General features: G+C 38.7%; 3 protein-coding genes across 7 annotated transcripts in view; 2 read left to right on the forward strand and 1 right to left on the reverse strand.

The window, feature by feature from the left end:
• Positions 1-21,856: 21,856 nt before the first annotated feature.
• LOC122036920 (DNA polymerase I A, chloroplastic-like) lies at positions 21,857-51,228 on the forward strand. 5 transcript variants are annotated; one of them, XM_042596357.1, is made up of 13 exons: positions 21,857-22,238; positions 26,859-28,182; positions 28,727-28,915; positions 29,575-30,251; positions 30,862-31,321; positions 31,830-31,925; positions 40,973-41,065; positions 41,153-41,347; positions 41,600-41,827; positions 42,774-42,866; positions 43,723-43,932; positions 49,367-49,456; positions 50,708-51,228. In XM_042596357.1, exons 1-9 carry the CDS (start codon positions 22,093-22,095, stop codon positions 41,639-41,641), a joined length of 3,222 nt encoding a protein of 1,073 aa, XP_042452291.1. In that variant the 5' UTR covers positions 21,857-22,092; the 3' UTR covers positions 41,642-41,827; positions 42,774-42,866; positions 43,723-43,932; positions 49,367-49,456; positions 50,708-51,228. The 5 variants fall into 5 exon arrangements, with proteins under 5 accessions (XP_042452291.1, XP_042452290.1, XP_042452292.1 ...); XM_042596356.1 differs by lacking the exon at positions 41,600-41,827; XM_042596358.1 differs by lacking the exons at positions 49,367-49,456; positions 50,708-51,228 and having other exon boundaries at positions 41,600-41,667; positions 43,723-43,802.
• A 12,636-nt stretch (positions 51,229-63,864) lies between these two features.
• LOC122036921 (transmembrane 9 superfamily member 11-like) lies at positions 63,865-66,500 on the reverse strand. The gene is made up of 2 exons (XM_042596361.1): positions 66,377-66,500; positions 63,865-66,202 (listed from the first exon to the last, which is right to left on the reverse strand). Exon 2 carries the CDS (start codon positions 66,176-66,178, stop codon positions 64,163-64,165), a length of 2,016 nt encoding a protein of 671 aa, XP_042452295.1. The 5' UTR covers positions 66,179-66,202; positions 66,377-66,500; the 3' UTR covers positions 63,865-64,162.
• Positions 66,501-70,954: 4,454 nt separating this feature from the next.
• The window catches only part of LOC122036926, a 1,350-nt gene continuing 215 nt past the window's right edge, over positions 70,955-72,089 (forward strand). Inside the window, exon 1 of the mRNA XM_042596365.1 lies at positions 70,955-72,089. This exon is cut by the window's right edge and continues 215 nt beyond it. Within this exon, the coding sequence (XP_042452299.1) occupies positions 71,058-72,089 (1,032 nt within the window). The 5' untranslated portion in view covers positions 70,955-71,057.

Here is a 72,089-nt window from a genome sequence, read left to right on the forward strand (position 1 = left end):
ATCTATGTTCATGAGTTCCTATAATGTATCATAATCTCTAGTGTACTCGCCTAATTCTATCAACTAGTTTCATTGATAAACATGATTGTGGAGTAACCTAAGTATGGCCTAAGCATAAGTTCTTTGTGCTCAGTGTAATAAATAACTCAAACTCTTCAAGTTTCAATTTTCTGTCCTAGTCAAGTCGTCATACAATTGAGTTCCTAATGTTTCCGGTGATAGGCACTTACCTGCCGCACACTTGGTTCATTTTCCTTAAATTACACAAGGTCTCAAAGGATACTACTCGGAATCAAGAGAAACATAACATTTATTTCCCCAGTAACCTAACTCGGTCTCAAAGGGGTAAATTATTAGTTTCTACTCACGATAACTATTTTTTTTATCCCTTATTAAACTCTTTTTTTCCTTTTTTTTTTTTTTATTTCTTTTTTTTTGTGCTATAGAGGTGTAACACTAATCACAAATGCCAGATGCATATGTTGGGATTTAGATTTTTCCAAATGAGCTTCCATGATCCGAGGTCATCCAGTAACCAAAATGTAACTAAGGAATCCCCATGGGAACAAAAGTAGAAAGCAAATTGGATGAATCATAACTATTTCAAAATATTTATACTATTCAAGCTTAAGTACTTAAGTGAAGTGAAAGTAAGATCCTTAAGGTTAGGCCAAGACTTATACTAAACTCCATACAATGCTTAGCTTATTTCATGCTACTAAAGATAGAGAAAGGAGGTACACCAAACATACTAACACTATCTCTACAACACTTGAACTAAGAAAATACACGTGCTAGTCATTTTGCTATTGGACAAGTCAGCAGAGGAAGTAGAAGGTTTGATGTTCTCAAATATGCCTCAAAACTTCAAAATAAAAACGATGAAAAACTACAAGTAGGAAAGGAAGTGCAAATGAGATGCAAGAAATATAAAACTAAAAAAAATAAAAATGAAATGCAAGTAGATAAAGCAAATTATATAAATATGTAGAAAGAAAAGAAAAGGACTTGACTCGACTCAGGTTGTGCAAACACAACACCCTCCCAGACTTAGACTTTTCATCGTCCAGATGAAATTAATACGGTGACGAGGGAGGGGGATAAGGAGGTCCCCGATGTGTGCCGGAGGGAAATCTAGGCATACCAAGGAGATGGCCAATGTGCTGATGATATTGGTAAAGAGCGTCCGCTTGTTATCTAGTAATATCCATATCATCCATAAAATTCCTCATTCTTTCCTGGTCAACCTCATAATCTTGAACAAATCCTGTCACCTGACTATGAAAATCTCTAGTAAATTGAAAGTGGTCATGTACCTCTCTAAACTGGTCGTTAGATAACTTGAAATGACCCTCCAACAATTATTGTTGAGTATTGTGCTTCTCATGAAGTGAGTCTAAGGAGGCACGGAAATAAGAAAAATCAAATCTAGAAGGTCCCATACCATAGGCAAAGGAGTGCCTAGCAGTTTTTGGATATCCGAAAGGTTGCAGGAATCCTGATGACGAGGACTCCTGGTGGTACTCGGTGGCTTCTACAAGAGGGGGAACAAACTCGGGGTCTAAATCAGTGATCACCTAGTTTGCAGGGTTGCAAACTGAAGTGCGCTCAGGACAAGGAAGAGGTAATGGGAAACCATCGTTCCTAGAGAAAGCAAACTCATTCTCATTCCGACAAATCATCTTCATTGCAAGACAAGAATCAATGTCGATCTTATCATTACCATGAACGACCTCTAGCCTATCAAGCTCACAACCCAGATTTATTGCTATTTGGGTTATTAAACCACCAAACACTATCATCCCCAAAGAGGCGTTAGCTGCTCTCAGCAAGTTCTGTAGAAGATGAAATCTAGAATCAAAGTCTACTTTATTTAGCATCGCCCAAAGAGAATAAAGTTTCACTTTCCTAACCACCCCCATCACTCTCACCTCGACAAAAGATTGTTTTGCTCATCACACGGTGAAGGTATCTAAAGGTAAGGTTTTGCATACGGGATGCCTTAGCTCTAGAGGATTCATAGGGGTTCTTTGATCTAGTAATTGACGTCTAAAATTTATTCTAGTTAATAGCACTATCAAATCCATGGGCACCACCAATAGGTAAACCAAAACAACTATTAAAATCACTAAACATCCACCAAATTTCTTTGTTCATCAACCTAAAAGTTATGACCCCTATGTAGTCATCCTCAGAAGAAAATTTAACATCAATTGAGCTCAAAAATTCAAGGACTAAACGGGGGTAAGTCGATAAACATGTGTACATAATGTCATTCCAATCTAATGAGCTAATCATCCAATCCACGTCATCCCTAATTCCTAACATATCCATGGTAGTGGGATCCATATATCTAGTGCACACAATTTTTCTAGTGATAAGAATATCATATCTAGCTTTATGTTCATGATTTCTAAAGATAATATTAAATTCATTTTCGTTACCTTCATCGCGTGCCACTCTTTTACCTTTGCCTTTGGAAGAAGAAGCCTTTCCTTTGCCTTTGTCTCCTCCCGGTGCATCTCCTTCGCTAGATCCACTGCTTCCTCGTCGGAGCCTTCTTTAGACGATTACAACTAGTCTTAAGCGATTAAGAGCCTTCTTTAAGTGCTTAAGAGTCTATTTTCAGCTTAAATAAGGTTATTTGAGTTGAATAAACCATATTTAGTCTTGTTAACCATCTCTAACCCTAGGAAGTACTTAGATAAGCATTCAAGGGTAGTTTTCTTGATGAAAACAAGATTAGAATGGTTAAGAAAGACTAAGTTGAAGTTTAGAATGAGGTTTGCATTAAAATTTGATATCTGAATCCCATAACTTCATATTTTGGGTTTCCTAAAGGTTTAGAAATTCCAAGTCATTGTTGGTGCAATGATAGAAGTTTGGAGCATGTTTTGAGGGAGAGATACTCCTAAAAACATGAACTTTTATTCATTTTCAAAACCATGGAAGGTTGTAAACCTTCATTATTGTGAATGCTCAAGGTTGAACATTTGAAAATAACGGAAGATTGGATATCTTCATTATAATGGGTGAATGCTCTAGGATGAGCATTAAATTATTAATGCTCAAGGGTGAGCATTTGGGCACAAAGAAGGGTATGTGACCTTCATTGTGGTGTTGTGAACAACAAGTGAGGTTGTGAACAACGTATGGATAACTCTTCAGGGGGAGAGTTTTTGATGTGTGCTAGAGGAGAATGTAGAGTTTAAGTTAAGAAACTTTCATTACCTAAAGAGAGAGGTTACCCTCTTAGAAAGGGGATAATGAAGAATACCCTCATTCATGATTTGGCATGAAGAAGGAGTTGAGGTTATGAGATTAGTCTAACTTAAACGGATTGTCAAACATCAAAAAGGGGGAGATTGTTGGTGCAATTTTCCTAGGTCAAGGTTGACCAGTTTGACTAAGCTTGAGTTGGCTCAAGCTTAAGTCTTGATGGTTGAGTTTTGATATTTGATAATGTATGGAGATTGCAGGTGCAATCATCCATCTAGGGAGATTATTGGTGCAATTTTCTTTTGGTCAAAGTTTGACCAGTTTGATGTGAAGGAGTGTCAAGTAGGTCAAGATTGACTAGATACTTAACTAGGAAGTACAACAGGAAGGTTGGAAGAAGAAGGAGAATCCTGGTGAGTGAAGTCAGGTAAAAACCCTAGTGAGTGAAGCTAGGCAGAAGGAAAGCCCTAGTGAGTGAAGCTAGGCAGAATGAAATCCTGGTGAGTGAGGCCAGGTGAAAGCCCTAGTGAGTGAAGCTAGGCAGAAGTGAAAACCCTAGTGCGTGAAGCTAGGCAGAAGGAAAATCTTGATGAGTGAAGCCAGGTGAAAGTCATAATGAGTGAAGCTAGGCAGAAGGAAAGTCCTAGTGAGTGAAGCCAGACATGTGGAGGTCCAAGTGGGTCAATATTGATCGGGCATCTGGCATTGGAAAGTCCAAGTGGGTCAAGGTTGACCTAACACTTAGCATGAGATGGAAAGTCTAAATGGGTCAAATGATTGACTAAACACTTGGTGAAGAAATCCTAGCAGGTCAAGATTGACCAGATGCTAGGCAATAAGGAGTCCCAACAGGTCAAGGTTGACTGGATGTTGGGTAAGAGAACCCTAGACTTCATTTTAGAAGTTAGGATTTAGTAATCGACTAGGTTAGTCAATTATCAAAGCTTAATCGATTAGGGCGATTGATTAAGCAAAGTTCGCGAGTGTACAAAAAGGTTCGTAATCAATTAGGTTAATCGATTACTAATGCTTAATCGATTAAGCTTGGATTTCGCAAACTCATGGAGAGTTTGGTAACCGATTAAGTAGGGAAGCTTAATTGCTTACAGCGGGTTCTTGCGTGAACAGAAAGCTTTCTAATCGATTGGGCTAATCGATTAAGAAGGCTTAATCGATAAGGCTAGTCGATTAAGCTTGAAAAACTAGTCGTTGTGCACGGGATAAAAAGGTTTTGTGTGCACTATTTCACTACGACTGCCTCCACATTCTTCTCTGCTACTCATCGCCGGACTTTGAGCTTGGAAGAGAAGTGTTGCTACACTTTCCAACTAGTCCAGAGGCATCTTCATCAAAAAGAGAGCAAGCAAGAAGATGTTTTCTTTTTGTATTATTGTATCTTCTTCTTGCGTGAGTTGTATTTTTGTTGAGTGGTGTTGTATGAGATTTTTCCACCTCCGGTAGTTACTGAGAAGGAGTTTATTTGATAGTGGATGTGTGTGACGGTCGGATCCTTAGATTAGTCCTTTCTTCTTAAGGTGGACACCAATTGTTAATTGGAAGTTGTTTAGGTTTGTATCATCGTCATCGACTTGATTCATCTCGAGTGCTATAAGATATTTTTTTAGGTACGTAGTATTGATTAAGTCCTACTTGCGTGGTTAAACATGCTTTCGGAACTCAGGCCTTGATTTGATTTGTATTTTGATTAACTAGAGATATAAAGATCTTGTTAGTTGAGCTAAACTTATATCCGAGTCTGGATTTACTATACATAACTCTTTGTGATCCAAGTATCATATCAAGATACTTAGATCTAGTTGTGAATTTTTCTAGTAGTTGTTTTAGTTCGACTATTTTGCCTTTTAATATGAAATTATCCTCTTTAAGTTTTGTAATTTGGGCTGGGATTTCAGCTTAAATCAGCTCGGACATTGAGATTGATTTTAATTATTCGTTAAGTATTTTATTTTCTAAACTTAGTTCATTAATTTGATTTTCAGACATAGTTAATTTCTTATATAAACATACAATTATTTTAAAAAAATGCTTAAAATAGATTGTATCTAATCAAAACCTTCGGAAACGAGTACGAACTCGTGGCTAGATTTAGGTTCGGACCCGTCTTTTGATTCACTTTCTGATTCTGATCCATATGCCATCAATGCGAGGAAATTGGTGTGCTTCGATTTGTCGCTATCTGATTCCTCCAAGGAAAATTCGTCCCATGTCGCTTTGAGGACTTTCTTCTTCTTGAGATTTGGGCAGTTGTTCTTGTAATGCCCCTTCTTGTTGCATCCAAAGCATGTGATGTTTGTCTTGTTATTGTTGGAAGTAGTCTTGATCTTCTGCAGATCCCTTTTGGTGAAGTCTTTCTTTCTTCTAGTGAACATCTTTTTGCTATATTCACTAGATGTTCTTCATCGTCTGAGTCTAGGTTAGACATATCTTCTGGTTCTGGTTTAGGTCTAAATTATTACTTTTGATGTCTTGCAACAAGAGCAATACCTTTCTCAGGTTTGGTGTTAGTCTGTTCGTGCAACTCTAATTCACAGAATAGTTCATCTAATTTTAATTTAGATAAATCCCTCGATATTTTGTAGGCATCCACGATGGATACCCACAGTACATTTTGAGGAAATATATTTAGAGTATATCTTATCAGATCTCGTTCTCCATCTGATGGCCGATTATATGGAGCCTGTTGAGGATGTCCTTTATCCTTATCAGATCTCGTTCTCCATCTGACTGGCAGACTCTCCTTCTTATATTCTGACATTAAATAATATATTTAAGAACAAGTCTCTCTTTGTTACCTTTGCGTCGTTGGTTCCCTCGTGTAGTTCTATAAGCTTATCCCATAACTCTTTTACGTTTTCATATGGGCCGACGTAATTTAGTTCTTTCTTCGTTAGTCTGCACTGGATTATGTTGAGGGCCTTGAAGTCAATCTAGACCTTCTTCTTCATCTCTAAATTCTAATTTTCTGGATCCATTGGAATTCCGATGTTGTGGTTGACTAGAGCCTCGTATCCTTTAGTGACGCTGAATCACTGGTTAAAGTCGATCTTCAGGTAAACTTCCACTTGATTTTTTCAATATAGGAAATCATCCCCGTTGAATAGCAGCAAACGAACGGTGATGTATCCTTTGTTTTGGGTCATCTATCGCCGAAATAGAAAACTTGAAAATATTACCAAGACTTGGTCTTGGGATAAGTAGTGTGGGAGGGAAAAATAAAAATGTTTGGTGTTGCACCAATTCAGGATATTGCAAAAAAAGATGAGAAAACATGTCCAAAGAAGTAATTGCACCAATTTGGCTTATATCGAAAAGCTCAAAATTGAAAAGAAAGATTAAAAAACATTTGAAATTCACCCATGCCTGATTGGTGGTTGCACAATTTAGAGCCAATTTGGCTTTAATACCACTTGTTGGATCGTGAGAGGGGGGGGGGGGGGGGGGGGGGGGTTGAATCACGTTCCTTGAAAGTTGCGAGTTGAATCGAGTTACGCAGCAAAAAGATTAAAGAAAAACAACACACAAAGACAACTCAGTCGGTTTTACTTCGTTCGGAGCCTTCGGCGACTCCTACTCTAAGACTTAGGTCCCGTGAACCTATCGATGGATAATCCATTAGAATACCTCTTCCAGAATCGCCGGAAGAGGAGATCAAGTATAAAGAAAGTTGGAACAAGTGTAACACACTACATTTGTCCTTTTGAAATAATTAAGTACAAAGATTAATGTTACTAAACACTTTTTCAAAGATGGTCGACTTGAGCTCGATATTTGGGTGACTTTTCAGTGGTAGACAGGCATAGTAGCATCGTAGTAGAGTTGCAGCAGGAAGCCAGAGCAGTCGGAACCTCAATCAGATGCGTAGAAGCTCATATATAAGTTGTGTTTTGAAGCTTGGTCGAGATGCCCTTATAAAGGGTGTGGAAGGCGCCTTCCATATATAAGGAACTATAGCGCTAAACACATCGAAAAGCACAATGAAAAAATAAGTTCCTTTCCAAAAGATCTATGTGAAGGAAATCATATACTAAGTTTTGTTAAAAGGGAGTTAACTTTGTTGCATAACACACGAACTCCCGGCAGCTAGGATCTCAGCATGATCAAATGTTCACGCCTCTTTCAGTATCCACACGAACAAGTCTTCCCCGTCCATCTCATGAACTCAAGAAGTGGAGAAATGAAACAACCAAAGGTTGTGCTAGCAACCCTTTGGAGGTTTCGTCCAAGTGAAGAGAGAAGGAGGAAGAAGAGCAAGAACACATCCACTTCATGAAAATGAATCAAAAACTCCTTTTGTACTCATTCATGAAAATAGCATTAATGTCAATTGCCTTAATGACATTAATATTTATCTTCATCCAATGCATCTAATGCATCCAATACATGATCAACCAAATTGACCACTCTTCATTCAATGCATGATCAATTCCAAATTGACCACTCCTCTTCCTTTATGAATCCAAATTCATTAATTCACTCAATGAATCTAACTCATTGATCATCAATATAAATTGACTCAATGAGTCTAATTCGAATTGGACTCAATCCAATAGTTGGATCTAATTGAGTCTAACTCAATGAGTCCAATTTGAATTAAACTTAATCCAATGATTCATCATATGAATCCATCTACATTGACTTGTTTTTTGTGTGTGACCCAATAGGTTCTCATAACATTGTCAATATCTCTAAAACTATTTTAGATACATAAACAATGAGTAACATCTACCAAGACATCATTGCTACCCAAGTCTAGAGAATATCGAGATCCAACTTAACCTTTCCATGTATATTATCTTATATGACTCAATCCTTCTATCATTGACATCTAGATTGATCAATGAGGCATAAACCGTGTCATCCTCTTATCAATCTTTGTATTTCTTGATCTCTAAGTAGACACACTTAATCAAATAAGCTCAATATCGTATATTGACTCATTTAAGCATGGTTATGCATTCTTGTGTCCTACTAATCAAGGGGCCCGCGGATATCGCTTCTGTCATATAGAAGGGATAGATCCCATCTACATCACTCACATCCCTCCGCATAACTTATTGCATACCCAGTGATCGACTTTATGGTCCACCCAATTACAAGTGTCATTTGTCGATACCAAAGTATACAACTCTTTATGTTGGAAACCGTAGTGACTTCAAGTATAAAGACTATTCATACTAATAGTCACATGAGAATATTTATGACACTCATATAAGGATTCATGAAATATTCTCATGGCAGATCATTTAGTACACATTCTCTAATATATACTCATGTGTCAATCTGATATCTCATATCCATAACTTGTAAGATTAAGTCATCCGTTGACCTATATACTAGTCTTAAGGCATTAATATTGCCCTTGTATATTAATGCTTGACTAGGAATAGTTAAGAGTAGTATTCTATATATCCATAATATCCCACTACTAATTCAACTAATTGATATGTTATAAATTAGAACCTACTATCTTAGGACATGATTATACTTATTCATTCGGTATTGAACTGAAGTAAATATAATAACCAACTTTGTCTTTTATTAATAAGTGAAATATGATACAAAAGGTGCTCTTGTCAATCATCTCATAATTGGTACTAGGGCTAATACTAACATCATAGCCTTGAAGGCGCCTCCAACCTGAGAAATCTGATCCCAAGCAGCTCGGTCCTTATCTTTAATGAAGTCTAAATTTTATCCTACGGAAGGCGCCTTCCATAGCCTTGAATGCGCCTTCCATACTATGGAAGGCACTTCGAGTATTATTCACCCAAGGCCATTTATGCTCCTTTTGCCCTACAAAACATGTTAGTCCAAAATTAAAACATTTAACCTATAAAACAAAGTTAGCACAGTAATAATAAATAGTAATAATTAGTTCCTATCCTTTCAAGATCAAAAACTAGTTAAGGTCTCAGTTTAGAGATCCAAAATGGACCTAAACTGGACTGATGTCTACTGTCCCTCAACCGGGGCGCGTCCTCACCGAGTCACTCTCCTCCAATGACTTACCTTCACTTACCAATTTATAGTCTATCGATTGGCCTCTTGACCCACCAGGTCTTCATGCAGTTGTTAGGTCCGCAGACCCAACTAGACTTCTGTTAGCTATCAGTCCCCGTGGACCTAGCTGGACTTCCTACCAGATATCCGGTCGACCCTTGAAACTATCTAGTCTTTGTATAAACTTTCAGATTTCACGGACCTAGCTGGATTTCAGCCTAGTGTTAGGTCCTCTAGACCTATCAACTCCTGCACACTTGGTAAAATAATTAGATCACAAAAATACCTAACTTAACTCACTTGTCATTGATCAAAATATGAGTTAGACTATTAGTACAAACTGCACCAACATGCACATCCACATCATGAGCTCATTAGGTTATATCCTAAGGGATTCAGGTTCTAGAGCAAGGAAGTTAGTCCCTTTGGTAGATTAACTTCAAATAGTTTGCTTCAAGGAAGGGAAGCTCAAAAAAATTCTATGATTACACTGCAGCTGGAAAGTTGTCATGGGTTTGTTGGTTTTCGCCAACTAAAACCTTTGTGATTGTTGTTACCAACATTGTCATCATTCTTTGAAAGCAAGATATTGTATAAGGATGATGAACACACACATGTACAATGTAATACAACTTTGTATTCAACAAGTAATTCTTCACACAATCTTTCTCAGTTTACTGTTCAAATTACTGTCAAGACTGTGCAGTAGGTTGATCCAACTTTAAAAGGATTTTGTTCGGTATTCTCAGCACTTACCACAGGTTCGGTGATAGCCATAAGATCTCATAGAAGTTTAGAGTCAAGAAGGCAAGGAACTCTATTAATTACTTTAAAAACTACTGTTGAAACTGCTGAGGATGCAACCAAGGTCAGTAACATTTTTGACAGATTGAGTTTGAGCAAACGAATGAATGATCAAATTGGAATAGAAACTCTAAGTTGTTTGAGAACAACTCTCTTATGCTTCAATCCTTCTGAACAAGATTCCTTTCTATACTTGAGTATTGATCCAGGTATTGAAACAAAGTTGGAGTCACTAACAAGTCTGTTGAATTATTCAGAGATCGGTACAGAATCTAGGAGCTAGTATTTTGGATTCAAAAAATTTCCCTACAGATCTTTATCATGCTCACGGTACAGTAATGAGGCCCCCAACACTTCTATGGTTTCTGCCGAAAAAGTGTGCTTTGTGTAGTTTGATTTTTCATTATTGTTTAGAGTCAACTTATAAATGAATTTGTTTTCAACGATGATATAACCGTGCAAAATAATTTTGATCAAGTTACGATGACAATGGAGTTTCTTATGACTGGTTGCATAATCGAAAGTCAGTCGATTGTTCAGAAAAGGGCTCACTTCATTATGTTATCAATGGGTGTTCTTAAAGCATGACCTTCTTAGCGTATTCATGGGATTGCTGTCCTCCCTTGGCAAGATAAATGGATTGTATCATTTTTTTGGATTAGTTATAAAGCACCTAAGTCCTTATGTTGTGGGTAGGATACACTCACACTAAACTTGAGGATGAGTTCTCTTCAACTCTGGGTGACTAATGCAGGAGGGGATTCAAACAAGACAAGGCCTAACAACAAGGCCTAATTAAACCCAACATGGCTTGGTCATGTGGGCAAACATGACATGGGTTGAGGGAGATTTGGATCCACATCTTTTTTGGGTTTGCTTAATTGGTTATCTATTTTTATTAAGCTCTATTAATTTTTTTTTTCTTTAATTATAGCTAGCCTTGTCCTTAACCCTAACTGACCCTTTAAATAGACTTTTTCTATTTAAGTCCTTTAATATTAGGGGACTAAGTTTCATTGGTTAATTTTCTATTTAGATTTTTTTTGTTGGTTAATTTGTCCTTAATCTTAGGAGACTAAGTCTTGTTGGTTAATTTTTCGTTTAAATTGTTTTGAGAGCTATATAAACATATACTTAGATGATGTTTAGAACAAGTTATTTTGATATTGAATCAATTGATTTCGCTTAAGCCACATTACTACTACATTTCTTTTTCTTTGCGCTCTAAATTTCATAATAGGTTTAAGCTTAATTTTGGCTTTTTTTTTTGTTACTTCTCACTTATTTTCATGTTAATCCTTTGCAACTTTATGACCCAAAATAATATATATATTCTGCTCAGCGTCAATTATCCTTTCAAGGGCTCAACCTCCCCTCAACTAGGAGGTAATGAAGGTCCTCTTCAGGGCTCAGCCGAGAGCTAGTATTGTCCTTTCGAGAGCTCAATCTCCCCTCAGCCAGGAGCTAGTATTTGTCCTTTTGAGGGCTTAACCTCCCCTCAGTTAGGAGCTAGTGAAGGTCCCATTTAGGGATCAACCTCCCTCAGCTGGGAGCTAATGAAGGTCCTTTTCAGGGCTCAGCCACCCCTTAACCAGGAGCTAGTATTATCCTTTTGAGGGATCAATCTTCCCTCAGCCAGGAGCTAGTGAAGGTCCTCTTCAAGGCTCAGCCCCCCCCCCCCCCCCCCCTTCAGTTGGGAGCTAGTTAAGGTCCTCTATAGGGCTCAATCTCTCCCGACTCGAACATAGCCGGGATTATGCTATTATATTATTCTAGTATTTTATTACATTATCTCCTAGTCTCAGACTAGTGGCGTTCATCAGATGATATCCTCGTCAGGGCTCAACCTCTCCCAACTCAGAAATAGCCGGGATCAAGCTATTATATTATTTTGGTCTTCTATTACATTATCCCCCAGTTTCAAACTAGTGACGTCCATTGGTTGATATCCTCTTTAGGACTCAACCTCTCTTGACTCAGGTATAGCCATGATTGAGCTATTATATTATTCTAATCTTCTATTACATTATCCCTCTCGGACCAGCAGCATCCATCAGCTAATATCCTCTTCAGGGCTCAACCTCTCCTGATTCGAACATAGTCAAGATCGAGCTATTATATTATTCTAGTATTCTATTACATTCTCCCCTGGTCTCGGACTAGCGACATCCATCAACTGATATCCTTTTTAGGGCTCAACCTCATCTCAATCAGTGCCAAGCACATTTATAGCCTCATGATTTCAGTTCTCCATATCGACTTTTCAGGTGAGGTTTGGATTCTCTATATTGGCTTCTCATCTGAGTTATCAATATCAACTTCTTAGCTGGGTTCAGATTCTCCATATCAACTTCTCAATTGGGCTATTTATATCAAATTCTTAGCTGGGTTTAGATTCTCCATATTGGCTTCTCAATCGGGTTATCTATATTGACTTCTTAGCTGAGCTTTGGATTTTCTAGATTGGTTTCTTAGTCGAGTTATCTATATTGACTTCTTAGCTAGGGTTCGAATTCTCTAGATCAACTTATCAGTCTAGTTCTCCATATCATCTCCTCAGCCAGATTCTCTATATAGAGCTTTCTGATCGAATTAGCCTTACGACATGCACAAATATCCTAGCCATGTGTTAGAGATCTCCTTTCCCGACTCTTTAGTTGAGCACAATTTAGTCTTATGACAAGCATAGATCAACTTTATGATAAGCTCGACAATTTACTTTCCCAACTCCTAAGTCGGAAGACACTTAGTCTTATGACATGCTTAGAGCTCCTAGTCCCATGTTAGTAATTAGCCTTCCGACAGGCTCAGCGATTATTTCACTCATCCTGCCACAATATCACAATCCAGTCAGTTGGACTTATGGCTTCTTCGATTAGACTAGAGGGGGAGACTTGTGATGTAGTATAGATGAGGAGCCACATGTAGGGAGGGGATTTTTTTCCTCTCTTCCTCACCTTTTAAGGGTTTCCCCTCTCGTGAGAGAAAGGAGAGGCGATGGATTACCCTTTTTAGGGCTAGGGACACACATCACCCCCTGTTTGAGCCGATCTCTCCCCTTTGCGTTGGACGTCGCCGACCGCAGCACCAGCCACGCCGTCGGCCACAATGTCTCCTCTTCCTCGCCAACCGCCTCGTGGTAGGACATCTCTCTTTCCCTTGCATCCCATGACTTCACAGTCACTGTCGCTGCCTCTCATCACGTCGTTGCCTTTGGGCACTGCCCCTGACTACTGCCGACCATTGGACCTGGTCCCTAGTTTAGGCTCCGTCAGATGTGCTTTCCTTCTCCTTCTGTGAGATGTTAGACATCGCCTCCATGGGCAAGATGCTAAGCGTCGCCTCCACGAGAGGGAGGCTAGTGGCCGCCTCCACAAAAGGGGAGGCACCCCCCGCCTCGTCACCTTTGTCGACCCTAGGCCCACAAGGATGCTCCGTCACAACCTCCGCGTGCCCCCCAGCACCATTACCGCCTCCTCATAGGCACGCCAGCAACCCAAGCGCCAACCACCGATGGCCTCTCCACAGTCAACAACTACACTGACGCCCTTCTCTCCACTGTTCACAGTACATCGGTCACCAGTGCTCTCCTCTTCGCTGTCCACATCCCATTTGTTGCCTCCGGTGTTGTCTCACTCATCGCCTCAACTCCACCACTGCCAGCAGCTCAGTTGTCGACCACAGCTCCAAGCTTTCCACCTCCATGTTGCGTCTAACCTCATAGCTCACCTAGCCCTATTTGTCACCTCCCACCTTATATCGAGTTGCCACCTTGTTCCGACCTTTACACCATTCGGCCTGCGAGTTGCTGTTATGTTTTGGCATATGAGCCATTGTTATGTTCTGGTCTGTGAGTCGTTATTATGTTCTGATCTGTGAGTTGCTAGATCCCTTTGGCCCCTTGCTCTATGATGCCTCCATGGTCTTCGATCGCTGATTTGTCCTTCTAGTCCTTACTATCGCGCTGCCATGCTCTGAGTCCAAGATTTGAGCCCTCTAGCCTCCGACTCTGTGTCACCTCTAGCCCACTCTTGCAGGCTTGGTATGCTTTTACATTAAGTCTTTATAAATTTAATTACAATATTGTTTATCTATTTCATACACGTAGTCGGAGACTGATTTGAGCATCGGAGTGGAAGTTCGGAGCACTCCACCCCCCCCCCCCCCCCCCCCCAACCTCTATTCTAATCCCTCTGCTCTGTTACTCCTCGCAAGCATCTTCAAATACCTCATTTTTCTTTCGATTTTGCAACCTAGTCAATATCGAAGACAGCTCACCCTCTTCTTCTTCCTCTGGGTTATGATGACTTCATCAACATTCCTGATGGTTCACCGATGGCTTGTCATTCAGGGGGTCTCAGTGCAGGATCATCTGTGATAGTCGGGTAAAATTTAAACACTTTGATACCCTATTTACTTTATGATGCTCACCTTATGAGTACTATGTGTATTATATATATATATAGCTTTAATACTATTACTCAAACCTTAAATCCTAAACTCTAAAAACTAAACTTTAAATTTTAAACCTTAAGCTATATAAAAAAATACACTAGGTCCCTTGCGGCCAACTAAAGGAGGTGAATAGCCCTGCAATTAAATTTATACTTTCTTTTACTTTCGACTTTAGCAAAGACAAACACACATTACTTAATTAAAAATAATAACACAAAAGTAAGAAGAGACTCCAAGTTTACTTGGTTTGCAACCAGGAAGGTTGCTAATCCAAGATAGTTAAAGCTTCAGTAGAAAGTTCTCCTTTTAAGAAGGCGGAGAAGCCTCTTGTAGCATTGAGAGTACAAAAATTTAAAACAAGAATGAATACAAAGTGGGTTGTATGAAATGAAGAAGATCAGGGTTCTATTTATAGCTCACTAGTTAAAACTGGTCGTTTGCTGACGTGGTATTGTCCGGATGCCCCCAACATGGCAAAACTCATCTTCTCGCAAACAGCTACGCAATGGATAAGAGATAAAATTTTATCCACTTCTGGGTACCCGGACCCGCTCCAGGCGCTAGGACCATTGTTGATGTGGACCCAAAGTTGATCGACATATCCAGGCATCCTTTCTACAGCAAGGTGGTCTGGGCGCCCGGAATTGCTCAGGGCTCCTGGACAAGAGTCAACTTTGAATTGACTTTCTGTCCAACCTTCTGTTGGATAGCGTCGGCCGGCTAGAAGGGGAGTTGAATAGCTTGCAAATACAAAAAAAAAAACCTTCTCAACTTTTCAAATAAACACTTGCATAAATGATAAAAGTAATAAATTAAAATAGAAAAGAAGAGGTACAAGATGTTTACTTGGTTACAACCGGGGAGGTTGTTAATCCAAGGAAAGTATCACACTAGTATCTCCTTAAGGCGGAGAAGCCTCTTACAGCAGTGAAACACAAAAAGAAAGAATCTAAACTAATATGGAAGCACACAAGTGTTTGAATTACAATTTCTGAGTTGATTTCAAGCTTCTAGACCAAGGTTGTATTTATAGTCTTAGTTAAGGCGCCTGGAGGGGTTCCAGGCGCCTGGGAGGGGATAAACTTTTATCCCCTTAGCAACGGATCGCGTCTGACGCGATCCTAGTCAAAGGTCAATCCTGGGCGCTCGGAATGGTTCCGGGCGCCCGGACCAATAAAGTCAACAAAGTTGACTTTTGGTCCGGGCCCCTCTGCTCCGGTGCTGCTTGTCTCAGTCCTGGTCTTCCGCTCCGGCTCAGCTCGATTGGGTGATTTCAATCAACCGAAATAAGGCTCACCCGAACCCAATTTCGGCCTTCTCGAGCAACCTTCCGCTCCGGCTTCTCGTCCCTCGGAAACGCCACGTGCCTCCTTCTCGTCCGCCCGCGTACTCTTCCGCAGCGCCTTGTACCTCAGATGCACTGAGCCCGTCAGCTCCCTCCCGTGCCGTCCTTCTCGCTAGCTGCGTCTTTTGCTCGACTCCCTGTACTCCTAAGCTCTTGTACACTTAGACACAAGGTTAAAACACGACAGGACCTAACTTAACTTGTTGACCACATCAAAATAACCTTGGGGTTCCAACAATCTCCTCCTTTTTGATGTGAGCAACCCAAGTTAAGCTAGAGTAAATAGACATAAAAATAAAATATCTAATATTGCAATAGAGTGCAAGAGGATAAAAAATTTTGGTCTACCTCCCCCAGACATATATTTTTCCTTCTTCCCTTTTGATCACATAAAAAAAAATTGGGGTTCAAAGAAAACTCTAAGGGTAATAATTTTGAATTTTTGAAAAATTATTTTGATTTTACTTAAAAATTTGCAATAATTTTCAACAAAGTTTCTAAGTTTCTTTAAAAAATTTTTAAGTTAAACAAAATTCTAAGTAAGATAATTTGCAAAAGAAATATTTTTTAAAATTTTCTAACTTAAATCTTTGAGAATTTTCTAAGTAAAAACTTTAGGGAAAAAAAATTTAAGCAACAATTTTAGAAGAAATTTTAACTTAGGCAATAATTTTTGAGAATTTTTTCTAAGTAAAAATTTTACGCAAGAAATTTTTTTCTAAGTATAAAAAAATATTTTTAAAAAATTTCCAAAAAAATGTTTGAAATACCTTTTTTAAAGCATTATTAAATTTCAATCTTAATACTTTATCAGAAAGTTAATTAAATATTGTATTTCAATATTTTGGCTTCTAGGCAATGGCGACGCACTAGGCCTTCTTGGCAACAACCACTTTCTTAGATAAAACCTCATAAAGAAATTTAATGTCTAATTTTCTCGCTGAAAGCTCTAAATCTAATTAATAGTTCAAGTTAAACAAGACTTTGGAATCCAATATAGGTTCCAGCCTACTAGATTGACTAAAAATTTCTTAGGGGCATACCTTTTTGAGATATTCCTAATTTGTCCTTTGTGGTATCTAAAATACCAATTTAAATTATTAAATTTTCTAACATTTGTATTAGATAAGCATGCATGGTTTTTTAAGTTATTTACTTGTATTTTTAAATTATCATTTTCTAATTTTAATTTGTCTAACTCTTCTAAAGGAGAAGATTTAGCTAGTATTATTTTTAAAATTTTAATTTCTTTTTCTAATTTACAGCAATCTTTAGTTAACAGTTTAATAAACTTAAATAGTTTATCGGGAGGAAGAGATCGTACCTGACTTACCTTGTCGATCTCATTGTTCGTGTCTCCCCCTGAACTACTGCTATCTTCTGACGTAGCTCCCCCTTCATCGATGCTCTCGATGCTCATTTCGGAAGAGCTTGACGCACAGTCGTCGTCTTGATGACTTGCCATTAGTGCAAGTCTAGAGAAGGTCTCGACTTCCGATTCGGACGATGTATCATCCCACGTTACCTTTAAGACCTTGCATTTTTTGACAGACTTCTTACCTCTGTCCTTGTCCTTATTCCTCAGCTTGGGGTAGTTGTCCTTAACGTGCCCTTCTTCGTTGCAGTGGTAGCAGTGGATCGTCCTTTTCTTTCTACCCTGTGGATGGTTAGTATTTTTAGATTTATAAAGTTTCTTGAAACGCCTTACCATTATAACCATTTCCTCGTCGTCGAGAGAAGATTTTGACTCTGGTTCATCTCTTGATGCTTTGAGGGTGACGTTGTGCTTGGACTCCTTCGTACCTGCACATCTTGATTCATGCACTTCAAATGTCGAGAATAATTCTTCTAAAGTAATTTTTTCTAAATCTTTAGAAATATAAAAAACATCTACTAGTGATGCCCATTTCGTATTTCTAGGAAAAGAATTTAGTGCATACCTTAGAGAATCTCGGTTACTTACCTTTTCTCCGAGATTCGAAAGTTCGATGATAAGCTCTTTAACTCTCGAGTGCAGATGCGCAGTTGTTTCGTCTTCTCTAAGTCACAGGTTGGTGAGCTAGTTGCGAAGTAGATCCCGTCTTGCGAGCTTGGCTTTGGGCGCCCCTTCGTGCAGCTCAAGGAACTTCTCCCAAAGTTCCTTCGCGGAGTCGTAGTTGCCGATTCGGTTGACTTCTTGTGGAGGAAGAACGCTCAGCAGAACCCATCTTCTGGTCTTTTCGAGCAATCTTTTGCTCTGGCTTCTCATCCCTTAGAAACGTCGCGCGCTTCCTTCTCATCCACTAGCGTACTCTTCCACAACACCTCATCCTTCTGACGCATTGAGTCCGTCGACTCTTTCTTGTGTCATCATTCTCGCTAGTCGCGTCTTTTGCGCTAAGTTTTTATGCACTTAGACACAAGGATCAAAATACAATATGACCTAACTTGACTTGGTTGATCACATCAAAACTACCATGGGGTATTTACACTTTGTGCTCACAATGTGAACATCATAAGGTAAGTAGGGTAGTATTCTTTTATATATAGAGAGATTTGATACCTTGCATACTTTTGTTAGGACCAAAAGTAGCTAGAGGGGGGGGTGAATAGCTCGTCGCGTGTCCGGTGTTCGGCGTTGCTTGTTTCTTCGAAGATGTGCAGCGGAAAATACATAAACAAATCACACAACGCTAACACGGTTGGTTTACTTGGTATCCACCTCACAAGAGGTGACTAGTCCAAGGATCCACACCAACACACACACCCTCCACTAATGAAACTCTCCTTTATGGTAACTACCAAGGGCGGAGAAGCCCTACAAGACTCAATACAAGAAGAAGAAAGGGTAGTAAAGAAATACAAGCTTACAAGCTTACAATGAGTGCACAAACCCTAACCCTAGTTTCTTCTTCTTGCTTTGATCCGCCTCTTGACTTGGAAGAGCCTCCAAGAACCTTCAAGAATTGGCGATCTCGAGCTTGAGAAGAGCTGTGGAGGAGCTGGTGAAGATCTGAAATGAATCGGTGAAGAAGTGCCGAAGACAACGCTCGCCTGCGGCTCAAATACGACGCAACGGTCGGATCCCAATCGATTCGATTATTCCCAATCGATCGGGGAGGCTTTGGATCGATCCACGGATCGATCCGACCGCTAGGCCTCGGATCGATCCACGGATCGATCCAGCTTATCGCCACCAAGTCCCAATCGATCCACCGATCATTGGAACCTCCGGATCGATCAACCGATCGATCCGTAACTTCTTCATTGGAAAGGCCGGATCGATCCACTGATCGATCCAGAGCCTGGATCGATCCACTGATCGATCCAGCACTTGGTTTTTGCCCAAAACCAAGTCCCAATCCTCCCAAACCAACATCCGGTCAACCTTAACCTGTTGGTACGTCATGCCTAGCATCTAGTCACTCCCTTGACCTGCTAAAACTCCCTCACCAAGTGTCTGGTCAATCCCTTTGACCCACTTGTGCTTTTCTTTCATGCCAAGTATCCGGTCACTCTCTTGACCTACTTGGACTTTCACCTAGCTTCACTCACTAAGGTTTTCAATCTGCCTAGCTTCACTCACTAGGTCTTTCACCTGGCTTCACTCACCAGGATTTTCCTTCTGCCTGGCTTCACTCACCAGGACTTCCATACTGCCTAGCTTCACTCACTAGGACTTTCACCTGACTTCACTCACCAGGATTTCCATCTGCCTAGCTTCACTCACTAGGACTTTCATCTGCCTAGCTTCACTCACTAGGTCTTTCACCTGGCTTCACTCACCAGGATTTTCCTTCTGCCTGGCTTCACTCACCAGGACTTCCATACTGCCTAGCTTCACTCACTAGGACTTTCACCTGACTTCACTCACCAGAATTTCCATCTGCCTAGCTTCACTCACTAGGACTTTCACCTGGCTTCACTCACCAGAGTTTCCTTCCAGTCAGGTATACCTACTTGACTCTTCTTCAATCACACTGATCAGTCCCTGATCAGAATCTCCCATATGAACAACTGCACCTGCATTGTCCATGTGTCTACATGTATTGTCAAACATCGAAACTATGACCAAGACTCAAGCTTGGTCAAACTACCCAGTCAACCTTGACCTAAGGGATATTGCACCAACAACTTTTACCTTGCACACTCATAGGCTACCCTCATAGTTAGATATATATAGAGAGAGAGAGAGCGAGTCGTCAATTTGGGTTGAGTCCGTCGACTTGATCTACTCTGTCAAATAATTAAATAGGTTGAATTAAAGTTTTATTAGATTTAGGCCTGTGATCCGTATTTGACCGGTTGAATTAAAATTTTATTCGATTTAGGCCTGCGATCCACACAAGTCGACCTATTGGTTGAGTAAATTTTTTTCTTAAAATATAAAACTAAAATAAAAAAAAAATTAAAACGGAGAGACTTCATAGACTTGATGAATTTCCTCTTAGGTCGAGACTTATTATAAAACTAAGGGTAAATAAATCAAAACTTCATTAAAAAAACTAGATATAACTTTATAATATTTAAAGACAATTTAATAATCCAAATTTAAAATTTAAAATTTATTTTAACATGCTCATAAATTGGCCCACCTAACTCACAATTTGTCTTAAGTTGGGTTGGATTAAAGATTTCCCAACTCGTCAAGATAATAGCTCAACCTGGCCTGACAAATGATCGACCCACCATGGGGTGACCCGTCTCCTAACAGAGTGGTCCGTTTGACAACTCTGATAATTAATGTGTCTTATGAATCCTTTAATTTCAATGATATACTAGTGACAATGCACACACATTATATGTTTAATATAATACATGAATACATATAAATTTTATAAGAACAAATGTTATACTTAATCTTAGACAAAATACTGCTCATAAATTGGGTAAGAGCCATCAGACCAATACAATAGTGCAATGTAAGGGTGATGCTCGAGAATCTCAGTAGCAAGTTACTGTAACGGACTCCCCCTTATAACAAATTAATACTTGATCTTAGCCAAAAAATTGAGAAAAATATGTTTTATAATGTCGTGGGCCCAAGTTATTTATTTAAGTTTCTTTGCTCGTAGCATTGTCAATCCTTAAATGTGAGACTAAAAATACTCTAGATTTCTAATTGATTAATGAGAAAAATTTTCAATAATACGTCATAGCTGAGTCTCGAATTTTAGATCCCTGATTGATTTTTCAATTTGAAAAAAAATATTAAAATAATTTAATTTTAAATTTTACTAAATTAATTGAGCGTTAATTAGAATTCATATCCTTAATAAAATTAAATAGTCTTGCATATTCAAGGGAGTATTCATACGTTCCCATATTTGACCCATGCTACCTCTACGGGCGCGCACAAATGATTCTTTTAGTTGAATAGTTTGTTTGTGCGGTAATTTATTTGTATATCTAATCATAGAATGGACGATACTAGACCACTTAAAATTAAAATTATACAAACCATGCTGATGTAGGAGCTCATGCCTGCCTCGTCCGATCCAACCATACCAAACCAATTATATAATGATGTGTTAGGTCATCCAATAATTTTAAACATTATTTTTTTCATCCGTACATAAATTGATTTTTATGATCGTCTGTATCGCCATCCAACTAAAAGGTTACGAAAGCCAATTTATTAAGTATTTATAGTGTGGAAATACAATGGAGTGAAATGAAAGTTTCCAAAATAAACATCATAATGAATCAATTATTTTGGTAAATCACAATAATCAATCACCCTTGTCATTTGTCACCGCGTAAAATTGACTAAATTAAAACGTTCAACGACTCGACCTATAAAACCAACGATTAGATCTCTAAGGATTAAGGCCCGAGCCTTAGTTATAGGGGATTTTTTCCCACCGACAGAAATGGATCCATGAATAATCACTATGAATATTTTCTGATCTATTAAATTTTCATATGACCGTATGAATAACCGAATATTTAAATTATTAAAAAAATAATAATAAAACAATTCTTCCCACCAAATCCGTTATTTACGCCGTGAAAGGGACACAGACTGTGAGGACGCGGCGAGTGTAATCGTTCTGCTGCAACTAAAACCCCTCGACACAATAGCAACTAAACCCTCGGCCTCACCGGTCTCGTTAGGGTTTTGGGGGCCGGCGTCGCGCCAACGTACCGCACCTTCGCAGCCTCCTCCTCCTCCTCGACCTCCACCACTTCGTTACTTCTCCTCATATCCATCCAAATCGGCGCCTAGCAACCGTGGTTGCTTGAACCTGGCGCGGACAGCGGGAGCTATGGTGATAATGGTTTCCACCCACGTAGGTGTTCGAGGGCGCTTCTCTTGCTCCCCCTCCTATCTCTGGTTATCCTCTTGCCTCCAGCGCGCCGCCTATGGCTTGGGGCCGTTCTCGCCCATCCGTCCCTTCGCGTGCTGCGCTGGGTATTTTTCTTTTTTCTTGCATGTTCGCTTATGTATCTTATTTTTGGCTGTTTACTCCGAGGTGCATTTTACGGAATTCTGTTTTCGTGTGTGTTTTTCAATCCATCCCCAAGAAATCACTTTTTTTCTTCTTCTTTCCTTGGGTACGGGAGTTAAATATTTATGCTTATTATTGTGTTTTAATGTGAATCAGATTTTTTCCCGCGGCTAATGTCGACTTTTTACTAGCAAAAAACTTTTTTTCATCCTGATTTTGTTGAGGGCATCTGCCCAATTTATCTTGTTCAGTTGCTTATTGACAAATTAGCCAAAGGTATTAGAGCTCTGCAATAGGCTTTGGTTCACTCCTTTTAACCCAACCCTACAAAATATATTTTTTGTTGGGCACTTGAGTTGAATATTTATGCTTATCATTGTGTTTTGATGAGAATTGAAACTTCAAACTTGAATGAAATTGATATTTTGTGGAGAAAAGAACTTTTCTTCTTCCTGTTTTTTGTTGCGGGCATCAACCTCATTTGCCTATGCTTAAATTAGCCAAAGAAATAGAGCTTTGCACACATCATCTAACAAATGTTTATTTATTGCTGGTTGATAGGGTCTTTCATGAATAATTGAATCCATGCCACTACATTTGTGGCAAAAAGTGTGTGGCTTTCATGAGGACATTTATTTCATTATTTTCCATTTGAAAGTCCTAATTGTTTGGATCATTCATAAATAATTAAGATATAAGAGGAGCTAGACCAGATTACCTATATTGGTGGGAAACTTACTATTTAATGTATGGGAATAAAAAACTCAAAAGAGTGTCCCTCTTGTACAGAATTATCAAAGGAGTGCTCCCTTTTTGATTTATCATAAAAAAGACACTCGTACCTAAGCAACTCTTGTAGCAGTTCATCTAGCGGTCAAAACTGTTATATGAGGTCAATTAAAAAATATCAAATATATATATTATTGAGAAAAGTGACAAATTCTGTAATTTTGTAAAAATTGTCATATGATATGAATTATATTTAAAATAAGTTATAAAAATAGAAAAATTATGAAAAAAATAGTAGTTTTGGTTAAAATTGCTACATAGTCATTTTTCATATTAAATTTTAAATTTGAATATATAAACACACTCTATGAAGGGGAGCCTTGGCGTAACGGTAAAGTTGTTGTCATGTGATCAAAAGGTCACGGGTTCGAATCCTGAAAACAGCCTCTTGCAAAAAACAGGGTAAGGTTGCGTACAATGGATCCTTCCCCAGGACCCCGCATGGTGGGAGCTTCGTGCACCGAGCTGCCCTTTATAGACACACTCTATAAGGCAATTACAGTCCATCTATCAGAATGACCATGCAAATTGGTCGTTTGATCAATCAATTGTCTCTTAGAATGCATCTATATATTCAAATTCAAATTTTGAATACATAATAGGCTTGGCCAAAATTGCTACATGACTATTTTTTTGATAAATTTTTTATTTAGATATTTTTAATTTTTAATTTTAAATTTATAATTCATATACTAATTTTTTAAAATTTGTGGAAGATCCCTTTGCTCTATTATTTTTTTTTAAAAAAAATCTATATATTTTTGATATTTTTTGTTTTCTAAAAATTGTAATTCATGTAACACTTTTGACCAAAAAGTTATATGAATTGCTAAGGCACATGCATCAAACCTGTTATCATCGCTCTTGCTTTTTTAAAGCATGCCTATGTTAGTATTAGCCATAGTACCAATTATGAGATGATTGTAAAAGGCTCATTTTGTATCATCTATCATTATTAATAAAAAGCAAAGTTGGTTATTATATTTATTTCAGTTCAGTGCCAATTGAATAAGTATAATAATATCCTTGTGTAGTAGGTTCTTATCTACAATATATCAATTGGTTGAATTGATAGTGAAATATTGTAGAGAACACTACTCTTAACTGTTTCTAGTCGAGCATTAATATACAAGGACAATATTATTACGTTGAGACTAGCATGTAGGTCAACGGATGACTTGATCTCACAAGTCATGGATATGAGATATCAGGTTGACAAATGGGTATATATTAAAGAATATATACTGAATGACCCGCCATAAGAATGTTTCATGGATCATTATATGAGTGTCATAAACATTCTCATGTGACTATTGGTATGAATAGTCCTTAGATATGAAGTTATTACGGTTCCCTACATAAGGAGTTGTGTACTTTGGTATCGACAAACGTCACCTGTAACAAGGTGGACAATAAAGTCGATCACTGGGTATGCAATGAATTATGCGGAGGGATGTGAGTGATATAAATGAGATCTATCCCTTCCATATGACGGAAGCGATGTCTGGGCCCCTTGATTAGTAGGACACAAGAAAGCATGACCATGCTCAAATGAGTCAATATGAGATATTGAGCTTATTTGATTGAGTGTGTCTACTTAGAAATCAAGAAACACAAAGGTTGATAAGAGGATGGCACGGTCTATGCCTCATTGATCAATCTAGATATCAAGGATAGAGAGACCAAGTCATACAAGATAATAGCCACGGACAGGTTAGGTCGGATCTTGACCTTCTCGTCACTTGGGTAGCAATGATGCCTTGCTAAATACCACTCAGTGCTTATGTATCTAAATGTTGATTTGGGTGCATTGCCAACGTTACGAGAACCTATTGGGTCACACACAAAGAACAAGTAGATTTGGAGATGAGTTCATATGATGAATCATTGGATTAAGTCTAATTCGAATTGGATTTATTGAGTTAGACTCAATTGGATTTAATTATTGGATCAAGTCCAATTCAAACTATACTTGAGGAAGTTAATTCAAATTAATGAAATGGTGATTCATTGAATTTGAATTGTATGAGAATTAATTGAGTAAGACTCGATTGAATTAGACTTGAGTTAGACTCAAGTGAGTTAGACTTGAGTTATACGTGAGTTAGACTTAAGTGAGGATAAATGAGAAGACATTCATTGAATTTTCGAAATTCAATGAATCATTATATTCAATTTTCGAAATTGAATGAAAAAATGAGGAGTTTCAAAATGACCCTTAATGGAGAGTGAATACTCATTACGGTTCATTAATGGAATTAATGGCATTAAGTGTTTTCATTTGATGAAAAATACTTAAGTCATTTTACTCTCATTTTTTCTTACTTTTCATTATCCTTCCTCTTCTTCTTCCTCTCTTGGCTGAAATCATTCTTGGTTGCTAGCACAACCATAAGTGTTTTTTTTTCTTTCTCCATCTTGTGAGTTTGTGAGACAAACGAACGCTTGTTCGTGGATACCGTAGAGGCGCGAACGTGAGATCATGCTGTGATCCGAGCTATCGGGAGTCTGAGCACGCACCAAAGGTATAATCTCTCATGCTATGTTAGAAAACTTAGTATATGTAGGAATTTCTCTTTCCTTTCGCATGGATCTTCTGGAGGAAATATGTTTTTCCGCTGCGTGTTTAGCAACATATTTCCTTACAGCCTATGAAGATGCAGTGGTTTAGAAGAGCACATTATATAGAAGACATGAATTGATAGACAAATTTGATAGAAAACATGAGATGGGATATTCTTTTGATGATAAATAAAAATGCTTAAAACCAAATAATAAAAAATTCTTATGCCATGTCCATAATAGTTGGTTGATAAAATCTAATGTATTATCTGCATTTGAACCATTTTTTTTTATTGATATGGCATTTCTTAATGCCCGTTTTATTGTCAAGAGGAACGTATACAAATATTTTTGTTATCTAAAGCATATATTCATAATGTGGTTGGACAATATCAGTTATTAACTCTCTGTGGCAAACTAGGGTTTGGCTGGTACTTACAATCCTTATTTTTATTCACCGTCCATAATCCAAAAAAGAGAGAATGGTATTTCTATTAAGGGACCATATCCCTTAGATTACATACTCTGTATGTATACTTGAAATCGTGTAATCATGAGAATTAGCTTTTCCAGGTGGGCAATCGTGAGAATTAGGTACTTTCACTTTTTGCACTGGCCATTAATGTCTTAGTGGCATTATACTCATGCGATATCCTTGAAAAGGGATGACCAACGACAGGGATGAACTTTTTAGTGATAAGGAGTGAACATTTAGAGTGGATTCTACCCTCACCTTGCCCTGATTCCAGTGTATCCTTGGCAATGTTTTCCTTGACTAATTATTCTTCAACAGAATATGTTGGATCTGCAGAAGTAGGTTCTGCTAAAGTGAGTGTTTCTACTCTTTGATCTTCTTTTTTTTATGGGGTAATTTTGGTGTTGTTGCCTAACTATGGAGACAACCATAAAGCTAATTCAATTGTAACTCATAAATGGATACCTATGACTGTTTTCCAAATTTTCTTGCTAGGACAGAAATAGCAGATTTTATGGCTTAAACATTTTCTTTAATCTATTTGACAGTACATGGCATTTCAAGGTTAGGACTCAGGCAGATAGGAGGAAAAATAAAGAAATGTTAGTTTGGCATGCATGGATCTGTAGTTTATTTTGATTTATTTATTGACTGGTCTCTTTAGTAGTTTAATACAATATGATATCGCTTTGCTTGATATTGTAGTAACTAGCTTTCTGCTCTCTTTGGTGTTGACGCCACATCTTTTTTCTGATAGAACTATGCAAGAAATTAAAGAAAGAATTTCCAAGGACTGGTGGCTTTCAGAAACGGACAAACTAAGGTTGAAGAAAAAACATAACAAATTGTTGACAAATATTAGAGGAGGGGGTTGCACTGATTTATTACCCCAATATGTTGAATCTAAAATTGGAAAGGAAGCTGTTGAATTAGGAAATGTTGAAAATGGAAGAGTTCACATTCTTACTAATCATCTTCAAGACATAATTCACCAAGTTCCTACTCATACTGTAAGACATAATTCAGCAAGTATGAATGAGAGTGCCGTTGATAATAAACACCAACAATCATTGATACCAAAAAGCAGGTTCACATTTCAAAACCCTCAGCTGGAGAGACTCATATTGAATCTCCAACTGCCTCACTATGATCGTGTTGCAGAAGTTGTTAATGATGTTTCTGGTGGAACCGTGCACTCTGAAAAATGTTTTATAAATGGCCAACATATCAAGACATCTTCAACAGGACCACCTGCCAAGGATTTGCAAAAGGTGTTACACCAGGAAAAAACTACTGATGTCTATGACAAAGTAATTATTGTTGATAATGTCTCGACAGCTAAAGAAGTAGCTGGAAGACATAATTCACCAAGTATGAATGAGAGTGCCGTTGATAATCGACAATCATTGATACTAGAAATCAGGCTCACTTCCCAGAACCTTCAGTTGGAGAGGGCCATATTGAATCTCCAACCGCCTCAGTATGATCATGTTGCCAAAGTTGTTAATGATGTCTCTGGTGGAACTGTCCACTCTGAAAAATGTTTTATCAATGGCCAACATATCAAGACATCTACAACAGGACCACCTGCCAAGGATGTGCAAAAGGTGGTACACCAGGAAAAAACTACTGATGTGTATGACAAAGTAATTATTGTTGATAATGTCTCAACAGCTAAAGAAGTAGTTGTAAGACATAATTCAACCAGTATGAATGAGAGTGCCGTTGATAATAAACACCGACAATCATTGATACCAGAAAGCAGGTCTACATTCCAGAACCCTCAGCTGGAGAAACCCATATTGAATCTCCAACTGCCTCAGTATGATCGTGTTGCAGAAGTTGTTAATGATGTTTCTTGTGGAAAAGTGCACTCTGAAAATTGTTTTATCAATGGCCAACATATCACGACATCTACAACAGGACCACCTGCCAAGGATTTGCAAAAGGCGGTACACCAGGAAAAAACTACTGATGCATATGACAAAGTAATTATTGTTGATAATGTCTCAACAGCTAAAGAAGTAGCTCGGCTACTTATTACAGATTACAAAAATTTCATTCATGCATGTGATACTGAGGTAAGTTATCAAGAGCACATGATCTAACTGATAGTTAAGTAGCACAATTGCTTGACTCACAATCATTATGTTGTTATTGCTTTGATTTCTACAGAATGTGGATATAAGGGGTGAATATACGTCCTGATTTTTACCCCAATGTGGATACTATTGCTTTTATTTTACTTGATATTTAAGCAATTTATTACTTATTTGGTAGAAATTGATATCCTGAAATCGAGTCTCTAATTAAACTGAGTTATCAACAACTACTAACCACAGATTATTGAGCTGGGCTATGTGTATCCCTCATCATCATTGAAATTTTGTTAAGTTCATCTGTCCCCTATATTATAAGGCACCATCCTTAGTGTTTGATATATGCGGCACTTATTTAGTGTTTAATATATTTATCAGTTCTAAAGCAATCCAAGTATATAGATTCTTTTATGATGTTTACAGATAAATACCTTTTACAGTTTTTTTTTTTTTTGATTTGCAGTTTCTAGCTTCATATCATCTCTTTCTTTTTTAAAAAAGATTAATTTGATCTTTTCTCTCATAGGTAGCCAATATTGATGTGAAGTCTGACACACCAGTTGGACATGGGGAGGTTATATGTTTCAATATCTACTCTGGTCCACTGGCAGACTTTGGAAATGGAAAGTCTTGTGTCTGGGTTGATGTTCTTGATGGTGGAGTGGAAGTGTTAATGGAGTTTGCTCCATTTTTTCAAGATCCTTCTATCAAGAAGGTGTAGTTCATTGTTGGTTTATCCATTTCAATATGCTGAAATTCTACTCTTGTCTCATGTTTCACTATCGAACAGTTACTAAAGCTATGATTTTTTAGAAAATGGTAGAATAGGTATCCTATATGTCTAATGATGTATATTTTAGACGTATTGTGTGGTTCTTCTGACATTCTCTAGATTAGTTTCCTAGTGCTGCATGTGAATGTAGATTTTTGACATCATCAAATATTTTCATTGCATCTTTCTTCTTGGTATTGTAGCTTTTTTTTGTTGGTGCTGCATTACTCAAGCGTCTTCTTTTCCTTTAGGCATATTGTTTGTTTTCTATGTGACTCTAGCAATGGTGGATATGTAATCTTTCATTCTAAGTCTCAGCAAGCTTTTGAGCTTGGTCTGGATACAGTGCTAGACCTTTGTCCACATCGTTTCTAAATTAAATTATGAAAGATAGCTGTTCGCTACTGTTATTTCTTATTCTTTCAATTATGCTACATAGATTGTTGATCTGAGTTTGAGGATTAGTACTTCCTAGCTTAAGATCATTATTTGTTTTATGATAATCTTATCTATACTAGTGCTTCTTCCTCTTAGTTGGAATAAGGCATGCTTGTATTCAAAGTTGTGTGATACTAAATGTATTTTTCTTCAATAACGTGTAGGTTTGGCATAATTATAGCTTTGATAGTCATATAATAGGAAACAATGGGATCAAGCTTGCTGGGTTCCATGCGGATACCATGCATCTTGCACGACTTTTTGATTCTTCTAGGACAACCGATGGGGGTTATTCACTTGAAGCACTTACAAGTGACCCAAAGATCATGTCTCAAGGAAACTCAGATGATGATGTTGAATTAATCAGTGGAAAGATGTCAATGAAATCCATCTTTGGTAAGAAAAAATTAAAGAAAGATGGATTTGAAGGAAAAATTATCACACTTCCTCCTGTTGATGTTCTACAAAGAGAAGAACGAAGATCGTGGATCAGATATTCTGCTTTAGATGCAATGAATACATTAAAACTTTTTAATCGCTTGAAAGAAAAACTTATGCATGTACCATGGTTTTTGAAAGACAGTATACAAGGAACAATGTATGACTTCTATGAAAAGTGCTGGCGCCCTTTTGGTGTTCTATTAGTAAAGATGGAATCTGAAGGAATTCTGGTCGATAAAGTCCATCTATCAAAGATTGAAAAGCTCGCTGTTGGTGATAAGCAAATAGTTGCAGATAAATTCAGACGGTGGGCATCCAAGTATTGTGAGGATGCCAAGTATATGAATGTGGGAAGTGATACTCAAATAAGGCAGCTGCTATTTGATGACACATCGAGGAGGTACTTAATATTTTTTTTTAGCTATAGTTGTTTCTAACATTTTTACAATGTCGTATGGCCACACCAAAATGCCAAACACTATAGTTGATTACTAAAGTTTCCAAACACTATAGTTGATTACTAGACTTTTCAAAATTTTCCAATGAAGTTTATAGCATTTTGACAGATTATTTTTAGCTACCAGTTTGTTGACTGTCAATTTTTATTAAGATTGGTAGAAGCCCCAGATTTGAACATTTTCCTAGAGTAAGCATGTCTTGTTTGAATAATTCATTTATAATTGCTTTATATATTGCTTGCTCAATAGTACTTGGAAGACCAAATTTACCTTGTTGGTTATCAAGTTGCATGTTGCAGTGATGGAAGATGGCAGAAGTATTGTGAAAAAAATCTTGAGTATGTTTTGCTCTGATTTGCTTGATAAAGCCTTTCAATGTTTATGCAGGTGGTCTATGTGTGCACCAATCAAGGTTGCTTGATGTTATGATTGTTACACATCAAGTTAATCACACTGTTTATGAACTGCTTTACCTGTTTATCAGATGAGTTCAACCCTATTATTGAATCAACAATTCTGTAATTTTTACCTTTTTGTCATTATGTTTTGCAGAGGTCGAAATGATATGAATTTTGAGTCAAAGCCAGAGTCAAAGTCATTTAAGGTCCCTAATACTGAGAAAATAGTTGAAGAAGGGAAGAAGACTCCTCTCAAGTATCGTACAATTCATCTACATAAGATTTGTGAAGGTTTGCAAACTGATATGTATACAGCCAGTGGGCTTCCGTCTGTAAGTGCTGATGCTCTAAAAGTATTTGCTGGAAACATCCCCAGAAATCAGATTTGTCGCATTGATAATGCATGTAGTGATGAGTATGCCACTGAAGAAGGGATAATGGACGACCACAATCTGACAGATACTGGGACAGATTATGAAGACTGTTCTTATGGTACTGCATTTGAGGCATTTGGAGGAGGCAATAAAGGAAGGGAGGCCTGTGAAGCTATTGCTGCTCTTTGTGAAACTTCTGCCATTGATTCACTGATAACAAACTTCATTATTCCCTTGCAGGTAAATTGATGAAACATAGGTTCTCATGCAAAATCTTTGTATGAAGTGAAGAAGTGTTTCCTGCTTGAAATATACCAACTAAAGAAACAGTGTGTTAACAATAGCATTTTTTCCTGGTCATTTAATTCTGCATTCAAGTATATAAAATATTTGCAACACATTTAAATATTGTTTGTTAAGGTCTTTTGGGGGTGTCAGTCATAAATTTTTAAAGTTTAGTTTTAGAACACTTAGACAAATGCTGTTCGTGACATTTTTAAAAAAACCAGACCTGCAAGTGTGTCAGTAATCCTACAGGTTTGTAGTTTTTCTCATTTAACTGTCCCAAAAGCTGGTGCAACTGGAATACTCTACAATCCAACTATACTGACTTTGTCTTTGATTCCTAGGTTAATGATTGAATTGACTGGCCCTGTTTTTGACTCTGGCTGATGATCTATTCTTATGTTTTCCCGATTGGTTTTATGAGTCGACTATGATCCCTGTGTGTGGTTTGTTATGATTTTAGGATAATCATTTCTCATGTTCCCATGGGAGAATTCATTGTTCTCTGAACATCAACACCGAAACTGGGCGCTTATCAGCTAGGAGACCAAACCTGCAGGTTGGTTTATTCTCTCTAGCATGTTGTGGTTACTTGGTAGTTGTATCACTTTGTAATCAGTGTTCTGTGATCTTGTTAATAGTTCCATCATTTCTCTATTCTATTCATGACTTCTCATCTATTTGGTACTTGCTTGGCTGCAAATTTTGTTGATAATTTTTTAATCTTTATCAACGTAAAATCATTGTTTAATATTACTTTATATGATTGTAGCTAAAGGTGTTCATGCGAGTTCCTAGGTGCTCAAATCAAGTGAGATATTTCTAAGGTTCTAAAATTCGCTAGGCGCTAGTCGGGCGGTAGACCAGCGCTTAGCACCTAGGCCGCCTAGGCGGGGACTAGGCGCCGCTAGGCGGATTCCTCGGTATCCCTTGTTTTATGTGGACTGTGGATAATGTCAGATGCAAATCTAAATGTTGTCTTAAACAATTTCATAGCAATGGAGATCTAACTATGTATGTTGAAATAAATGCATACTTTCCAATACCAAAAAAATGAAAAACTATAAAAGAAAACTAACAATTTTGTGCAAAGGAAATATACTAAACTCAGTAAATACGAGTAAAAGAAACAGTTGAACAATAGAACATGTAGTAAGTTATCATAATCATGTAGTAAACAGTAGAACATATATCCAACTCGAATTTTAAAATCTTGCTATAAGTTAAAACAACTTTAGTGGTGGAAAACATTAGAAAATAATAGCAATAGTTCAATTCAAGATTACAATGCATTGTGAACCAGTAACCACTAAGCAAAATATAATTGTTGAATAACATAAATCATGTCTTAACAAAATGAGTTCAAAATTACACAACTAATAATATCTCATAGACTCATATTTATTCTACTTCTTCTTCTCCATAATTTTCAATAACTTGTTCTTCATCGGACACAAACTTAATATCATTATTGTGATCCTCCTCTTCTTCTTCGGATGCAAAATCATCTTCATGAAGTTCTCTCACTCTAGAGCTTCTTCGGGGTTGTAGATTTTCATCTGCTCCACTTCATCAACCATTTGCCAAGTGCGTCTGAAACCTAGTTCAACTTCATCATCTTCCCCACTATCCACAATCCAACCTTGTGCATTTGAAACATCTTTTGCAAGGACATCGACATTCCTTTCTTTTTCTCTTTTTTATTTGTTCAAAAATCTAGCATTAAATTGGACAAATACTAGATTTTCAACCTGTTGCATCCAACCTATTTTTTTCTTTGTATGAATCTAAAAAAAATAGAGAAAGTAAATATTATAGTTAGTGCCTAAATATAGAGTATAGACGTTAAAAATTATAGCTAATTTAATTAAAGGCTGAAAGTTTAAAACTTACTCCTTCAAATGTACTCCAATTTCTTTCACACCCAGATGAACTTGTAGTTAATGAAAGTATCCTCAATGCCACCCTTAGCAAGTTAGGTGTGAGCACCGTATGTACTCCACCATGCACATGGATCAAATGTATCATCATTTTTTTCACTTACTTTTGATGTCAATGTTTTTCAAAATAACTCAATCTTATCTCTATATTTTGGAAATTTCTTGTTAATAATTGTATCTTGTAGATCTAACTCATTGGCATGAAAAGTTTCCATGCATTCAAAAATCCCCGTCGCGACCTCCTCATAAAGAGCAATAGAACTATCTTTATAGTAAAAATAAGGATTCAACAAAAAAAAGCAGTGGTATGCAATGATGTATCAAGTTTATCCTTCATTTTTGACTCGATAATGACTATGATAGGCTGATAATTTGATTCCACGTTGTTCAGAGCCACCTTGATATCTTCAGCTTGAAGAAACTCCCCATATAGAAACCCCATCGATGGTTTTCTATCTCCATCTATCAATTGAAGAACTCTTACCAAAGGAGCAAATATTTTCAAACAAAGTGTCACACCATTCCAAAAACTCATGCTCATCACTATAGATTAAGCCAAATTTCCTTGGTTTTTGACCATTTACATTTCTCCCACATATCACTTGTAAACATTACCCTTAAACTAGTTTTTTTTTCAATCAAACTTTGTAATGTGAGGAAATTTGATGCAAATCTGGTAACTCCTGATCGGACTATGTCTCTCTTCTTCGTGAAACTTCTCATCAATGACAAAGTCTTATGGTGAGCATAGATGAAAATGGCAAAAGACTTGGATTGCTCAATAACCTTTTTATATCATGGAAGTTTGCCAATACTTTCAAGCATGAGATTAACCATGTGAGTTGCATATGAACTCTAAAAAATCCCAGGTCGCTTTTCTCTCATCAATTTAGCTGCAGTCATATTGTTGGTGACATTGTTTGTTACAATCTGAACAATATTCTGAGCTCCTACTTGTTCAACACACTTGCCAACATACTCAAAAATAAGTTCAGCTATATGCGCCTCGTCTAAAGACTCCTTAGACTCTAAAAATGCAGTACTCTCCTTGCAATTAACACACAAATTTAAGATGCCTTTTTTTCTATCACTTCATGCATCTGTAATGATCGAGCATCCATTCTTTGCCCATTCTTCTTTATTTTTCTTCAGCAATTGTTTTGTTCTTTCAACTTCGGCTTTCAATAGTGGCTTCCTAAGCTGATATTGAATTGGAGGCTTGAATCCTGGTCCAAATTGACCCACTGCCTCCATTAGTTGCTTGAAGCTATCATTATCAACAGCATTGAATGAGATTCCATTTTCATAAACTCATCTCCCAACATATTGTTGAACTTGTTGAGTTCTCTCTTTGAAAAGAGCCTCATTTATATTTTTTTGGCGAAGCACTTTACTTCCACTGGAGCCTACATTTTTTGGAGCAATTGTCGATGCATATCTATCCATGGGGCCAAGTGGAAGAGGTTTTTTAATTCCATCTATCCCTTCAATTTCAAGACCTTCTTCGTCTAGAGAAATAGTCATCTCTGCTCTACAACTTTGTTCTTCCATTATTTTGTTTTTCTTTCTGTTCCTCCCTTCTAAAATAGCTTGTTTGCATTTATTTTTCTCTTCTTGAGATGCTTTTGGACAACCAGATACATTTCCAGGTATATTTCCAATGTGCTTCTTTATCCTATACACTCCCCCTGACATTGTTTTTCCACATAACTTGCATTTAATTTTATCAAGGTTCTTAGGATCAATCAATATCTCAAACTTCCATCCAATGTCATTTGACTTTCTTCTAAGAATCCCGGATTCGGGTTGAGTGACAAATACTGTCGAAGATGGATCGCTTGTCATTATGATAACAAATAACCTGAAAAAATTATATATAACAACATAACATGATAATAAAATTTAATTATACCATACAATACAAAATAATGAAATATAACATTACCAAGTCTGAGAATTTTTTTTATATATCTTAATCTAATTAATAAAATTTATTAGATATTTGTTTAAAAAAATTAAATTTTAAATTTTTTTTTATATTTTTAAATCTGTTTTATATATAAATTATTAAATTAATAATATTTATTGAAATTTTTAAAATTTTAATGTAATTTTCATATTTTTAAAACTGATTTATATAAATTAATAATATTTAAAATTTATAAATATGATTTATATAAATTAATAATGTGTATTATAATTTTTTAAATTTTAAATATTTTTTTATATTTTTAAATCTGATAAATGATAATATTTATTATAATTTTTAAATCTGTTATATAAATTAATATTTAATAATATTTATTTAAAAAAATTAAATCTATTATTGAATCATATTATCCTATTAGGTTTTATGAACCCTATTATTGAAATTATCCCAGTTAGGAATTGTTTTAATTTATTAAATCTAAAAAAAATTACAAAACAAAAAAAATGCCGTCGCGCGACGGCACGGACGCCACCGGCGCCTCGCGGGAGGCCTCCGGCGCCGCCGGAAGCATCGCCGGACGAGTCTGGTGTGTCCGACGAAGTCCGTCGTTGCTTCCAGCGGCGCTGGTAGCGTCGCGGAAAGCTTTCGGTGCAACCAGAAGTATCGCGACGCTACCGGCGTTGCTGGAGCAACACCGGACTTCGTCGGACACATCCGATGACGCTTCCGGTGGCGTCTGACACCCTGCGACGCGTCCAGTGTTGTCGAAGAGTTGTCGCGACGACGAAGAAACAAAAAAATAAATTAACAGAAATAAAAAATAAAAACTTACCGGAAGCACGCCGCGATGAGAGAAGACGAAGAATCTACGATGAAAGAAGACGAAGCGCCTCGGCAAATCCAATTTAGTATTAAAAAACCTAAAATATGCCTAAAATACCTAGGTCCGCTGAGCCCGCCGAAGTCCGCGATGGCCGCCGAGGGCTGCCGAGGACCGCCTAGGTCTTCCGCTTGGTTGGTTTCTTGTGCGGCTTGTCGCCGCACAACGCCTAGGCGGCGCCTAGGTGGCCACCTAGGGCGATATTTTGAATACTGGATATTTCTCTAGATAGGTGTTTGAGGTCTTTTAAGGACACAAGATATTTGTGCACATCCATACTGACCTGCCAAGTGTAGGGGTGTTTTTCAATCCTTCATTGGAAAATATTTTAACCTGAAAAAACTGTAAATTTGTATTTGGTAAAATTAGAAGGAAATGGGACACTCATTCTGTAACTTCTCTTCACTAGCTTGGATTGACTAGTTTGATGTCTGACTGCTATACTACCCATCCTGTTTACCCCACATAGGGTAGAGCAGGAAGGCCTTGCTAATCAACTTCTTTTTGTCTGATCGTTTTATGAAAAAAATAAATAGGTGACTATAGGAAATTAAGAATAAAGTAGTAATATATATACTGAAAAAGCTAGTTAGCCCTTTTTATTTTTTGATAATAGGTAGATAGCCTTCCTCCTGGTTCGCTTACTGGTAAACCATACACACTCAGAAGCCAACCTCTAGAATATTTGTCCTTAGTCAAAGAAAAAAAAAAGTTATCCAGCTCTTTTGGCTTTATTGACCATGTCAGTGTTAATAACCTGCTTGGAATTCTTGTATTTTTTACTACATGTAGTTAAAATTGTCAACGGTAATAACAAATTATTGACTTGCAGTTTGAATGTTATTTGTCAAAATAAAATATGCTTCTGAACCATCTAGATGCTATAAAGGGCTGCAAGATTTCTAACAAATTAAGTTGGATTGTTGATTTAATTATTTACATTATTATCTCTTCAATATTTAATAGCACTAAAGTGAAGTCTCTTGGGGACCGTTGGTGGCGGGCTGTCTGAGGGGTTGAATAGCCCTACACAAATAAAACCAAAAAATCCTCTCGGACTTTTAAAAGAACACTTACGTAAATTAAATAAAGAAAGAAACTAAAAAGACGAGGCTCACGGGTTTAACTTGGTTACAACCGGAGAGGTTGTTAATCCATGGAAGATGATCGTACTAAATTCTCCTTCAGACGGAGAAGACTCATTTACAGCAGTATAAGCACAGAAAGAAGGAAGCTAATCAAAACAATAGAAGCGCGCAAGTGTTGTTACAATTTCTTGTTTTATCTAGCTTCTTGGACCAAGGCTATATATAGCCTTGGTCAGGGCGCCTGGAAGAGGATAAAACTTTTATCCCCTTCGCAATGGACCACGATCAAACGTGATCTGGTCAAAAGTCGGGTTTCAGGCGCCCGGACTGGTCCGGTCGCCTAGGACTGGTTCAGGCGACCCGAATGAAAAAGTCAACATTTTGTTGACTTTTTCTCCGGGCCTCCATCTTCGGCTCAGCTCGCTTCAGTCCGAGTCTTTCGCTCCGGCTCCGTTCGCTTGGGTGATCTCGCCCATCCGGAATAGGGCTCATCCCAACCCAACTTCTGGCCTTCTCGAGTAAGCTTTCGCTCTAGCTTCTCGTCCCTCGGAATCGTCGCGTGCTTCCTTCTCGTCCGCCAGCATACTCATCCGCAGCTCTTCGTCCCTCGGACACACCGAACCCGTCGACTCTTTCCCGTGCCGACCGTCTCGCTGGTTGTGTCTCTTGCTCCTCGAGCAATCTTCCGCTCCGGCTTCTCGTCCCTCGGAAACACCACACGCTCCCTTTTCATCCATCAGTGTACTCTTCCGCAGCACCTCGTCCCTCAGACGCACCGAGCCCTTCGGCTCTCTCTCTCCCGTGCCGTTCTTCTCGCTAGTTGCGTCTTCCGCTCGACTTCCTGTGTTCCTAAGTTCCTGCACACTTAGACACAGGGTCAAAACACCACAGGACCTAATTTAACTTGTTGATCACATCAAAACAACCTTAGGGTTCCAACAATCTCCTCCTTTTTTAAGTGAGCAACCTAAGTTAAGTTAGGGTAAATAGAAATAAAAGTAAAACAAATAGTATTGCAATAAAGTGCAAAAAAATTGTAATCTACTTTCTATAGACTTAAACATTTTCCTTTTCCCCCTTTGATCACATACAAAATGGGGTACCAAGAGAAAATCTAAGGAAAATAATTTTGAAAACTTTTGAAAAATTCGAAGATTATTTTTGATATCACCAAAAATAATTTGCATTAATTTTAGAAAGAAAATTTTTCTAAGTAAAATTCAAGCAGAAATAAAATTTCTAAGTTAAAAAAACTTTGCAAAAGAAATTTCTAAGTTCAGAGAATTTTGCAAAAGAAATTTGAATAATTTCCAAAAAAAATGTTTGAAAAGACTTTTTAAAGCATTATCTAATTTCAATTTAATATTTTATCAGTTAGTCAATTAAACATTTTATTTCAATATTTGGCTTCCAAACTGTGGCGAGGCACTAGGCTTTCTTGGTTATTAGATCATCAACCACTTCTAGACAAAGTCGCACAAGGAAATTAAACGTTTAATTTTCTCGTTGAAAGCGCTTAGTCTAAATTAACGTTCAAGTAAGACAAAACTTAGAAACCCAATATAGGTTCCAGCCAACTGGATTAATTAGATATTTCTTAGGGACATATTTCTTTGAAATATTTCTAATTTGTCCCTTATGGTATCTAAGGTACCAATTTAATCCATAAAATTTTTTAATATGTTGATTATTTGAACATGCATGATTTTTCAAAATATCTATTTGTATTTTCAAATTATCATTTTCTAATTTTAATTTATCATTTTCTATTTCTAATCTTTTATGTTCTTCCGACAGACAAGATTTATCTAAAGTTAATTTCAGCTTTTTATTTTTTTTTCTAGCATGCAACAGTCTTTAGTTAATAACTTTATAAATTTGAACATTTGGTCAGGTGGTATAGACCGTACCTGACTTACCTTATCGTCTGCTGATACTCCCCTTGTTGAGCTGCTTTCTTCCGAAGACTCTCTCCTTTCATCGATACTCATCTGGGATGAGCTTTCTGTGTCCTTGGGAAGGAATTCGGCTATAAGGGCTGTCCCGGCAATTTCTTTGGTCTTGGATTCTTCTGACGACGACTCGGTGTCCATCGAGGAGTCGGATTCGACTTCAATCAGTTCTTCGTGGAGTTTTAAGAACTTTTCCCAAAGTTCTTTTGCACTTTGTTGCTGATTTTGTCGAGATCCTCCACCGGTAGTACACTTATTAGATGATATTCAGCCTTACCATTTGACATGAAATCGTCGCACTACTTTTTGGTCCAGAGGCATTTTTCAATTTCTTCTCCGTTCGCATTCTTTGGTGCTTCATAACTATATTTCATTATTAGTAAAATATTGAAATATGTTTTAAGAAATACCTCCATTCGTCGCTTCCAAAACGCGAACTTCCCCTCGAACGTTGGTGGATAGATGTTAGCTCCGGCCATCTCGTTGCTTCAGTCGGCTGTTAGTCCTTCTAAGGCGTCCTTGCTCTGATACCACTTGTTGAGGATCGTTGGTGGCCGGCTGTCGGAGGGGTTGAATAGCCCTACACAAATAAAACCAAAATACCCTTCTCGGACTTTTAAAAGAACACTTGCGTAAATTAAATAAAGAAAGAAATTAAAAAGATGAGGCTCACGGGTTTGACTTGGTTACAACCGGAGAGGTTGTTAATCCAAGGAAGATGATCGCACTAAATTCTCCTTCAGGCGGAGAAGCCTCTTTTACAACAGTGTAAGCACAGAAAGAAGGAAGCTAAACAAAACAATAGAAGCGCACAAGTGTTGTTACAATTTCTTGTTCTATCTAGCTTCTTGGACCAAGGTTATATTTATAGCCTTGGTCGGGGTGCCTGGAGGGTTCCGGGCGCCTGGAAGGGGATAAAACTTTATCCCCTTCGTAACGGATCACGGTCAAACGTGATCTGATCAAAAGTCGGGTTCCGAGCGCCCGAACTGGTCCAGGCACCCTGAACTGTTCCAGCGCCCCGGACTGGTTCGGGCACCCCAAATGAAAAAGTCAACATTTTGTTGACTTTTTCTTCGGGCCTCCATCTTCGGCTCCGCTCGCTTTGGTCCGAGTCTTTCGCTCCAACTCCGTTCGCTTGGGTAATCTCGACCATCCGGAATAAGGCTCACCCGAACTTAACTTCCGGCCTTCTCGACCAGGATTCCGCTCCGGCTTCTCGTCCCTTGGAATTGTCCCGTGCTTCCTGCTCGTCCGCCAGCATACTCATCCGCAGCTCTTCATCCCTTGGACGCACCGAGCCCGTCGGGGCTCTCCCGTGCTGACCTTCTCGCTGGCTGCGTCTCTTGCTCCTCGAGCAATCTTCCGCTCCGGCTTCTCGTCCCTCGGAAACACCGCACGTTCCCTTCTCGTCCGTCGGTGTACTCTTCCGTAGCACCTCATCCCTCAGACGCACCGAACCCGTCGGCTCTCTCTCTCCCGTGTCGTTCTTCTCGCTAGCTGCGTCTTTCGCTCGACTTCATATGCTCCTAAGTTCCTGCACACTTAGACACAGGGTCAAAACACCACAGGACCTAACTTAACTTGTTGATCACATCAAAACAACCTTGGGGTTCTAACAAAGTCAATCTCCATTTTGTAGAAACTTGAGAATTTGCATGTATGGACAATTATTTTGTGCTCTGTTCTGCATTGAATTTGCATTTTTTAGCCTGAATGCCTGGTATTAGGTTTTTGTGCAGTATCCTGTGTGTGAACAAGGGCCTTACAGCAAAAACTTATGTTAAATGAGGTGCCCTTTTTGTTGTCTAACCAGAACCAACCTGCACTGGTGAAGGATACGTACAAAATTCGGCAGACTTTTATTGCTGAACCAGGAAAATCTCTTATAGTTGCTGATTATGGGCAGGTTAGCTAGTTCAATATTTATTTGCAACTTCTTTTGGCTTTGTGAGGAATTATCTCATGTTGTTTTTGTTAATTAAAATAATTAAAGCTGGAGCTTAGGATCTTAGCACATCTTGCGGACTGCAAAAGCATGCTGGAGGCCTTTAAAGCTGGTGGAGATTTCCATTCTAGAACAGCTATGAATATGTATGCGCATGTGTGTGAAGCTGTCAAAAATAAGAGAGTTCTTCTTGAGTGGGATCGTCAACCTGGAGAAGACAAGCCTCCAGTTCCTTTATTGAAAGTAATCTTCCAATAATATTTAAAAGACTCATTTTTGCAGATAGCTAGTTGTGGAGACTTGAAGTTTAATCATAAATTTTTAGAAGCATTGTTATGAGATAATATGACAGCCTTGACTGTTGATCTCTTCTCTTATGTTTATTCCCTTTCATTTACTTTGCTGGTGCTCTATTTTATGGATATTTTAATCCATCAGCTTCTCTTGTCATGTTTATTTGCTTTTCCTTGTCTGACAACTATGAGCTTATTTCAGGACGTCAAATGGGATTACAGCCCATGGATATCTAACCACTAGGCCTAACAAGTTTACTTAAAAATTAGGTAAATGGATTATTTATAAATCTCAAGATCCATATTATTGATGAATAAAATCTGGCTAGGCCATCTGAGTTGGCAAATTTCGTATTCTGGTTAAATTGGATATCTGACTTTGGCAATGATCAATGTGCGGCAAATACTCTTATTTACGCGACTTACAAATGTATGAAATTCTTACTTTTTCTGATAACAAACTTTTATCTGCCTTACATTTCTGAGGTTCATTTTCTTTTTATCTTCTTTGTCATATATTTTCACCATCTTATTGTTGGGTGGGGAGCATTTTTCCATTGACTTTTGTGCTTTACTAGTAAATGAACAGAATATGTAATTAGAGTACTTTATTGTGTTGGTTTTTAGTAGATGGAACAATCTGAAAGATCTGTTTGCTATCTCGTTGATCTTATTATCTCTGTCATCAATACAAGATGTTAAGTTAGGTTTGCTCAATAGACCAGCTGGACCAACCTTAACCTACCAAACTGGTGTGTTTCTGATATTTGTACCAATTAGTTATAATTACTAATTTGAAGGGTAACCTTGACGCAACGGTAAAGTTGTTGCTTTGTGACCAAAAGGTCACGGGTTCGAATCCTGGAAACGACCTCTTGCAAAAAGTAGGATAAGGATGCGTACAATGGATCCTTCCCCGGGACCCCACATAGTGGGAGCTTCGTGCACCGGGCTGTTTTTTTTTTTTTTTTTTTTTTACTAATTTGCATTGAGGGACCAACCTTAACCTACCAAATTGTTTTGTGTTTCTGATATTTGTTCTATTTAGTTATAGTTAGTAACTTCCCTGGAACTTTGCCGTGTTAATGAACTATGTTCTTGGTTGTTGTCGCTATGACTACTAATATATTATTAGTGTTCAATAGCTGTAACACCATGCTATGCCTATTATTTGTGTTCATTATCATAATTTTGAAACTCCGCTCTTTTGATAGCCTTGCAGAGTTTAGTATAATCCTAATTTTATAATTCTAGGATGGCAAATACCCACACATTCCTTAGTTTTATCTTGTCAGTCATAAGAAAGTCAAATATATGATTGCTACGAATTATTTATTTATGACTCTAAACTTTGTCAAATTGTTTTTCCTGTCTAGGATGCTTTTGCTTCCGAGAGAAGGAAGGCTAAGATGCTTAATTTTTCTATTGCATATGGAAAAACTCCAGTAGACCTTTCTCGTGATTGGAAGGTAATTTCATGATAACTTGTAAGATTTAAATTTGACAACAATTTCTCAATGCAGTAATGATAAATATATTGGTCCATCCATGTCTTATTTTATTCTGTGATATAGTCGAAATTAGGTAACAGCTGTATAACATTTTATGCTTATGATCAAATTTGAATTTCCAAATTATTTCATTCCATGATTAACCTCAGCCATTAGTCACTTCTGTAGTTCAGAGGCTTGGCTCTGAAAGAACAAATATTTCTGAATTATGTATTGTTATTGTATTGCGATGTTGTGGTGTCTTAATTACGTGATACCCGTGACAATATCCTTGGTAAATTTTGTCATAGAAATTGTCTTGTATGTTATCTGATACCCGATGACCTGTTTCTATTTTTTGTATATTCTTCTCTTGGGCATGTGAGTGACTGCATTTCTAAATTTAATAAGCACAGGATGTCTAAAAAGGCTACAACTGTACATTCTTGAAATGTCTACTGTACTCATTCAGTTGCAGAGTCCTAACAGTTGTGTTAATACATGCCCACTACAACAGAATCTGGTGCTTGTGTTGCTGACATGGTCATTAATTCAATTGTTAGTTACATTATAATCACATTTGCTTGCTGCTGCTCATTTCCTGACATTAATATGTCATCCATTTGGTGTCTCTGCGGCCTAAACATGGATTCCTATATAATGGCTATGTGCAATAAATACTGAGATGTGCTGTGGTGAAGCCTTTTTTTTTCAATAGTCCATGGAGAAAATGTTTGGTAGATTTAATATTGCATTCACAATCAAGGTTGACAAAATGAAGAAGTCTAAAACAATGCACATGCACGAACATTTTCTCATCAACTCTTGTGCTCAGGTTTCTATGAAGGAAGCCAAAGAAACCCTCGATCTTTGGTACAAGGAAAGAAAAGAAGTAATGAAGTGACAGTATAGACAGAAAAAGGAGGTCTGGGAAACTGGTTGTGTGAAGACATTGCTTGGACGGTCAAGACATTTTACTTCAATGATAAATGGCGGAAGTCAGAGGGATCACATTGAACGAGCTGCAATAAATACACCAGTCCAGGTATGGTGTAGAATTTCCTATTTGGCCTAAAACTTTAGTTATAAATGCATCTGTTAGTTATCTGTTACAAAGGAGAAGAGGGAAATCAAAAAATCAAGGAAAATAGGGAGATTTTTGAGAGAAATCCGATTCATAAAAAATGAATCATCACCTTACAGCTTATGCTTTTATACAGGATTTGCAAAAAAAAAAGAAGAATAAAATTATAATAATTTTTTTGATTTGTGGATAATCACCAGGACCATGTAGTAGGTGACTCATTTCATCCTCTCGTTTTTTTTTTTGAAAAAGGATTCGAGTGACTAAATATCACAGCATTTTATTGATGTCCCAACACATACAAGAGGTTGGTTCATTCATCTAGTTGATGACATATAAGATGCAAAATCAATCATTCATTTAAACTGGCCTCCGGGGCTTTGGTGCAGCGAGTCGGACACTTTAACCAAACATCTATGGTTTGAATCTTAGCTACGGTGCACTGTAGAATATTTTCATTCAGTGGGATGATAAACCTTGGAAGTTGACCACTTCGGACGGACAACTGTGTGCACTTTCCGATTTACTTGATGGGCGGAATGTGGGACTGGACCGTCTTATAAGTACCTCGTGGCAGTTTTGATGTGATCAAACCAAATCAAGTTAGGTCCTGTTATGTTTTGATGACTTGTATTTAAGTGTGCAGGAACTTAGGAGCAGGAAATCGAGCGAAACATGCAGCTAGCGAGAAGGACGGCACAGGAGAGAATCGACGGGCACGGTGCGTCCGAGGGAGCGGAGAGAATCAACGGGCACGGACGGGACGAGAAAGAGGCGTGCGACATCTCTAAGGGATGAGAAGCCAAAGCGGAAGGTTGCTCGAGAAGGCCGGAAAATGGGTTTGGGTGGACCCTATTCCGGATGGCCGAAATCACCTAAGCGAGCGGAGTACGCTGGCGGACGAGAAGGAAGCGCGCGGTGGTTCAAAGGGACGAGAAGCCAGAGCGGAAGGTTGCTCGAGAAGGTCGGAAAATAGGTTTAGGTGAGCCTTATTCCGGATGACCGAAATCACCCAAGCGAGAGGAGCAGGAGCGAGAGCCTAGATCGAAAAGTCAACTGGTAGGTTGACTTGGTCTGTGCGCCTGAGGGGTGCTTTATCGTCCGAGCACCCGGAACCCTTTCGGGCACCCGGACTAGAAATATTATCGAAACGTGCGTTGTTGCGATCTGATGTGACGAGGATAAAATTCTATCCACGTCCAAGCGTCTGGAACCCTTCCAGGCGAGCTTTGACTACTGTAAAAAACTTCTCCGCCTGAAGGAGACTTTAGTGGGCTTTTCAACGTTTTGGATTAGCAATCATCTGATTGCAAACCAAGTAACTCCTTTTGTGTCACTTCCTTTTAATTAGCTTCTTAATTCTTTCATGCAAGTGTTTATTTTAATCAAGCTATAAGTTTCGAGGAAGGTGTTTTTTCTTGAATTTATTGTGCAAGCTATTCACGCCCTATAGCCGGCCGCACGGGACCAACAATTGGTATCAGAGCCAGGATGTTTCAAGAGGACTAACCGCTAACCAAAGCACAAGAAATGGCCAGAGCTAGCATCTGCCCACCAGTATTCGAGGGGGAGTTTGCGTTTTGGAGATGTCGAATGGAGGTATATTTTAAAATCGATTTCAATATTTTACTAACGATTAAGTACGGGTTTTGTATGCCCAAAAGCGGAGAAGGAAAATAACTTGAGGAGCATCGATAGACTAAGAAGCAGCACAATGATTTCATGGCAAATGGTAAGACTGAGTTCCACCTTCTAAGCATTCTGCCTGTCTAGAATCTCGACAAAATCGACAAATTCAAGAGTGCAAAAGAACTTTGGGAAAAGTTCTTAAAGCTCTATGAAGAATTAAAAGAAGTCGAATCCAACTCTTCGATGGACACCGAGTCGTCGTCAGAAGAATCCAAGACCGAGGAAATTGCCGGAACAACTCTAGTCGAATACCTACCTGAAGATGACGAAGCAAGCTCTTCTGCAATGAGCGAGAGTATCGATAAAGGGGGAGCAACATCAGAAGAAAGCAGCTCTACAGGAGGAGCATCAAAAATCAATAAGATAAGTCAGGTACGGTCTCTACCTCCTGATAAGTTATTTCAGTTTATAAAAATATTATTGAAAAATGGCTGTAAATTAGAAAAAGAAAATGTAGAGTTAAAATTAACTTTAGCAACATCTTGTCGACTAGAGGATTTCGACAAGATAAAAATTGAAAATGAAAAATTAAAAATAGAAATAGAGAATCTAAAGAATTTTGCATGTTTGAATATAGCTATTTCTAATTTCAAAACTTATCAAGGACTAAACTGGTACTTTAGATATCTTAAGGGCCAAATCAGAAAATTATCAACAAAATATATTCTAAAGAAATTTTTTATTAACCCAGTTGAAAGGAACCTATATTGGGTTCCAAAATCATGCTTAAATTGAAAAATCATTATGCATGTTTTATTTTTAATTGATTTCATATTCTTGCTTATCAAATAAATTGTTTTGCATAATTTCTGTTAGAAATTAATTAAAATTAAACTTTTCAGAGAAAGAGAATTTCATTACTCATCTATAGAAAAAATTTTAAATTTTTTACTGTTGTATTATTTTTCTATGAATTTTTTAACAAAATTCGATTCTTAGATTTAAAAATATCTTGCTAATTTTTGCAAAATTTATCTTTCTGTGAAAACTAGTCATGTTATCTGACTAAGAAAATATTTTTGAAAATTTCTGACCGTTATTGAATTTTATATAAATTATTTATCCGAATAAGAATTTTTAATATAAAAAATTCAATTTTTGAAAATTTATTTTGTTTGCAAGTTACTTACTATATACATTCTCAGAAAATATTTCAAGATTTTTCGAGGTTAATAACTATCTTTAAGTATTTTTTTTTAAAAAATATGTCTTTATGTAGAAAAGAATTTATTTCTGCTTATAATAATATAAATTTATAAATTGAAAAATCCAGATTATCGAAACTTAAACTTCCTGATCTTTATGTAATCCGTTTTTTTCCCTTAGACTTTGTTTAAATTCATTTCTAGTTATTTCCATAAGTGTACCCTTGTTTTTAATGTGATCAAAGGGGAAAAACTAGAAGTTAAGTCTAGGGGGAGGGTACATTTTTTTTTATTTTTGCACATTTTGTTCTTATATGTAAAATATGTACATGTCATTTTTATTACTATTTATTTTTTGGTGTACCTTAACTTAACTTGGAGTTGCTCACATTAAAAAGGGGGAGATTGTAAGTACCCCGTGGTAGTTTTGATATGATCAAACTGAGTCAAGTTAGGTCCTGTTATGTTTTGATGCCCTGTGTCTAAGTGTGTAGGAATTTAGGAGCACAAGAAGTCGAGCGAAAAATGCAGCTAGCGAGAAGGACGACATGAGAGAGAGTCGACGGACTCGGTGCGTCCAAGGGACGAGGTGCTACGAAAGAGCACGTTGGCGGACGAGAAGGAGACGCATGACGTCTCTTAGGGACGAGAAGCCGGAACAGAAGGTTGTTCGAAAAGGTCAAAAAATGGGTTCGAGTGGGTCTTATTTCGGATGGCCGAAATCACCTAAGCGAGCGGAGCAAGAGCGAGAGCCCGGATCGAAAAGTCAACTAGCAAGTTGACTTGGTTTGAGCGCCTAGATCACCTAGGCACCTCACTGTCTGGCGCCCAGATTAGAAATATTATCGAAATAGGTGCTATCGCAATCCGGTGCGACGAGGATAAAATTTTATCCACATCCAGACACTTGGAACCTTTCAGGCGCCCTGATCAAAGCTATAAATACAGTCTTGATGCCAGAAGCAAAATACACTGAAAAAATAGAATAGAACACTTGTAATCAATCCTAATTGAGTTTGGTTTTGTAATGGTGAACTTTGCCAAGTAACTCCTTTTGTGTCTCTTCCTTTTAATTAGTTTCTTAATTCTTTCATGCAAGTGTTTATTTTAATCAAGCTATAAGTTTCGAGGAAGGTGTTTTTTCTTGAATTTATTGTGCAGGCTATTCACCCCCTCTAGCCGGCCGCACGGGACCAACACATCCATCACCGGATTAGTCGGCTCTCAAGATTTGGATACCTACTTACAAAAATAAAAAATCATTCATATAAATAGAAATTAAGATACTGTTCAACAAAACTTTAGTAAGATGATGTGATGCGATGCAATGACTTTTCAACATATGACTCATTCAAGCCTTTTTTCTCCAGTGATTGAGTAATTTAGTTTTTGAAAGATGTCTTATATCAATTTGTTGTGTAATAGACCATTGAACATCAGATGCACCTCCTCATCTTGGTTTGAAAGCAATTTCTTATAAACATGTGAAAACAACTCGTATGAATTATGACTATTTTTTCTGCTAGGAAGCACACCTTCCATGCGGTACCTTGCTAGTTCAGTTAGAAACTTGTATAATCATTGAAGCAACATGTAATTACAAGTTCACTAATTACAAGCGTGTGCATGTACACATGCTCATACACATAAGAGTGTGTGATTGTTTTTCAGCACTTCACTGAACCATGTAAGCAAATTTTGATATTACTCAAATCGTGTATCCAACTTTCATAATACCCAAATCACATACCAATGTACTCCTGAAAATTTCCTTAATGTATTTATGCCCTCATATCTGAATTCAATAGCCTAAATTGAAAGCAGTGAGTTTTTAAATTGTAAATGTTTGATAAAATTTATCACTGGCTTTATAAGGCCTAGGACAATGATATTCACTAACCAACACCACCAATGGGTTCCTAGAACTCTCTTTATTCAAAAAATATTAAACTTTTGAATTTTCGAATGACATTAGTCCATCAGTCAGTTTCGTCCTAGAGAGCTCCGAATCAAAATCAATGTACTCCTGAAAACTTTCTTAATATATCTATGTTCTAAGATCTGAATTTGTTAGTATAAATTGAGAGTGGTGAATTTTTAAATTGGTAGAGTAAAAATTTGGAGATGTTCTCTCAATTTAATTCACTACTCTCAATTTACGTTATCAAATTTAGATCCGAGAGCATAAATATATTAAGGAGGTTTTCAAGAGTATATTGGTTATAGTTTAAAATGATTCGGAATGGACCTACATAGAAAGAGGGGTATTTCAGGAATATAGTATGTGATTTGGGTATTATGAAAGTTGGGTACGTGATTTGGATAATATCGAAACATGCTTACGTGGTTCGGTAAAATGCTGATTATTTTTCTATTTCAACTTGATTTTTACATTATTCTTCTTTGAAGCTTTAAACATCTTGATTGCCTCCGTATCATGGCTTCCTTAGTGTTCTTTCTCAGCGTAACCGAGCTGATGGGTGTTGGTGCTGTTGTTGTTATATAAGTTAATTCTCTGTATTTTCAAGTTTCACAGCTTATGTACTGAAATCGATTAACAGGGAAGTGCAGCAGATGTCACCATGTGTGCTATGCTTGAAATGGATAAAAATGTTCATCTGAAGGAGCTTGGATGGAAACTTCTGTTGCAGGTGAGTTTGTTAGACAGTCTTGTGTTCATTATCTTTCCTCAGTGTGCCATCATGCGAATTTCTCTTTTAGGTCTAGGTTTATAACCTCTTCTCCGTTAAGAAAAATGAACTTGTTGGATGCTAGGATTGACACAGACTTTCTCCCCTTGTTCCCAACAGTGAGTATAGCAAAAAGTAAACAAAGATTTTGTTTGTTATGCAAAAGGGTTTTTTCAAAAAAAAAAAAAAATCTCCATTTGCATTACGACACTTGTTATCTTAAGATTCTTCAAAATCTGTCAGTTAATTGCTAATGTCTTTAGTAAAGCAACCGAACAAGTTGGCCCCAATGCAAACCTTTTTTTAGGAAAAATGATTGATGCAAAGACTTGTCTTTTTTTCCTTTCTTTTTTCTCCTGTTAATCGCCAAGATTTTCCCAAAAGAACTGGAAACAAGGATACAAATACTCACTGTAGCAAGAAGTTAGAAATATTTTATTGGTTATGCTGAAGTACCTTTCCAAGCTTTTTTTTTCCCCAATTGCATTACATGCTTGTTATGCTAGGTTACTTTGCAAGTTATTGCCTAATTGCTAATGTCTTTAGTAAAGCAGCTAGACAACTGTCAACTGACAGTTATCAACTCAGATATGATTATCCCAATAAATATTTTTCAAAGTTCTTACACATGACCCATAGGAGTATAGATATCTATCTTGGTGTATCCGTGTTGGAATTTCGGGTGTCTAGCTCAGATACTGTGGGGGTAGATGAAATGTTTGGTTAGAAAAGCTAGTTGTTTCTTTGTAATGGAAAGATGCCTGTTGAGCAGTTCACTTGTTTATAGAATTTTGTTCTTTACACACGCTGCTTGATGGATAAATTGGAGTTTACTTAAGCTGGCCATCTTGATCTTCTCTTTTATTTTCTTTCCAACTTCTCAATACGCTAGTTTCTGTAGTGTCTGGCTCAATCTCTAGGCATCAAAGGTAAAAAAAATCTAACCATTTTACTTTCGGAGTTCTAATTTTTCAGACTTCATGTGTTGTTCCTTTTTCTCTTGTAACCGGAGGTTTTCAGTAGAAAGGGAGAACCTATACATAACTATTTGCACATATACAAATTAAGTCCTTTGCCTGATGATTCCATTCTTCATGTGTCTCTCTGAATTTGTTTTGCTGTAATTTTTTTTGTAGTTTGATTCGCCCAATAATTGTAGTGGAAATGAGTTCTAAGGTTTTACAAAAGTTGCTAACAATATACTCTAACCAGGTGCGTGGTGAAGTTATACTAGAAGGACCGGCAGAGTCGGCAGAGCTCGCGAAGTCCATAGTCGTCGAGTGCATGTCCAAACCCTTCTTTGGCGAAAATTTCCTTAAGGTTGACCTTGCTGTTGATGCAAAATGCGCCGAGAGCTGGTATGCTGCCAAGAAACAAACATAAGCTGCGAATTCAAGTCCTGATTATTATTTTTGCTTAGTAATTGTCACTCAAGCAAACATGTACACGAGGTGTCAAAACACGCGGGCTTGCTCGGGAAAGAAGCTACTGTCGATATTGCCTTTGGCAAGTTACCGTGTTTGGTCAGCTTACGAGCAAACTTGTATTGTATTATTCGTGTATTAGTGTTGGTTGTCGAGTGCATGAAAGCAGAAGCTGCTAAAATGGCGTCATCCCCATTGTAAATTCTATTCGAACCAATTTCTCCTAGATATGTCATATGCCCATGTTTCCCTAATTATGTTCTAAAACATTCCTGGTTGAAGTGAATATTATTGTAGGTTGACTGGAAAGTTTGCGCCCAACATTGTTTCGTTATAAATAGGGACTACACTGACTAGTTTTGCGATTTGTTAAGGTTGATTGTATCATATATATTTGCAATCCCATTTGTTGGAGTAAAAGATAAATTCGTCACCTTAGCGTAGTTCTTCTACGGGGTCCCATATTTTCTAGAAGGGGTAAATATTGGGGATATTTGTCTTAACGATTTGCGTTCCCATTTGTGAACCAGAGTATTGACGTATGTTGGCCAGCAATGTGATCAATGAGTACCAATTTCAAGTGGGTTTCTGGTTTGGATCAAATGGTTAAAGTTCTCAAAATTTTTCGCTTCCCTTTCAGAGTAACATCGTCCCAGCTTCATTTGATATGTATTCATGCCAAGATTGGTCAACCATGAGCAATCAATTTGGGATGTCTTCTCTCTCTTTCGTATTTTCACCTCAACCATTAGCCATGTATTCGAATGAAGCAAGAGAGGCTACTATTGACCCATCTATCAGCGACAAAGAACCTCTAACGTCATCGTCTATTTCAACATCTCAATGGCCTCCACACTCATCACAAGAAGAGCACGAAATTGAACCGAAGAAAGATGATTTAAAACGAAGATTTTGGTCTCTTGATGAAGACATGACTCTTGTGAAGTCATGGGCAACTATCAACACCGACACAGTCATTGGTAATGACTAGAAGGATTAAGCTTTTTGGAAATGTATAATTGATTACTATAACAAGCATCGGACCATTGGAACTATGGAGAGAAGCTATCAGGTGTTAAAATCACATTATTATAAGTTTGCACCGATAGCAAATGAACTTTCTGCCACCTATAATAATTTGTATATTCATCGTCAAAGCGGATAGAGTGACGAGAATGTATTGGAGAACACACTGAATATGTGACAAGCCAACAATAAAAATAAGAATTTCAAGTATATGCATGCGTGGAGAGTTCTCAAAGAGTATAAGAAATATGCTCTGTTAGGACCCTTAGCGGCAGGCTAGAGGGGAGGTGAATAACCCCTGCACAAATCAAAATAAAAATACCTTCCTCAAACTTATAACTTAATATAACACTTGCATAAGAAATAAATAAAAAACTAAAAAAAAAAGAGACACCGAGAATTTACTTGGTTACAACCGGGGAGGTTGTTAATCCAAGGAAGTTAAAGCGCACTTGAAAATCTTCTACAGGCGGAGAAACCTCTTTACAGCAATGAACGCAAAAAAAGATGAAGCTAAACAAAAAAGGAAAAGTGCAAAGTGTTGTTTGGATATTTCTAGTTAATATTTAGTTTTGGGAGCAAGGCTACTTATATAGCCTTGCTCGGGGTGCCTGCAAGGGTTCCAAGCTCCTGGAGGGGGATAAAATTTTGTCCCCTTCACAACAGATCGTGGCCAAACATGATCCGGATAAAATTCAATTCTGAGCGCCCGAAAGGGTTCCAGGTGTCTGGAGTCTAGGCACCCGGACCAGGAAAGTCAACCAAGTTAACTTTTTCAGTTCGGGCCTTCTGCTCCGGTTTCGCTCGCCTCAGTCCGGGTCTTCCGCTCCAGTTCTTCTTACTTGGGTAATTTCAGCCATCCGGAATAGGGCTTACCCGAACCTAACTTCCGGCCTTCTCGAGCAAGCTTCCGCTCCTGACTTCTCATCCCTCAAAAACGTCATGCACCCCCTTCTCATCCGCCCGCGTACTCTTCCGCAGCACCTCGTCCCTCAGACGCAACGAGCCCGTCGGCTCTCTCCCGTGTCGTCCTTCTCGCTAGCTGCGTCTTTTGCTCGACACCCTGTGCTCCTAAGTTCCTGTATACTTAGACACAAGGTTAAAACACAACATGACCTAACCTAACTTGTTTGATCACATTAAAACAACCCTGGGGTACCAACAATCTCTCCTTTTTTGATATGAGCAACCCAAGTTAAGTTAGGGTAAACTAACATAAAGTAACAGAGATAAATTTTGCAATAAAAGTGTAAAAAATTAAAAAAGCTTAAACTACTACCTCTCCCTAGATTTAATCTTCCCTTCTCCCCTTTTGATCACATAAAAAATGATGTACCAAAAAAATTCTAAGGGTAACTTTTCAAAAAATAGGAAAGTTTTTAGTTAAAAAAAATTCAACATTTTGAAAAACTTATCAAATTTTTGAAAATAATTTTGATAGCACTTAAAAAAATTACAATAATTTTAGAAAAAAATTTCTAAGTAAACAATTTTTTTGATATCACCAAAAAAAAACATCAATAATTTTCTAAGTTAAACAAATTTGCAAAAACTCATTTTGTAGAAATAATTCCAAAAAAAAACTTTAAGTTTTTTTTTAATTTTAAGTTAAAAAAGACAAAAAAAAAAATTGAGTAACTATTTAAAGTATTATTTAATTATAATTAAATGTTTTATCAGTTAGTCAATTAAACATTTTATTTCATTAATTAACTTCCAGGTTGTAGCGAGGCACTAGACTTTCTTGGTTATTAGAGCAACAACTATTTTCTAGATAAAGCCTCTTAAGGAAATTCAAACACTTAATTTTCTGGCTGAAAAGCACTAATTCTAATTAAAGTTCAATTTAGACAAGAATTTGGAACCCAATATAGGTTCCAGTCAACTGGGTTAATTAAAAATTTTGTGGATACATAACTTTTAGGATTTTTTCTAATTTGCCCTTTGTGAAATCTAAGATACCAACTTAGTCTTTTAAAATTTGAGTTTGAACAATTAATATGTATGGTTTTTCAAGTTTTCTACTTGTCTCTTCAATTTATCATTTTCTAATTTTAATTTTTCAAAATATTCTAATAAGCAGGTTTTGTTTAGAATTAACTTTAATTCTTTATTTTTTTTTTCTAATTTGCAACAGTCTTTAGATGATAACTTAATAAATTTAAATAACTTATCAGGAGGAAGAGATTGTACCAAACTTACCTTGTCGAACTCGTTATCCATAGCTCCCCTAAACTGCTGCTTTCTTTCGATGTCGCTCCCCCTTCATCGATGCTCTCGATGCTCATTTCGGACGAGCTTACTTCGTTTTCGTCATCTTGATGACTTGTCATTAACGCAAGTCCGGAGAAAGCCTCAATCTTTGATTCGGACGATGTTTTATCCCACGTCGCCTTCAGATTTTTGTGCTTGTTCGTTTAGATGGGCTTCTTGTTCTTACCCTTGTTCTTGTTCTTCAATTTAGGGTAGTTGTCTTTAATGTGTCCTTCTTCGTTGCAGTTGTAGCATCTGACTATTCTTTTCTTTCTACCCTGTAGATGGTTAGTTTTTCTAGATTTAAATAATTTTTTAAATTATCTTACCATCATTACCGTTTCATCGTCCTCGAGAGAAGATTCTGAATCCTATTCATCCATCTTTGCCTTAAGGGCAATATTGTGCTTCGGCTCCTTCTTCGTATCTGCACATCTCGTTTCATGGACTTCAAATGTTGAAAACATTTCTTCTAAGGTAACAGAATTTAAATCTTTAGAAATATAGTAAGCATCTACTAATGATGCCCACTTAGTAGATCTAAGAAATGCACTAAGCGTATACCTTAGCGAATCTCGGTTTGCTTACCTTTTCTTCGAGATTCGTGAGTCCGGTGATTAGTTCCTTTATTCTTGAGTGAAGATGTGCAACGGTTTCTTATGCTTCCAGTTTTATGTTGCTTGATTGATTCCTTAGCATATCCCGTCTCGCGAGCTTGGCTTCAGACCTCCCTTCAAGTAGCTCAAGGAACTTCTCCCAAAGCTCCTTTGAGCTGGTCGTAGGCATCGATCCGGTTGACTTCTTGTTGCGGTAGGACACTTAGCAAATGGAACTTTGCTTTGCCATTTGCCACGAAGTCGGCCTACTCCTTCTTCGTCCATTGGTATTCTTCCTTCTTTGGGTGCTAAAAAATCGAATTCCATTATTAAAAGCAATTCAAAATCGATTTTAAAGAATACCTCAATTTTTTTTCCAGCTCGCGAACTCCGCCTCGAACTTTGGTAGGTAGATGTTCGGTCCGGCCATCTCGTTTGCTTCATTCGACGATTAGTCCTCCTGAAGCGTCCTCGCTCTGATACCACTTGTTAGGACCCTTGGCGGCCGGCTAGAGAGGGGGGAGGGGTTGAATAGCCCCTGCACAAATCAAAACAAAAATATCTTCCTCAAACTTATAACTTAATATAGTACTTGCATAAGAAATAAATAAAAAACTAAAAATAAAGAGACATCGAGAATTTACTTAGTTACAACCGAGGAGGTTGTTAATCCAAAGAAGTTAAAGCGCACTTGAAAATTTCCTTCAGGCGGAGAAATCTCTTTACAGCAATGAACGCACAAAAAGATAAAGCTAAACAGAAAAGGAAAAGTGCACAAGTGTTGTTTGGATATTTCTAGTTAATGTTTAGCTTTAGGAGCAAGGCTGCTTATATAGCCTTGCTCGAAGCTCCTGGAATGGTTCCAGGCGCCTGGAGGGGGATAAAATTTTATCCCCTTTGCAACGGATAGCGGTCAAATGCGATCCAGATAAAATTCAATTCCAAGCGCCCGAAGTCCGGGCGCCCTAACTAGGAAAGTCAACCAACTTGACTTTTTCAGTCTGGGCCTTCCGCTCCGATTTCGCTCAACTCGGCCTGGGTCTTTCGCTTCGGTTCCTCTTGCTTGGGTGATTTCGGCCATCCGGAATAGGGCTCACCCGAACTCAACTTCTGGCCTTCTCGAGCAAGCTTCCGCTCCTGGCTTCTCGTTCCTTGGAAACACCGCGCGCCTCCTTCTTATCCGTCCGCGTACTTTTTCGTAGCACCTCGTCTCTCAGATGCACCGAGCCCGTCGAGCCCGTCGGCTCTCTCCCGTGCCGTCCTTCTCGCTGGTTACGTCTTTTGCTCGACGCCCTGTGCTCCTAATTTCCTGTACACTTAGACACAAGATTAAAGTATAACGAGACCTAACATAACTTGTTTGATCATATCAAAATAACCCTGGAGTATCAACATGCTCCACAATTAGTTGCTCATTGCTCTAACAAGAAGGCAAGGACATCCAAATCAGGGGGGAACACATCAGCATCAAATCCAAATCCAGCTACATGTGTTGGTGTGGATGACTCTGAAGCCCGCATTCGTCCGATAGTGCAAAAGGCAGCGAAGAGGAAGGCAAATACAAAGTCAGATAGTGCGACACAATGGAACAAATCCTTGACAAAGAATTGCAAGATATTAAAGAATATCAAATGGAAAAATGGCTTTGCGAAAAGTTGAGATGTTTCATAAGGATTATGATATTCTTATGAACGATACTAGTGAGATGACACCAGGACAACTTCGAATACTTTAGAAAACAGTTGAAAAAATTAAACAGAAACAAAACATGGAGTAGATGTGTCTAAGTTTATTTTTTTATATTATTATAATTTATGTCTTTTTATTTGATGTATGATAATATTTATGTATTTGTTTAATTATTAAAGTAATTTCGGGTGTTAGCAATTTATGGATTTAAATTTTACAAAAATTTAATTATATATAAAGTAAAATATGAATGAGAGATAAAAAATATATATATAATGAAAAAATGTGAGACCTGTTGGATCGAGACCGCGCTAGAGGGGGGGGTGAATAGCGCTCGTGGCTAATTCGTTTACGATTTAAAACTTTATCAAAGAAACGCAGCGGAATAAAATAAAAGACAAACACAGATAGACGCAGACTATTTACTTGGTTCGGAGCCTATGGCGACTCCTACTCCAAGGCTCACGCTCGTTGAGCGTTTACGTTGGGCAACAACTATAATATCGTTAAAGTGTTTACAAAATGAAGTACAATAATCAAAAGAACAACTAAATATACCAACGACAATAGAAAATTGAAGATTCTGAGCTCCGGGTCATCGACGTCAAGTTGCGGCTTCGTCGGAACGTCTCGTTAGCAGCTCGTTGCACAAGGATTGCTTGGAAGGTTGTCTTGATAGCTGCTGGTTGAAGTCCTCTTAAATAGCTTGTTGAGGGCGCCTCCAATGCCCCATGGAGGAGCCTCAAACCCAAACTTTTATCCCGACTTCGTCGTTGTCGATAGCTGCTGCAACTTATCCGCCTGAGGGCGCCTTCCAATGCCCCATGGAGACGCCTCCAAGAAGCAGTCCAAGGCGCCTCCAATGCCTATGGAGGCACCTCCAGCTTCTCTTCGCAGCCAGCTTCTGCCTTGTACTCAAGGCGCCTCTAAGCTCCATGGAGGGCGCCTCGGGTACTGTTCATTCGAGACAAACTTTGTGCTTTAGTCCTTGCAAGATATGTTAGTCCCAAATATCCTGTAGCATAAAGTTAGTACATAATAAACAATAATAAATGAAATGTTTGTCAGCCTTCGGGCTGTCTGGTTCTGACTTCGAATTTCCTACAGGAAACCCTAGGTCAAACCGACGCCTACTGTTCCCTCTTCCGGAAAACGCGTCCTCACCTACTCCACTCAGGAGAGTTTACCTTTTGCCAGTTCGGCCCTCCAGACCGACTGGACTTTTGCTCAGCGTCCGATGCTTCCGGTCTTCATGCTGGGCGTCTGGTCCACGACCCGTCCAGACTTCTACCCGGTTCGCGACACCAGGATTTCAACCTAGGGTTACCTCCCCCTAGGATTTTGCCCGAAGCTCCGACCCGCTAAGACTTTCCGCCTAAGGTTACCACCCCCTAGGACCTAGGGTTACCGCCCCCTAGGGTTTTCCACCCGCCTAACCGCAGCTAGGACTTTTGCCTAAGTACACTTAGGACTTTTCCTACAACGCTCATTCAACATATTAGTAAACAAAATACTTTGAACCCTTTGACATAATCAAAACATAGGATCGATCGTCGAATGCTTCTCGCACCAACAATCTTCCCCTTTTTTATTATGACAATACAGTTCAAAGTTAAGTAAAACATAACAGTAATTATGAAAAATTTCTAACAAGAAATAGGAGCATAAGTAAGCAAAAAAAATATTAATTACAAACATTTACTCCAAAGCTCCCCCTAGATCAAAAGGTTATATATTTAAATATGTTTAAATTAACTTTGACTCTTCTCTTCTCCTTTGACATAAATCAAAAAGAACCCAAGTAGACAGAGATTTGTTAAAAAAAATATTAACTTTGTTTAGTTTTAAGCTCCCCATGAAGGGTAGCTAAGATTTGAACAAAAAATGTTTAAAATTTTAACAACGAATGTTTTGAAAGTGCTTTGAACAGACTTAGTTCTTTCAACAAATGTTTTGAAAAAAACTCCCCCTTTAAATAAATTTTTTTTAAAAGAAATTAAATAATTTTAAAAAAAAAAAAAAAAATTTTTTAAAGAATTTTTAAACAATTTTTAAATAAGTTTTCAAATAACTTTTGAAGAATTTTTAAATAATTTTTAAAGGATTTTTCAAATAACTTTTAAAGAATTTTTAAATAATTTTTCAAGGATTTCCAAATAATTTTTAAAGAATTTTCAAATAATTGTTTAAAGGATTTTTCAAATAATTTTTAAATAATTTTTCAAATAACTTTTAAAGAATTTTTAAATAATTTTTTAAAAATATTTTAAAGAATTTTCAAATAATTTTTTAAATATTTTTTAAATAATTTTTAAATAATTTTTCAAATAATTTTTAAAGGATTTTTAAAATAATTTTTAAAGGATTTTTAAAATAATTTTTCAAATAATTTTAAAAGAATTTTTCAAATAATTTTTAAAGATTTTTCAAATAATTTTTCAAAAACTTTTAAAGAATTTTCAAAAGAATTTTCAAATAATTTTTCAAATAATTATTAAATAATTTTTCAAATAATTTTTAAAGGATTTTTCAAATAATTTTTAAATAATTTTTCAAATAATTTTTAAAGATTTTTTCAAATAAATTTTAAAGGATTTTTCAAATAATTTTTGAAGAATTTTTAAATAATTTTTCAAATAACTATTAAAGAATTTTTAAATAATTTTTCAAATAATTTTTTTAAGAATTTTTAAATAATTTTTCAAATAACTTTTAAAGAATTTTCAAATAATTTTTAAATAATTTTTCAAATAATTTTAATTTTTCAAAGATTTTCAAATAATTTTTAAAGGATATTTCAAATAATTTTTCAAATAATTTTTAAAGAAATTTTCATATAATTTTTAAAGGATTTTTAAAAGATTTTTTAAAATACTTTTTAAATGATTTTTAAAAGAAAATTACATATTTGACTTAGTTAAGTTTAAAAGATTGCATTAGATTAATCTGAATTGATTAAGTTGATTTGGTTAATTGAGTTGTTTAATTATTGAAATTGAATTAGATTCAACTATGTTCAACCTGGATCCATCTAACCCGATTCTAAGTTTTCAATCAGGGAACCTTATGTATTTTTGTGAGATGGTTTACAATTGGAGTTAGACTCAGGTTTTACTGAAGTTGATTAAATATACATTTTGAGGATTGACTCCCAGGTAGTGGCGAGGCACTAGACCTTCTTGGGTATGGGATCATCCACCACTTTCTAGACAGAGTCGTTCTAAGAAATTATATATTTAATTTTCTTACAATAACTCCTAGGTTTAACTACAGTGTAAATCAAACCCATGTCCTTATACTATCCTAATCTAAGTATGTATAATAAAAGGCAAGAAAAATAAGCATCAAACAATTTTAAAAATAGTTTTTCTATTGGCTCCCCTTAGATCATAGCCTCAATATGATCTATCAAGGTAATAGATTTGATCCTTGGGGACCCAATTTTGACTAAGTCCAACTTGATTGACCAAGTTGGACTTAGGTATCCATGCTTGGACTACCTTTCTATTTGATCTATTAACGAGTGATAAATATGAGTGGTATTTCCTTTTAGTCTTGAATCCAAGTCTGGATCGGTTGGAAATGGCTTTTTTTTTCCGAGAATCAGATCAAGATTCTTGGAACTCAAAGTAAACTGTTCCAACTCCTTGAGTTCTTTAACTTGAGTTTTCAAATTGAAATTTTCTTCCTCAAGTTGTTGGACTTGAGTTGAATTTTCAATTTGAACTGGCTCAGTTAAAGGACTTGAGTTAGTCACTTCCTTAAGGGTTGTTACCTGCTTTTGGAGTGACTTGACTCGGGCGTTGGATTTAGCCAACTTCTTTAGTAAGTAAAGAACTAAATTTTCTGAATCATCTAAGTTAATACTAGAAATTAAAGAGCTTACAGTGGGTTTAGAACCTTCGGAAATGGATGCGGATCCGTGCCTTCGCTCGGACTCGGTTTCTGACTCGCTCTCGGTTTCAGACTCGGTTTCTACGATGTTTGCTTGCACTGGTAATGCGAAGCTTGCTGGTTCTTCTTCATCAGTCTCGGATTCATCTGATGACTCGGACCAAGTCGCCTTTAATGCCTTCTTTCTTCGTTGCTTTTTATTTGGACAATCTGGCTTGTAGTGCCCCTTCTGGTTACAGATGTAGCAGGTGACTCCACTTTTGTCCTTTGTGTTCGTCTGACTTGTCTTTTTGTTTCTGCAGATCTTTCGAACAAGCCTTAATAACTCGGACACTATCTCGTCGTCATCCTCTGAGTCCAATTCGTCTTTGGACTCGTTTTTGGTTTTCCGCTTTTCTTTAGCTTCCCGGGTTCTGCTTGTACCTGCAACCAAAGCAACCCCTTTCTTAGCCGGGCGTGCATTAGTCTGTTCATGTAATTCGAATTTGGAAAATAATTCATCTAGTTTAATTAATGATAAGTCCTTGGAAACTTTATAATCATCAACCATGGATGGCCACAAAGTGTTCCTCGGGAAAGCGCCAAGCGCGTACCTTATTACGTTCCGATTTTCTATTGTCTGGTCGATTGCGTGAAGACCGTTCAACAGGTCTTGGATGCACACGTGAAGTTTGCTTGCTGTCTCCCCTTCTTGCATTCTTAAGTTATACAATTTATTACACAATAAATCACGTTTACTTACCTTAGCGTCGAGAGTGCCCTCGTGCAGCTCTATTAGCCTTTCCCATAGCTCTTTAGCGCTCGAGAAAGGTCCTACTCTGTTCAGTTCTTCTTTTGTTAGTCTGCATTGTAGCATGCAGGTTGCTTTGACATTGGCTTCAACCTTCTTCTTTATACTAGCGTCCCAATTGATGCATGAGACTAGTTCTCCCGCGCTGTCACGTGGAAATTTGAGACCAGTCTGGATAATAATCCACATCTCGACTTGCGTCTTGAGGTGGTACTCCATCCGGTTCTTCCAATAGCCAAAGTCCTTGCCGGAAAAGAGTGACGGGCGGACTGTGCTAAAAGCTTCTTGGAGAGCCATTAAAGAATCTAGCATGCAATAAAAAGGAAAAACAAATCCCTAGACTTGATCCTGGATTAGCAGTGCGGGATGTATAATAAAAAGAACACGAACTCGAGTGGTGTTGCACCAACTTCGAGCAAAAATCGATTCGAACGTGAAAATAGATTGGAATATAGCAATTATACTAATTCCGATTGACTCTGAAAAATTGAAAAGAGCACGAAAAAATTTGCTTGACTGGTGGTTGCACCAAATCGAAGCGACCTCGCTCTGATACCAATTGTTGGAGTTTGACCACGCTAGAGGGGGGTGAATAGCGCTCGTGGCTAATTCGTTTACGATTTAAAACTTTATCAAAGAAACGTAGCGGAATAAAATAAAAGACAAACACAGATAGACACAGGCTATTTACTTGGTTCGGAGCCTATGTCGACTCCTACTCCAAGGCCCACGTTCGTTGAGCGTTTACGTTGGGCAACAACTATAATTTTGTTAAAGTGTTTACAAAATGAAGTACAATAATCAAAAGAACAACTAAATATACCAACGACAATAGAAAATTGAAGATTCTAAGCTCCGGGTCATCGGCGTCAAGTTGCGGCTTCGTCGGAACATCTCATTAGCAGCTTGTTGCACAAGGATTGCTTGGAAGGTTGTCTTGATAGCTGCTGGTCGAAGTCCTCTTAAATAGCTTGTTGAGGGAGCCTCCAATGCCCCATGGAGGCGCCTCAAACCCAAACTTTTATCCTGACTTCGTCGTTGTCGATAAGCCTCTCCTGTTGCAACTTATCCGCCTGAGAGCGCCTCCAAGAAGCAGTCCAAGGCGCCTCCAATGCCTATGGAGGCGCCTCCAGCTTCTCTTCGCAGCCAGCTTCTGCCTTGTACTCGAGGCGCCTCCAAGCTCCATGGAGGGCGCCTCGGGTACTGTTCATCCGAGGCAAACTTTGTGTTTTAGTCCCTGCAAGATATGTTAGTCACAAAATATCCTGCAGGAAAAAGTTAGTACATAGTAAACAATAATAAATGAAATGTTTGACAGTCTTCAGGCTGTCCGGTTCTGATTTCGGATTTCCTACCGGAAACCTTAGGTCGAACCGACGCATACTGTTCCCTCTTCCGGAGAACGCGTTCTCACCTACTCCACTCAGGAGAGTTTACCTTTTGTCAGTTCGGTCCTCCAGACCGAATGGACTTTTGCTCAGCGTCCGATGCTTCCGGTCTTCATGCTGGGCGTCCGGTCCACGACCCGTCCAGACTTCTACCCAGTTCGCGACACCAGGATTTCAACCTAGGGTTACCTCCCCCTAGGATTTTGCCCGAAGCTCCGACCCGCTAAGACTTTCCGTCTAGGGTTACCACCCCCAGGACCTAGGGTTACCGTCCCCTAGGGTTTTCCACCTGCCTAACCACAGCTAGGACTTTTGCCTAAGTACACTTAGGACTTTTCCTACAACGCTCATTCAACATATTAGTAAACAAAACACCTTAACTTTGAACCCTTTGACATAATCAAAATATAGGTTCGATCGTCGGATATTTCCCGCACTAACAAGACCCATAAAAAAGTTGTTGAGAGGTTTTTATGATAATAGAGAAAAATAGAAAGATTTTTACTTTTGATGTAGTGTTGATGTAGTATTGAAGGAACTCCGTTGAAGATATCCATAGTTGTGGATGCGCTTAATTGCAAGTCCCATTTAAAAGAATATCAATTTATATTTTGTTTCTAATTTTTTTTATAGGAAATATACCTTTAGTATGCCAAATGGATTAGGTAAAAGTAGAATGAACAAACAAGTGAACATGGGATTGATGATCTAATAGATTGACTATACCTTTAATTTGCCAAATGTGGTGTATAAAATTCCTGCCAGTAAGAGTCTTGCGGAAAAGATTATTGTTCATAGTATTATCTTATGAGACTATTTTTGAAATTCGAATCCGTGACTCTAGGACACACGATAATTGTCCTCAACGGACTTCGAGTCTCAACCGTGTGTGTCATTGTCATTCACACGTGTCATTCGTGACCAAAAAAAAAATCCGACTTCATTTTAAGTTCGTTTTCTGGTGAATATGATCAACCATTTTTCTTATCGTCCAGGGAAAAGAAAATTGTCTAGCATCTAAGAAAATCTGATCTTAATTGACTCCATATTATTAATGATTCTTGAAGAAATAATAAGCAATATTCATATTGGAGTAATTGATTCCTTGGTCTGCGGAGTAGTAATGGTTAAAAAATCAACATACTTTTAAAAATGAGTAGGTAAAATTAATGAAGCTAAAGATCATACAGAGATCACCAACCCACCAAAGAACTAAAGACGGGCACAGTAGTGGAAAACATAGGAGTAATCATGAATGTCAGTCAGTTATCATTACCACGATTCACAAAACAAAGAGTTGCACTACAAGTTACATGTGCCTAAACAGGAAAAGAAGATGATAGATTTTCATTTATGCTTACGAAACAAAAGACATAATTTAACAAATGATTCATCAAGTTCATTTCATTCGTTAACTAAAAAAGTATAAAACAGGTAACAAAAAAAAAGGCATAGCTACTAACAGAATTAAAGACAACATGCATACAAGAACCATCGTGTTCCTTGTAGATTTCTCAAGCTACCAAATTTTTCTCTTTCATTGTTTGATCATGTAGTGCCAATATCTTCCCGTCTTCAGTTTGACAGGTCTAGCTTTTTGGAGTAGATCAATCAAGTTTGACAGAGGAGAAGAGGTAGTGAACAAAACAAAAGGATGAAATGAATCCAACAGTACCAGTAGCTAGCATGATAGCAGTGACCATGAACAGTGAGTAGCCGAGGTAGAGTGTGGCAGACACAGGTCCACTTAGACTCTTGAGATCAAAGATTAAATAGTTGATCGAGTATAAAAAGATGTAGATAGCTACGGATCCTGATGAAAAGAATGATTTCCACCACCATTGCCAATCTTCCACACATAGATGCATGTAGGTAAGGACAAGAGAAACCTCCGCGCAAACAACAACGAGGAGAATCATCACGATTAAGAGAAAGCCGAAAACATAGTAGACTCGACCCATCCAAAGACTAGACATTATGAAGAAGAGCTCAATGAAGAGAGTACCAAAAGGTAGCGTCCCAGCTCCAATAACTAGTAACCATGATGGGTACTTCTGCTGAGGGATTTCGCGAGGGATTTGATTAGTCCGAACAGGGAACTCAATATGTGATGCCTTGGCACCAAGGAATCCACCAGCAAGAGTAAGTGGAAGTGAGATGCAGAACCACAACAACAGCAACACAATGAATAAGGAAATTGGGATTGCTCCAGTGCTATGGCTACCCCACAACAGGAAATTCAATGTTGTGAGGATCAGGAATGCAATGCCAGGGAAGAAACAAGCAACGCGCCAGGAAACAGCAACCCAACCAGAATGATCGCCTCCTTTGATTGTCTTCCACATCCTAACAGCAACATACCCAGCTGCGATTCCAAGAATCAAGTAGAAGAACAACATCCCCGTGACAAGGGTCCCCCGAGATGCAGGGGACATGAATCCAAGTGCCGCAAAAAAGATGGTTACCACTGCCATGCCAAGAATCTGCACTCCATCACCCACCATAACACAAAGCAACATTGGATGACTTGGGGCCCTGAAGACATCTCCGACAACAAGTTTCCACCCAGAGAGTTCCTCGTTCATCTGTGCTTGTGACTCCTTATCCAACTCTTCATACCGGTTAAGGTCCCTTCTTACAGTTCTCAATAAGATGACAAGAACTATGCCAGCCAAGAAAGCAATCACCATTAGTGAATTAAGGATTGAGAACCAGTGAACCTTAGCTCCCTCCATCTTCAAGTATGCATCCCAACGAGAAGGCCACTTGATATCACTCTCGATGAAGGTAACCTCATAGGTGAAAGCTATTGGTTGGTTCTCATTTACTTTCATGGCAACTGTAGTAGGATCACACTGGATTTTTGCTGGATATTTGTCGTACATCTTCAAATTCTTGGTTTTCTCGGGATTGTGCAGGACACTGCATGGCACAACCTCGAATCCGACCACCATCCAACCAGCTTTTCCAGATCTCGACTTTTCTGAGGTTTGAATCACATCGGCTGCATCACCAGTGCTTCCCACCACCCTCGCCACATTGGTCTCCTCATACTTGTGAACCAACACATTGAACTTTAGGTGATTGAACACATAGTAGGCATTATTACTGGCTTTGACCCCAATAGGGTAACCCGTCCATCGGAGGACAAAATCATCTTTCTTCGTGTACCGAATCGCCGGTAGATTCTCGAGGATGACGTTGACCTGGTACATCTCGTCGATCCGCTTCTTGAGGAGGTTGAAATCGTCGGTCGAGAGGGAATTCATCTGGCAAACGAAGACGTTTGTCTCGTTGGTGAACATCTTGAACAGGTAAGGAGAGTTCTCGATGCGGTCACCCATGAGGAGCTCCCCTAGGTTCTCGGCGCTATCCTTGATGCCCTCTCGGGGGCGGCAGAAGGGCAGACTGTAGTACCTGAAGGGGATCTCGGTCTCGATGGAGGTAAGCGAGTTGACCTTCACCGATAAGTCGCTGCCGACAATATACTGGTGAGGGTAGCTTCCGGGGAGATAAAACCCTTCACCAGATCTGAGGAAGGCAGCGCAGAAGAAAACAAGGAACCAGAAGAAAGATCCGAAGGAAGATCTCATCCCGGCGCTGGATCCGGAAGTGAAACCCATCTCCGATCGACTTCTCTCGCAGATCTGAAGAAAATGGGAAGGTTAACCGAGCGAGACAAGAAAATTTAGGATTTTTTTGTCTTTTGAAAAAAAAAAAAAAAAAAAAAAAAAAACCAGATCTGCAATCCGACGTCGGTTTCGGGTGTTAAAACGGCAGAAAAAAAAAATCAAGCAACAGAGTTAGAGGGAGGATCTGACCTTAGCGCGCGCGCCTTCGATCCGAGACCCAAAAAGCCCGACGAAGAAAAGAGGGAGATTCAATGAGGAAAGCGGAGTAGTGAGGAGACGAAGCCGCGATTTTTATCTGAAACAAGGACAGTAAATTACTAAAATGGCCATTATGAATTTTTATTTATTTGACATTCCCGTTTATATATATATATATAGATATATATATATATAAAAGGTGGTAGACCAATTCTCATTACAATATATAATAAAAAGATAAATATTATTTTGATGTAGAGTGTCTTCTCGATGATGATACTGAAAATAAAAAATTTACTTTTTATTTTTACCTGATGATAAATTGAAGTGGATGAGCTACTAGTTGGACCTAAACAAGTTATCTTTTTTTTATAAAGATTTATAAATTTCTTGAGAGTGTGACAAGGGGGTGTCACAGGTATCAAAAAGTCGGCCCATCATATTAGAAAGTTTTGGAAAATGGTTGCTTATGTGACGGTGGAACAACCATTTGACCTTAAAGGATGCCACTTTCCAATCCATACCAGAGATATTATCTTTGCTCCAATTATATAAATGAAGACGCAATGACACAAATCGACTCAACCCAAAGTTCCAACACTCAAACTACTAGCTACCTTCGTTGATCAAAGGTTCAAATACATGTTTAAGAATTCCAAAGGCAACTAGTCTTCATGGTGCACCAACTGATGCAAACAGAGAAATACTATTATGACAATAATCTAGGATATGAAATATCCTGAAGCTAAATAATTATATGCATTGAGACAGGATACAAACAAATGCTAACAAAGGATCATTCAAAATACCTGAAATAATAAGTGGGAATACCTTATTGTCACTGCCAGGTCGCCAGCCAACCACGCCAACGTAGAATCTACCCCGAGTCATAGCCAGTTTCCATCGTCGCAAACGGCCTCCGAGCCGCAACCGCCCCCCATCATCATTGATCGAGCATTCGAGCCCTCGTTGCTATTGTGCTTCTATAAGACCTATCATATCCCGACCTGCGTGTCGTTTTTATATCCTGACCTGTGTGTCGTTATCATATCTCGGCCTACATGTCGTTGTCATATCCTGTTCTACGTGTTGCTGCTAGGTCCCGACCTACATGTCATCTTTCGGATTCAAGTCGCGCTCGACTAGGTGCCGCTAGATCCAGCTTTTCATCCTGCTCAGAGTCATCTACTCTTCCGAGTGATCACGACAACTCGAGCAATGTCCCGACCAACTCAACAATCCACCAGAGGCCACCCCCTTGAGCCAGGGTATGTTACCGTACTCATTCTACATTCATTTCATTATTCTACTATTAGTTTGTTCTTTACATATTCGCTGGATCTGCCTCAAGCATCGGAGTATTAGGGACCGGGGCAACTCGGTCGTTGTTGACAGATAGCGTTGACCAGAGGGACCTTATGACGACTTGGTCAACATAGAAGGTAGCTCAGCATACCCCCCTCCGGGTCATAGCGATTCGGTCAACATTCTAGCGACATCATCCCGATAGTCCATCTAACTCAGCTTCCAGACATGATCAATTTGGCATCGTCTGTAGGAAACTTCTCCACCTGTTCTGGAACATGAAGATGGACGACGTTGAAAATATCGCCACTAGTCTCGAACCAGAGTATTGCCACCAGTCTCAGATCGGAGTATCGCCACAGTTCTTAGATCGGAGTATCTCCACCGGTCTCAGACCGGAGTATCGCCACCGGTCTTGGACCAGAGTATCGTCGCTAATCTCGAAACGGAGTATCGTCACCGATCTCGGACCGAAGTATTGCAACTGGTCTCGGACAGGAGTATCGCCATCGATCTCGAACCAGAGTATCGCCACTGGTCTCGGACCGGAGTATCGTCACCAGTCTCGGACCGGAATATCGCCACTGGTCTCGGACCGGAATATTGTCATTGGTCTCGGACCGGAGTATCCCCACCGGTATCAAACCAAAGTATCGCCACTGGTATCAGATCGGAGTATCGCCACCAATCTCGGACTGGAGTATCGCCAACGACCTCCCGGTCGACTTTCCAGACTCTCGCCCCAGTGCGAGTTATAAGCAAGCAGGGCTCTCGCGACTAATGACCTCTCGGTCAAGTTCCAGACTCTCACCCCAGTCAGGTTCCAGACTCTCGCCCAATGCAAGTTATAAGTGATCATGGCTCTTGCGACCAACGACCTCTCGGTCGAGCTCTCGGGACCAACAACCTTTCGGTTAGGCACAACGACTAGTCAGTCGGGTTAGCTCCTCTGCTCGGCACTCATACTCGTTTCACAAGCCGCTCTGCCTAACTTGTCGCTCAGTTAGCACTCATCCCACTCGCCACTAGGTTCACAAGCTTCGCGCCCATTCAGCTCCCCGGATTTGCCTCCTCTCGCATTCGCCTTGGATCTCACAGGCTCCACGCCAGCTCCGTTCACGAGTTCCGCTCCCGCTCAGATCATGGGTTTCGCTTCCGTTCGCCATCGACCTCTTGGTTCCGCTTGACATTCTTTCAGTCACTTGATCGGTATCTTCGTAGCTGTCCGATCAATATCGTCCGACCGTTCGCTCGACCACTCGCTGGTACCACTTGGCCGCTCACCCAATATTCTCTTGGAAGCTTGATCAACATTCTCTCGGCTGCTTGCATAGCATTCTCTCGGACGCTTGATCGACATTCTCCAAACGCCTGCTCGACATTCTTTCGGTCGCTCGGTAGGCATCTTCATAGCCACCCGATCAGTATCGCCCGACCGTTCACTCGACCACTTGCTTGGCTACTAACTTTATTCCATTCGGCCTAACACTCAACGTTTCTCTCGGTTGACCGCTCGGCACTACTCGCCCGTCTGCTTGACATCCACTCAACAACACTCGGGCATTTGCTTTGCTCCATTTGGTCGGACGCTCAGCATTCTGCCGGTGGTCGGCCGACATTTTCTCTGTCGCACACTCGTAGCCGCTCGTCCGTCGTCTTTCCACCCGCCCGACATTGTCTCTGTTGCCCGACCAACATTTTCTTGGTCGCTCACTAGGCTTTGCTCACCCATCCTCTTTACAGTCGCTCGGTACCATTCGATCGCGCATTTGGTACTCCCTTGGTTGGATTCCTAGACTCCCGTCTAAAAGCTAGTTATAAGCGTGAATTACTCATATGACCCATTGATTTCCCGAACAGGGTAAATCCCAGGATAGGTACCTATCTTAACAGTCGTTCTTTCTTACATTCACCACATGCATCTCATTTGCTCCTCTGCCCGACACTCACCATTCACGCCTCATTCGCTACTCTGTCCGACACTCACTACTCGCGTCTCACTCGCCGATCTACCTGACACTTGTCACTCAGTTAGCACTCGCTCCACTCTTTGCTAGGCTCATGGGCTTCATGCCCACCCGGCTCACAGGCTTTACGCCCACTTGGCTCCCGGCTTTGCCCTCACTCACATTCGCCTTCAATCTCATGGGCTTCACGCCCACTCGGTGCAGCGACATTGAGCACATAAGTTTCGCGCCCATTTGACATTCTTTCAGACAGCCATTTGGCATTCTCTTAGGCGACCAGTAGGAATCACTCGTCCGTCATCTTTCCACCCGCTCGGCATTCTCCCTATTACCCAGTCGGTATTTTTCAATCGCCAAGTCACATTTTACGGTCACCCGATCGATATTTTTTGGTCGCCTAGTCGCAGATCTGAGAAGTCGATTTTGAGCTTGCGGATCGAGCAATCGGAGAAATGGAGGAGGTGAAAAAGGAGATTCTTATCCTTTTTTTCCCCGCTGCCGATTTAATTTAGAGTTCCTGGCTTCCTGCTGCCACGAAGAAACCTTGGAGGCTTGACTCGGAGCAAGCAAGCCTGAAAAAAAAAAATAGTCCTGATATACACTGATAGAAAGGGCCTTTCCCACGGCCCAATTCGCCCCATATCAAAAGGATCCAAGAGTCCGAAATAAATTATTCATTGCTTTCGCTCCATCCAAACTACTTAAAATTCATTCAATGACTAACATAAAACACAATCATTATACTTTCATAATACTCCAACAATAAATTAAAAAATACTACTAAAATTATTTTTTACTATTGCCTATCACAATGAAAGATTGCTGTAGACATCATTTTTAGTTAAGGAAAAAAACATAACGCCTAAAAAAAGGAATTAAGTTCACGTTAATCATTTGGTCAAACATTAAAATTGGTCATTAGTAAGAAAGCAATAGAAGACTTGGTCATTGCCTTCAAAATGTCAAACTCCGCTCCACCAAGTTTGACCATCTTTCTTCCCTTCGTTCCTACTTTTCTATATTCCTACTTTAGATTTTTCTCACCCATTTATTCCAATGAAAACACCATTAGACATAAAGTAAACAAGTCACTATCATTTTAAATAAATTTAATTAATTCAATTAATTTTCAAATTAAATGATATTATTATTAAGTTGTAATCAAAGTATTAGAAATTGGAAATAAACATGGTAAAGGCAGCTGTTATGGTCACCGACATGTGAGAGTTCTCCGCCAAGGGTTACTAGGTTTATATTGCGACCGCTGCTCGCGCTTCCTCTCTTCCAAATATTCTCGCTCGTATTCGATCGATCGATCGATCGCTCGATCATAATCAGGTTTCTGGTCTGTTTCGACTCTGATTTTGGGGGGGAAACTGTTCGATTTGGAGTCGGAGAGCATGCCGGATCACATCCTGAGGTGTTTCCGGGGTCGGGCAGCTTCGGAGCCGCCGCCGACGGCGGCAGCGACGCCGACGTTGACGACGTCCGTGTACGAGACTCGTTTCGGGGTCGCCTGTCTCACCTGGACCCGAACCTCCCTCGGCGTCTCCCTCCGCTCCGAGCTCCGCTTCTACGCCGACGAGGAAGAGGAGGACGAGGTGGTGGTTTCGTTTCACATCCGGCCGTGGTTGCTGTGGAAGCGGCGAGGGAAGCGGGGGTTCCACCTCACGGACCATCGCCGCATCGACTTCGCTTGGGACTTCAAGCGCGCGAGCTTCCCGCCGGGGGGAGGCCCGGAGCCGGTCTCCGGGTACTTTGTCGCCGCATTCCTCGACGGCGCGATGTTCCTAGTCGCTGGGGATCTCGCCGACGCGGCCCACAGGAAGTTCAAAGCCCATCCGGCGCAAAACCCCCTGACTCCGCCACCGATCTCGAGGAGGGAGCAGGTGGTGTTGGTGGACCACGGCGGGCGGAGTTCCTACCGCACTAGGGCCAGGTTCGGTGGCCAGGACCATGAGATCTCGATCGATCTGGACGCCAAGGAGAAGGGACGAGAGGCCGCGATGTCGGTGGACATCGACGGGGAGCGGATCCTGTTGGTGCGCCGCCTCCGTTGGAAGTTCCGGGGGAGCGAGAAGGTCGAACATGGCGGCAGCAAGATTCAGGTCTCTTGGGACCTCCACAGCTGGTTCTTTCAGGCCAAAGACAAAGGGGCCGCCGCTGGCGGCGCAGCGGAGATGGGGCATGCCGTGTTTCTGTTCCGCTTCGAGGAAGAGGATGAGGAAGAGCAAATCGGAAACCCAATGTTGGCGACCGAGGGGTATAATGGGAAGAACTGGAACACCGAATGGAGCAAAAGCAGCGGCGACGGCGACGGTTGGGAGAGGCGTAGAGGGAGGAGGAAGCTGAGGAAGACAGGCTCCTCCTCGTCGTCGGCTTCAACGGCGAGCACTCTGACGGTGATGGAGTGGGCGAGCCCGGAGGAGGAG

This window comes from Zingiber officinale, unplaced genomic scaffold (assembly GCF_018446385.1).
Source record: "Zingiber officinale cultivar Zhangliang unplaced genomic scaffold, Zo_v1.1 ctg224, whole genome shotgun sequence".
NCBI lineage: Eukaryota > Viridiplantae > Streptophyta > Magnoliopsida > Zingiberales > Zingiberaceae > Zingiber > Zingiber officinale.

What these genes read in the sequence shown, in the direction of transcription:
- LOC122036921 (XM_042596361.1), bottom strand. Translation starts at nt 66,178, where the DNA reads ATGGGTTTCACTTCCGGATCCAGCGCCGGGATGAGATCTTCCTTCGGA.
- LOC122036920 (XM_042596356.1), top strand. Translation starts at nt 22,093, where the DNA reads ATGGTGATAATGGTTTCCACCCACGTAGGTGTTCGAGGGCGCTTCTCT. An exon ending in TTTGATGACACATCGAGGAG is followed by an intron (nt 30,252 to 30,861) that starts GTACTTAATATT and finishes TATGTTTTGCAG; the next exon opens with AGGTCGAAATGATATGAATT. An exon ending in ACCTTTCTCGTGATTGGAAG is followed by an intron (nt 42,867 to 43,722) that starts GTAATTTCATGA and finishes TCTTGTGCTCAG; the next exon opens with GTTTCTATGAAGGAAGCCAA.